At 33.2% G+C, this 72,089-nt stretch overlaps 5 protein-coding genes and 1 pseudogene across 6 annotated transcripts; 2 read left to right on the top strand and 4 right to left on the bottom strand.

Annotated features, from left to right (window-relative positions):
• Positions 1 to 15,169: 15,169 nt before the first annotated feature.
• Positions 15,170 to 15,882, bottom strand: LOC120074213 (transcription repressor OFP6-like). The gene has a single exon (XM_039027267.1). The coding sequence runs from the start codon at positions 15,787 to 15,789 to the stop codon at positions 15,358 to 15,360; it is 432 nt and encodes a 143-aa protein (XP_038883195.1). The 5' UTR covers positions 15,790 to 15,882; the 3' UTR covers positions 15,170 to 15,357.
• Positions 15,883 to 20,707: 4,825 nt separating this feature from the next.
• Positions 20,708 to 25,834, bottom strand: LOC120072757 (lipid droplet-associated hydrolase). The gene is made up of 13 exons (XM_039025235.1): positions 25,496 to 25,834; positions 25,178 to 25,279; positions 25,022 to 25,095; positions 24,853 to 24,924; positions 24,689 to 24,717; positions 24,473 to 24,523; positions 24,120 to 24,170; positions 23,649 to 23,708; positions 23,483 to 23,565; positions 22,426 to 22,573; positions 22,248 to 22,298; positions 21,573 to 21,677; positions 20,708 to 21,038 (listed from the first exon to the last, which is right to left on the bottom strand). The coding sequence occupies exons 1-13, from the start codon at positions 25,558 to 25,560 to the stop codon at positions 20,901 to 20,903; spliced, it is 1,029 nt and encodes a 342-aa protein (XP_038881163.1). The 5' UTR covers positions 25,561 to 25,834; the 3' UTR covers positions 20,708 to 20,900.
• A 17,774-nt stretch (positions 25,835 to 43,608) lies between these two features.
• Positions 43,609 to 44,867, top strand: LOC120073558 (annotated as a pseudogene).
• A 937-nt stretch (positions 44,868 to 45,804) lies between these two features.
• LOC120074290 (putative HVA22-like protein g) lies at positions 45,805 to 49,684 on the top strand. The gene is made up of 6 exons (XM_039027373.1): positions 45,805 to 45,836; positions 45,941 to 46,045; positions 46,154 to 46,210; positions 46,319 to 46,382; positions 46,758 to 46,979; positions 49,378 to 49,684. The coding sequence occupies exons 1-6, from the start codon at positions 45,805 to 45,807 to the stop codon at positions 49,660 to 49,662; spliced, it is 765 nt and encodes a 254-aa protein (XP_038883301.1). The 3' UTR covers positions 49,663 to 49,684.
• Positions 49,169 to 61,944, bottom strand: LOC120074289 (transcription factor E2FA). Of its 2 annotated transcripts, none has more exons than XM_039027371.1 (16): positions 61,526 to 61,944; positions 59,674 to 59,866; positions 59,398 to 59,451; positions 59,203 to 59,288; positions 59,032 to 59,120; positions 58,863 to 58,917; positions 58,650 to 58,702; positions 58,520 to 58,570; positions 58,378 to 58,426; positions 56,597 to 56,662; positions 56,425 to 56,501; positions 55,988 to 56,222; positions 55,637 to 55,703; positions 55,163 to 55,518; positions 54,989 to 55,084; positions 49,169 to 49,562 (listed from the first exon to the last, which is right to left on the bottom strand). In XM_039027371.1, the coding sequence occupies exons 1-14, from the start codon at positions 61,727 to 61,729 to the stop codon at positions 55,379 to 55,381; spliced, it is 1,419 nt and encodes a 472-aa protein (XP_038883299.1). In that variant the 5' UTR covers positions 61,730 to 61,944; the 3' UTR covers positions 49,169 to 49,562; positions 54,989 to 55,084; positions 55,163 to 55,378. The 2 variants fall into 2 exon arrangements, with proteins under 2 accessions (XP_038883299.1, XP_038883300.1); XM_039027372.1 differs by having other exon boundaries at positions 55,163 to 55,515.
• On the bottom strand, positions 49,787 to 50,566 carry LOC120074291. The gene has a single exon (XM_039027374.1). The coding sequence runs from the start codon at positions 50,446 to 50,448 to the stop codon at positions 49,963 to 49,965; it is 486 nt and encodes a 161-aa protein (XP_038883302.1). The 5' UTR covers positions 50,449 to 50,566; the 3' UTR covers positions 49,787 to 49,962.
• Positions 61,945 to 72,089: the final 10,145 nt, after the last annotated feature.

Here is a 72,089-nt window from a genome sequence, read left to right as displayed (position 1 = left end):
ACAACTAGAAATTACAACATGCTTTAAGATGATACAGGGGATAGAGGATGCATACCTTTGAAGAAATTTTCTTCAAGAATCCCTTGATCAATCTCTCAATGCGTCCAACATAGCCCTCGAACGCAATGACTAAAACAACACAACCAACAACACGAACACAACGAACGACCAACAACTCCTCGAAACCAATCGAGTTTAACTTGATCCACGAACTAAGTGAGGACACCACCACAATGGTTACCTTGGTATTCTCGGTGTGAGAATCCAAGAGTTGTGGGCTATGTATAATCTTGGCTTGAGGAAGAGACTGGAAGACAATGATCGAGCAAGTGGGAGATAATACACTATCTATCATATAGACGATGTGCTTAATCGTTTAGTAAATGGCAGTTTATCGTATAGACTTAGCAACTCGATCGTTTAGCTACGATCAACTGATGAACTATCATATAGTCAAAGCTCCACGATCGTTTAGTCTTTGTCAGTTATCGCTTAATGAAACTATTTCACTTGATAGCTTAATCCGTGAGTTCTTTTCGAATGAGGCAACTCTTAAAATTAGGAAAACAATTTTCCTTTTATCTCACGGTTACCATAAAACCACCAATAACCTCCCACTCAATCGGTTATTAGAGAAAAAGATTTAATTATCATATTATTAATATATTATAAATAAATATGATAACCAACTTACCATATTATATTTATAGCCTATAGTTTTAATATTTCATCTCATGAAACATACAAACCATATTTCTTTTTTTATTTTATGATATTTAATGTAAACCATATTTACATTAATTCCTCCACTTGATGTATCTCATATATCACATCAATTATATCATATATAATTGAATTTCCTCTTGTTAATTTGAACACTTCAAACTAACCCCAAGAACTAATTCTCAACTTGAATCCATTGAGCTACCAAGGGGACCTTATGGACTTGTAACTTGAAGCTCCAACAGTACGTGAATAACTGACTAAACTCTTTAGTCATGGGATCCACCATCTGTTAATTGTTGGGTACTTCACTAAAGACCGACAACTGCACTCTTCTTACTACATATATATTTCTGTTTCCATATCAACCAATCAACAGTGCAATAACCCTTCACAGATCGCTAGTAAGTACAGTTGGACCAATTTACCGTTTTGCCCCTGTAGTTACATCTAACTCCTTAAGTACCACTGATTAATCTAATGAACAATAAGTCATAGTCCTACTATGACTTGGTTCTCTCTTCCAAAAAGAGGATGTGGCCACTATGTTTAAGATAGGGGTGTTCATGGGTTGAGTTGGATTGGGTTTAGACCCAACCCAATTGTTCGGGTCGTAAATTTTTTCAACCCAAATAACATTTATTAAAAAATGAACCCAACCCAACCCAACCATGAAATATTTGAGTTGGGTTGGTTCGGGATAATTGGGTCATTTATTTAAAATTTTCTTCTAAAAAGAAGCAAAACGTAAATATATAAAAGTCTAATTTAATTATTTTCATATATTGAATTAAGATTAACAACTCAATTTCAATTTATATAGTGAAAATTTTCTTTCTAAAGTGTAAGGAAACTACTTCTAAGAGTTGTTGAAGAATAAATTATTCAAAAAATATTGGAATTAAATAAAATTAAAATCGATATATGTATAAATAATTGTGTTATAAGTAAAAAAATATATATTTTAAAGTTAATAATAAATTCGGGTTGGTTCGGGTTGGTTTGGGTTGGTTTGGGTTATATTAGGTGAACCCATGACCCAACCCAACCTATAAAATTTTCATTTATTTGAACCCAACCCAACCCAAATGAGTTGATAACTCAACCCAAACCGCATGGGTTGGGTTGGGTTGATCGATTTTTTTGGGTCATCGAGTTTTTTGAACACCCCTAGTTTAAGACCCGAAATCAGCCCTTAAGGGAGCAATCTATCTACTTACCCCTGCTTCGGGGAATGAGTGAATTCTGTCTTGTGTAACTGAGTTCCCAACTCCCCAATCAGACAAATCCCTAAAACGGTAGGCTTGTTGAGTTGGTAGTCTGGCCACTCTCACCCATATTAATCAAAGGACTGCTCTCATAGGCAGGAATTTTCAAAATACTCAGGATTAAGGTCATGTCACCTATGGTCATTTAAGTGAGATGTAAGTCTCAATTATCAACGGTGTTATATAAAGAGATGAATCATTTCGTGATCCGGTCTTATACAAACTCTTTGTATAGGACACCCCCACTTGCATGTCTCTACATGAATGGTCAGGATCAGACCATCTGTAGTAGTTCACAACACTTGTAAACCTCTACAAACTGGGTTGTATCTGTAGTGTCACCAGAATAAGGTATCCCTCCTTAATCCGTATACTACAGACCTTTTAGATTATTACTTAAGACATGATCCACTTGTATATCTCATATACATGCTTAAGTTTACATACAATAACCATGAATCTATGTTTATTGGATATGAGTAAACGTAAATAAAATAACTCTTATTTTATTAATAACAATATGTACAAAGTTTACAAACTACGAGACTCCAGGAGAATTAGGACACCAATCCCAACACTTAGGATAGTAGTTTATTGGATTTTAGGGTTAATAAGACAAAATTAAATAAAATATCAATAACATTATTGAGATAAATATTAATAACATTTATTAATGAAAGACATTTAATTACGTTCACTATCTACGAGTTTTAGGGCATAAAACCCAAGAGTTATACCTTATCTCAAACACAATTCTCTCAAACCATCAAAGTCCTTTATACAAATAAAACAATGGAGTATAAAGACTCAGTTTCCTTTTTTTTCTCAGCCAACAAGGCACTCTTATTCAATGCTCATGTCTCCATACCTCTCAACAAAATGGTCGAGTAAAGCGTAAACATCGCCATATTTTGGATTTTGTTTGTGCTCAGCTTCTCTTTGTTTCTTGTCCTAAGAAGTTTTGAGGTGAAGCTGCTTTCACTTCTATTTATGTCATCAATTGTCTACCTTCCTTTGTTCTTTAAAATATCTCCCCTTTTGAACGTCTCTACGATACTTCTCCTTCTTACTTTCATCTTAAAGTTTTTTGTTGTGCTTTCTTTGTTCTTCTACACCCTCATGAGCATACCAAACTTGAACCTCGTGCCCGTTTATGTTGTTTCTTTAGCTATGGAATTGAGCATAAAGGTTTTCGTTGCTAGGATCCTATCAATAAATGGTTACGTATTTCCTGTCATGTTACTTTTTGGGAGCATTGTATATTTTTCAGTCTCTCATCCTTACATACCCCTCTATCTAATTCATAACTTTTCTTTACTATTCCCTCAAATGACCTTTTTCCTAAACTTGACCCCCACCCCTATCTCTCCTCTCCCAGACCCAACATTGGCTTCCAATGTTACTTCCTTATCTAACATCTTAACCACATCTTAGCCTGCTCAAACTACTTCTCTTTTTGCTCGTCCGACATCAACATCTGTCTCTACTGTTGAATCTAAACCGCACAAGTCATTCCTATTCGTTCCTCCACCCAGGTAAGTCAACCTCCCCATCATCTTCAAGACTCTCATTGTTTCTCCATCATTCAATCTTTAGTTGAACCGTTATCTTATCATGAGGCTAGAACTAACCCTCTTTGGCAACAAGCAATGGATGAGGAACTTTAGGCGTTAGAAAAGAGTCATACTTAGAATTATGTTAACATTCCCTCAGGAAAGAGACCTGTTGGTTATAAGTGGATTTATAAAATCAAAACAAATTCTGATGGTTCTATTGAATGCTATAAGGCTCGACTTGTTGTAAAAGGTTATTCTCAAGAATAGACATTGACTATGAAGAGACATTTGCTTCAGTGGCTCAAACGATATCTGTTTGAAGTATTTTAGCTCTTGCAACCACCAAATAGTGACCTCTTCTACAGATGGATGTTAAAAATGCGTTTCTCAATGAACTCTATATGAGAGGGTGTACATGAAACCTCCGTCTGGCATAATTCCTCCACCCAAAAAAGTATGTCTTCTCCGATGAGTCTTATATGGTCTAAAACAAACCCCATGGGTAAAGTTTGCCAAATTCAGTTCCACTATCACCCAACTTGAGTTTACTTCCAACCAACTCTTTTTACACGTCAGACTTCTTACAGTAATGTTGTTCTCTTTCTTTATGTTGATGATATATTGTTGGGGTTGATGCCCTAAAGTCTCATGTCTTGTAGTTTGTAGACAGTTTGTACGAATGCTTGTGATGTATAATATATGATATTTTACTTCACTTCTTGTTTTTGCTCAAATGAATGTTTTATTTGCTTTAGCACAAACCAATAAACCTAAAATCCCTGGTTATGTTTATGTAATTTAAGCATGTATGTGGTGACATATAAGTGGATCATGTCTTAACTGATAACCAAAATGGTCTGTTGTATATGGATATAGGAGGGAAACCTTATCCTGGTAACGCTACGGATGCGCCCGCTTTGTGAAATAGTTACAAGTGTTATGACTTGTCACAGATGGTTTGATCCTGATCATTCGTGTAGAGGACATGCAAGTGGAGGCGTCCTATACAAAGAGTTTGTATAAGACCTGACCACGAATTGTTAACGTCTCGTTATATAACACCGTTCATGACAAAGACTTCACTTCACTAAGATGACCATAGGTAACATTACCTCAATTTTGAGTGAGTTGAGAACTCCTATCATTGAGGGTGATCCTTTGATTTGCATGGGTACAGTGGCCAGGTCGTCGACTCAAACTTACCACTTTGAGGATTCGTCTGATTTGGGATCTGGGAACTCAGCTACACAAGATGGAATTCACTCCTTCCCTGGTGTAGGGGTAAGTAGATAGATAGCCCCTTAAGGGCTGATTATAGGGCTTGAACGATGTGGCCTATAAGAGGATTCGTCTGATTTTGGCCTGAGAGGTGTTCACACATAGTTGGACTATGTTGTATTGTTCATTAGAGGGATCAGTGATACTTAAGGAGTGAGATGTAACTATAGGGGCAAAACGGTAAATTGGCCCAACTATACTTACAAACATCTGTGAAGGGTCATTGTACTCATGATTGGTTATATCTGATGGACACAGAAATATATTTGTGGTAAGAAGAGTTCAACTGTTAGTCTTTGGTAGAATGCTTGGCAGTTAACGGATGGTGGATCTCGTGGCTAAAGAGTTTAGTCAGCTATTCACGTACCATTGAAGCTTCGACCATAGGTCCATAAGGTTCTCTTGGTAGCTTGGATAAAGTTGAAAATCAGTTTTTGGGTCAGTTTGAAATGTTCAAATTGACTAGAGGGAGTTCGATTATATATGATATAATTGAACTGGTTAATTATATATGATATAATTGACTAAATATATGAGATACATTATTTTGAAGGAAATTGGATATAAATATGATTTATATCAAGTAGAGGAGAAACACTATAGTAGATATATGATATCAAACTATAGGTTAAGAATATAATATGATTATTCATGATTTAATTAATTAGGGGGTTATGAGATAATTGGTCGAGTAATTCTTCGAAATCGTGTGAAAGTGGGAAGTTCAAATTCAGTTATTGTAACTGAATAATAAAATGAAAATTGTTTTCATTTTTGCAAGACACAAAGAAAAATCGCTCATGGTGTGAAAGTATACGATCGAATAACGTTGAGAGCCTATACGATAGTGTCCATCTTCCTAAACGATTGCACACCCGTGCACTAAATGATCACCCACGATTTCTAAACGATCGCTTAGCATACCGACCAGACCAAAATGATCACTTACCATTTGATAGACGATCACTTAGCTAAACCTTTACGATCGTGTACCTTTTTCTAAACGATAAGCACCTGACCATACGATAGTCTTTTACTATCTTCCACTTGCTTGTTCGTACTACATGATCGTCTTTTCCTCCTCCATCTACCAATTCCATCAAAGTCCACCCTTTGGATTCTCACTCCGAGAATACCGAGGGCTTCGAGTGGTGGTTTCGTCCCCGATTGCTATTGGTTCGTGCACTGTCGATCGTGTAGACGACCGTGGTGCTGTTAGGTGACTGTTTGCTGGACGATAAGAAGCATAGAGGAGTTTGCTTTCGCTGAACTGAGTTTGATTGAAGATTTTCTTCAACTGGTACGTTTACTTGGTCTTTTGTATTTTAATTGTTAAATCATGCTAGTAATTAGTGTTACAATGCATATTTTTTTGTTAGAATGTATGTTTGGTAATTCTGACACAATGAAATCGAAAAGATCTGCTTCCGCTCATGGGTACTCTTGTTTAAGAGTACCTTCAGGTATGATAATTACAAGAGATGATCCTCAGGTTATATCTGACTTGCAAAGCTATCTGGGGGAACACTTTGAGATAAAGATTTGGGACCAGTTAGTTACTTTCTTGGCCTTGAGGTTTCATCTCGCTCTGATGGTTACTACCTGTCTCAAACTAAATAAGCTTATGATATCCTAGCTTAATTTGGCATTATGACTCAGCCACATTATCAACACCCTAGATACAAATTTTCATTTGACTCCATTTGATGGTATTCCTCTTCAAGATGCCACCCTTTATCGACAACTAGTTATTTACCTTACTATGACCCGTTTAGATATTGCATATGTTGTTCACGCATTCTACGATATGTCAAAGGCACTATTGGGCAGGGACTTTAGTTTTTTCCCAGTCATCCTTAGTGTTATATAGCTACTCTGATGTTGACTGGGCTGGTGATTCCACTAATCGTTGTTCCACGACAGGTTACTATTTTTACTTAGGTGATTCTCTCATCTCCTGGCGAAGTAAGAAACAAATTGTTGTTTCTTGTTCTAGCATAGAATCCGAATACCCTGCCCTTGCAGATGCTACTTGCTGATATGGGTGTTCCTCAACAATCTACTATTGTACTTCATTGTAACAATTGTAGTGCCATCCAAATTGCTCACAATTATGTATTACATGAATGTACCAAGCATATTAAAAATGACTGTCACTTTGTCCATCTACACTATAGAGCAACCAACAAATATCTTCACAAAAGCTTTATCACCCAGTTGTTTTCTTCAGTTACTTCACAAACTCAAGTTAGTTGCCGAAGGAACCTTTGAAGGCCCTTAAGCGAAAGCGTGGATATCGATCCAAAATTTATTTTTACCGAATCAAAATTACAGAGTACAAATGTTATTCATAATCATAAATTTACAGCATGCAAACAAAAAAAAAGAAAAAAGAAAAAAAGAAAGAAAGAAATGAGAGAATTAGAGTGGGAGAAAACTTACCATTGAAGAACTTATCTTCACGTATTTCCTTTCTTCGGATTTGTCACAAACAAACTCGATCCAAATAGTCACCACCACAAAAGAGCCTCTTGTATTTTCTAATGGGATGAGAATCGCTAAAGAGTTGTGGGCTCTTAGGTTTTTGGAAGAGAGGAAGTGATTGAGAGCACTACATCTACACATGCACTAAATAGAGAGAAACAGGGGGAAGAGAGTTACAACTCCCTCCCAAAACCATCTTTAAAATACATTAAAATAATTTAATATATAAATATATGAAAACTACCTTATCATATTATATATATTAAACTATATGTTATATCTATTATAACATATAACCTATAGTTTTCATTCTCTCAACAATACATAATATTTAATATAAATCTTATATATTAAACTTAATTATATGAATTCAATTCACATAATTAATATTTGAATCAAATTCAAATATTTATTTCTTCTCATATACATTATAGTAATTATATCATATATAATTAAGTAAAATTAATTATATCATATATATTATATAATTAATTCTCTCAATTAATTTGAATAATTAAAATTAATCCAAAATTGATTCTCATTTAATCCTTGTTGAGCTACAGAGGAGATCTCATGGACCTGTAACTTGAAGCTACAATAGTACTTGAATAATTAATTAAACTCTTTAATTAAATTATTCAACATCCATTAACTATCGGGCACTCCACTAAAGATTGACAGCTGCACTCTTCGTACTACATATATATTTCTATATCTATTGGATAAAACCAGTCAACAGTGGAATCCTTCACAAATTGCTCATAAGTACAACTAGGCCAAAATTACCGTTTTTCCCCTATAGTTACATCTAACTTCTTAAGTATCACTGATCCCTCTAATGAACAATAAACCATAGTCCATTTATGACCAAACCGCTCTCGGGCTAGGAGAAGGTGTGTCACCACATTATTCATGAAGGATTCCAGTGAAGGGTCCATGAGCGGAATCGATGGATCATTCCAAATCCCAATTTTTAAGAATTCACAATTTTACAGAGAACAAGAAATAGATCATGCATTTAATTCAATAATTACAACATACTCAAACAAAAAATATAGAAAAATAAATTAGGTTTAAAAAACCCTTACCTTTGAAGACATTCTTCAAACAAAAATCCAAAATCGGAATGGGCACGACCAAGAAAGAGACCTCGGTATTCTCTGGTGAGAAACCAGGAGGTGTGGTGCTTTGGTGATTTTGGAAAGGGAAGGGAGAATTAAAAAGAAAAGGGAGTAGGGAATTTATTTTTCCACACAGAACTCTACTGTGTTTTTCTTTTTGCAGGAACCTCATGGACCTGTAGCTTGAAGTTTCAACGGTACATAATTTATTAATTAAACTCTTTAATTAAATTATTCATCATTCGTTAACTGTCGAACACTCTATTAAAGATCGACAGTTGCACTCTTCGTACTACATATATATTTCTATGTCCATTGGATATAACCAATCAAAAGTACGATGACCTTTCACAAATTGCTCGTAAGTACAACTGGACCAAAATTACCGTTTTGCCCTTGTAGTTACATCTAACTCCTTAAGTACCACTGATCCCTCTAATGAACAATAAATCATAGCCCAAATATGATGAAACCCTTATCGGGTTAGAAGATAGTGTGGCACCACATTGTTCAAGCCCCAAAATCAGCCCTTAAGGGAGCAATTTATCTACTTATCCCGACATTGGGGAAGGAGTGAATTCTTTCTTGTGTAGCTGTGTTCCCAGTTCCTTAATCAGACAAATCCCCAAAATGGTAGGCTTGATGAGTCAGCAATCTAGCCACTCTCACCCATACAAATCAAATGATCGCCTTCTTAGGCAGAAGTTTACAACTCACTCAGGATTCAAGTCATGTTATATATGGTCATCTTGGTGAAATGTAAGTCTCTATTATGAACGGCGTTATATAATGAGATTAAACATTTCGTAGTCTAGTCCTATACAAACTCCTTTGTATAAAATATCCCTGCTTACATGTCTCCACGTGAATTATCAAGATCAGATAATTTATAACACTTTACAACAATTTGTAACTGATGGAACGAACACATGCACAGGGGAAAAAAACGGATCTAAAGTACTCTAATGAGCTTAATTACAAAGATAAGCATACATACAATAAAATAAGTAAAATGGGGAAAGAGAATACAACCTTTGTAATTTTTGAAAATCTTCTCCAAATCAGCTCCAATCTCCTCGCGAACAGTTCGTAGATCACCAGGAGAGTCTTCCCAACTATTCTCTAGCCTTAGAACGGGATGGTGGGATCTGGTGAATGACTAATTTGGAAAGAAAAAAGCTAAAAATCTTGAGAAAAAATTGCAATGAGGTTATCACATAATCTCATCTAATTCTACTATGGCCAAGGGTTTTTTTTTTTTTTTTTTTTTTAATTCAACAAACACTCCCTTTTAAAGACCATTACATGCAAACACATGCAACTTTGAGTTTGATGAGAATTTGACACTAAAAAATCCACTAACTCAAAGTAGGATTTAGTAAGACATGTGTCTTCAAATGAAGACAACATTTAGCCATGCAAGAGTTGGTATTTCCCACTCACAAATGGTAGATCTTTCCATTAATTTGGTCAAAATTTGACTTTCAAAGTCCAAAGTTAACAATTTTGACTTTTTGACTTTCAAAGTCAAAAATCAACAATTTGACTTCTATTGCATTTTTGACATAGTCAACAATTTGACTTTTAATTTAATTTTGACCAATTTCATTTAATTTCAAAATTAATTCTAATAAACAATTTTAAAATTAAATAATATTAAATAATTAACTAAACAATTTAATTAATTTAATTTAATATTAAATCCAACACTTATCGCATTTTTTATGAATCCCTATTCATAGTCTTGATATTTTAATCTTATTTAAGTATCTCCTATTTTCTCTCTCTTTATGTTTAATTCACAATTAAACATTAGGTTAAATATATCATATATATTTAGTGCTTTGCTCCATAAACCGAATTTAAACATTTTAAATTCGCTAGTCACACTGTTTTAAGGTTTATTTCGATATGAGCTAGTAGGGGGACCTCATGGACCTATAGATCATAGGCTTCAACGATATGCAATTAACCGGTTAAACTATTTAACCTAGTTAACCACCATTCAATAACTACCATGTCATTCCATTAAAGCCCAGTAGTAATTGCACCCCATTCATTGTAGATATATTATGTCCACTCGATATAACCATGATTAGTAAGTTAACACTTCACAGGTTGTTTGTAATTACGACTTGGTCAAAACTTGTTTTACCCTCGAGATTACATCTAGCTCCTTAAGTCCCACTGATACTCTAATGAATAATTGATTTGTGATCCAATCACTAAATCGAGTCCCTCTCGGGCCGATGAGAGGGTAGGACCCCTTGTTCAAGACCTGAAGTCAGCACTTAAGGGAACAACCTCTCTACTATCCCTAAAAGCGGGTAGGAGTGAATTCCATCTTGCACCCTATGTCCCCAACTATCTACCTGGTCTTACCTCTGAATTGGGAGGTTTATTGAGTCGGCACTGTTGAGCCAACTCTCACCCATGCAAATCTAAAGATAATCCTGAATAAACAGGAGTTTATAGTTAGCTCACGATTAAGGTTAAGTTACCTAGGTCATCGCTTTGAAATGGTTAATCTTAAACATTAAAAAAAATTATAAAGTAAGAGTGACTTAATTCTTGGTTTGATCTTATGCAAACTCATTGCATAGAACACCCCCACTCCTCATATCAATACATGAACGAATCAAGATCACTTCGTTTGTAGCATTTTACAATAAATTGTAACAACTACAGAGTGGGCCGCTCCCGATAGTGTTAATAGAATAAGGTACCCAGCTTTATTCAAATACTATAGACCGTTTTGGCTATTTACTGAACTTGATCCACTCTTATGTCTCTACATAAAGTTCATGTATTCATATAATAGCCATGAATATTTAATTTATTGGATTTAGACTTTCCAAGTGCAATTCACATATTCAACAACAATTTTATTGAATAAACGTCAATAACATCTTTATTGATAATAGAATACGTTCAACATTACAAACTGCGAGTTTTAGAACATACAACCTAATAGTAACATCTACAAAGCGGACCATACTCATAGTGTTACCAGGATAAGGTATCCAGCCTTATCCATCGACTACAGACCATTTAGGTTATCACATAAACATGATCCACCCATATGTCTCTATATACATGTTTAAGCTGCAAGATAACCTTGGATGTTAGTTTATTGGTTTGTGGTTAATGCAACTAATTTTGAAATAAAATATCACATATTTTATTACATAAATAAAATGTTTGTACATTATAATTATAAACTATGGGACCCTATGAGATTTAGGGTATTAACTCAATAATTCAAGCCCCGAAATCAGCTCTTAAAGGAGCAATTTATCCATTTACCCCGACATTGGGGAAGGAGTGAATTTTCGTTTTGTGTAGCTACATTCCCAACTCCCCAATCAGATAAATTCTCAAAACGGTAGGCTTATTGAGTCGACGATCTAGCCACTCTCACCCATATAAATCAAAGAACTACTCTCATAGGTAGGAGTTCACAACTCACTCAGGATTCAGGTCATGTCACCTTTGGTTGTCCTTGTGAAATGTAAGTCTTAATTATGAATATTGTTATATAATGAGACTAGTCATTTCGTAGTCCGGTCTTATACAAACTCTTTTATATAGAATATCCTTGCTTATATGTCTCCACATGAATGTTTTTTTTATAGAATGCTGTTCGGAGATGAGATGGGACAATTGTTGAAGATGTTGTGCTCGAGAAGTGTTCTAGATGTTGTTCTCATTTTATTACTTTTATGTATTTCTGAATATAATGGACAAGTGTTCTAGAGCTGGGATAACGTTTGGATATTGTAATTTTTTACTTATTATAAAATGGACTTCATTTTCTTTTATGTGAATCTTTATTTGGTATAACATGTTTCACAGGATTTTAGATCAAATTTTAAAAAATTACAAACGATATATTAAATTTTATCCATATAGGAAATTGAATTGTTTATCCATATAGGATCCCCCGACACGGCATCGAGAGTTAGGAGGAACTCCGGATGCCTTTTAAAGGCGTCGGGAGTTAGGGGAAACTCCTGACGCGGTGTAGCCTGTCGGGACTTCCAAGAACTCCCGACCCTATATACTAAGCGTCGGGAGTTCCCCCTAACTCCCGACACCACATAGGCATCTGGAGTTCCCCCTAACTCCCGACGCCGTTCAAAAGTTCGTTGGGAGATCCTTTCCCAACGGATTTCTCTCGACCAAACTCCCGACGACCGTTTATGCATCCTCTCCCGATGAATTTTCCACACTTTTCTGACAAAATATGACGTCGGGAGAAGCCAGAATTCCTGTAGTGATCCAATTGTACGTCTCTACATACATGTTTAAGTTATAGATGGCAATCTTGGATGTTAGTTTATTGGTTTGTAGGTTTAATGTTACTAAATGTCAAATAAAACATTTCATATTTTATTAAAAAATAAAATATTTCTACGATACAATTACAAACTACAGGATCCTACAAGATTGAAGGCATTAACCCCAATAGTTGCTATTCTACCACCTTAAATTTGCGAGAGGGTGTTACCATATATGAGTAGTATTAGTTGTCAATTGTCCTTAGTTTAGGCTATTTAGGCTTCCTTACTTATTCATTTTGTAAATATATTTACACTTGTATTCTACATTGTAAATCATTGGATTGTCAAGTAAATATTGTTTTTACCACATAACTTATTCAAAATTCATAAATTTTGAAAAAAAAAAAAAAAAAAAAAAAAACTCTAATGTATTTTTTCTTAAAATTTTATCAATTTTATATGGTACATGTATTTTATAGTTCATTGAACACATAAGAGTAGATTTTTTTTTTTTTTTTTATTATTATTGATATATGGAGTTAGAACTTATTAGATGGTTAAAATTATAATAATTTTTAAAGTTTAAGGTTTTTTATTGTAAGGGATTTAAAGTTTAAGGTTAAGATTGCAATGGTTGTCTAAGTTTGAGGCATAATTTGATAAAAATAAAAATTTATGGTGAAAATTAAGTACTAGTTAATAAGAAAAGATTGGTTTTTTAATTTTCCATAACTTAATAACCCAACTCATATACCGGTCAACCAAAATAAATATAATTCAATTGACATAAAATTTGTACTATCAATTTTGAAATCAAAACTTAAGGAAAGATATATTATACAACAACTCAATCTAACCATGAACTCCCATGTCTTAACATTTTTTGTCGTGGTAACATTTGTTTGACCTTTATAAACATCAATCTTATCATGAGAATTAGATACCCAAAATCAACATAGTATATAGCTAGCTAGGGTTAATTAAGATACTTTAATTCCCAAATTACTTTTACCCTAAAATTTGATTTTGATTATTCATACAAATTATTATCTCAAACGTCAATAATTTGATTTCCTTCATGCCATTATTGAACCGAATATATGGCATTTGGATAATCTCTCTATCATTTATCTCCTCTCTAAAACTTGATTTTGATTCTCAAAGTACTTTTGTATTACATGCAAATGTGAGTGAAAAACCTATACCATCTATCTATTATTTAATATGAAAATGTAAGAATATATTTTGATCCATCTAAAATTTTCTTTTTGAAATAATTTGATCCATCTACATCTACAATGATTATATATTATATAGTATATTTTCTGACCACAATAAAATTTTGAAAACACTCGAACATATTAATGGTAACACTCTATTATTGCCATCTCTTGTTCATCTCACCTATGCATTCATTTTTTTTTAAATAGCAATAGGGCCATTTGATAAAATTCATATTGATTTTATTTTTATTCTTAATTCATATACCGTACAATAATTCATACACAATAGAAATATTTTATTTTCTTCACAGAAAATATAAAAATAATTTATTTTGAATAAGTTTTTTTTTTTAAATAAATCTTATGCATTGATATTCTCAATAAATCATAGGTTGGGTGGAGATTTTTGTGCTCTTTGTTTAGAATTTTTTTTTTTTTTTTTTTTTACAAATATGAGTAGAAAATCAAACCTTTCACCTTTAGATAATAGATGGTACCGAGTTATGTTTGATCGGCCACTTGAACTTCACTATCTAAAGTATAGTTTAAATGCCAATAATTGACTTGTAAGGATAAAAAGATCTGTGTTTCAAATCTCCCACCTCCATTTGTACTTAAAATATGTATATATGAAAGGATAAATAAAGTATAGTACATCTCAGTTCAAATTTAACTACAAATATTTTATAATTTTCATTAAAAATAATAATAACAAATTAGCACATTGTAAACAAGAAATCGCAATTTGTTTTTTGAATGGTTGTCTTTCTAGCTTTTCAAAAACAACAAACTAAAGATTAATAACAATCTATATCACCTCACATATATATTTTTTAATTCTAACTATTGCGATCTAACTATCAATATTTAGGACATGTATAATATTTTTTTTTGAATTGTTATCTTGTTAATTTTTCAAAAGAAAAAAAAAACTAACTAAAGATTAATAAAAGAGCCCCATTATACATATTATTATTTTATTTAAGCATCAACTTATAAGTTCTTCAATTAGGATCATAATCAACAAATTTATCAATTGAGCTACATTCATATTAACTTTGAATTGTTACTTGCACTTCAAATGATCAAATACGAGATGTCATATAAAGTTAAGTTTAGTGTGTGATTTTCATGGTTTACGCATTCATTCATACGTTACTTTATCTAACTTTTTATTTATAATTTAATATACTAAACAAACAAAAATAAAAATGCAAAGAAAATATGGTAAAATGAAAGAAAAATGGGGATGTTAAAGTGGGAGAGAACCACTTGAGTTCATGAGTTGAAATAAAATAAAAACAGAAAAGTGGTAGAGATTTATACAGTTGGAAGAAAAAAAAGAATAAATATAAAACTCTTTTCAACCAAAGATGAAGAGAGGGAAGAGGAGCTGTTAATCGGACGGCTAGAATTGATCATCAAAAGCGGAAAACAGAGTCCCAAATCTCAGAAAAAACCCTAACAATAATTCCATGGTGACAAGGAGAATTCAACTGCAAGAAACATCGAAGAAGCCCTCGCAAATCTTCCTTCGAGTAAATCTCGTTCTCCAGAATCATTTGAACCATCGAATGCCGGAAATCAAGGTACGGATCGTCCGAATCCTTCTCCACCGCCACGCTCTCGCCGCCGCTCCGGCCGAAGCCTCGGAACGTGATGGAGGTTCTGGTTTCGGATTCGGAGTCGGAGAAGGGAGGCGAATCGGAGTCGGTGGAGAAGTGGTGGTGGTTGGGGGATTTGACAGAGGGCTTCGGTTTGAGGTGGTGGAAGAGGTGAGAGAGCTTAGGTCTGCAAATGTTGAGATCGACGGAGAGGGAAGTGAGTTGGAGATTTCTCCGGCGAGCCGCCATTGTTGTTGAAGTTGAAAGATCTGGATTTTGGTTTTTTTTCTTTTTCCTTTTTTTTTTTTTTTTTTTTTTTAAGAGAAGAGTATTGGAATTTGGGGAATGAGTTTTACGAAACCGTTTGCGGGAATTTATATTTGGACAGTCGCTGTCCCTCGGATTTGATGGGAGTTCGAAAACCTTTTATTTATTTATTTATTTTCAATTTTCGTTTTAGTTAATGGGTTGAAAAATCTAACTATTCATTTTTTAAAATAATAATTAACTAACAATTTAGATGATTTAATTTTTATACTTTCAAATTTATAAGAATTAAGTTGAAAATATTTTGATCACGTTTATCTATTTTAATGAAAATAGATGTAATCATAATGAAATTTCAATGATAGACCAACTGTAATGAGTTTATTTAATTAGAATTATGAATTTTTTTCATATTAAATATTAGATAATACAATATCTAGATACAATTGGATTGAGTACTCTCCGCTTGGTAATCAATTTACATTTTTCTATTATATATTTAGAAGGGACCTCAAATGTCAATACGGGTGTAAAACATAAGTAAACAACACCAAAGATAATCAAATTGAGTCTACATTATCATTGATTTATTATGCTTTCATCAGAGTAAACATAAACTTTCATATTGTACTTTAAAAATTACAACAATTTAGTCCATAGTTTAATAAATATTATTAGAATTTAATGAAATTTATTAGATGTGGATCAATAAAGTGATCAATGTCAAATTTATTTGGAAATTATAAAAATTAAGACGATATTTAACATAAAAGTTTGACACTTATTTTTTATTAGATTTTCTGTAACAAGGCTTACATTATTAAAAATTTAGAATTTAGAGATTAAAATATTAGTTATTAAAAACCCGTTTTGATAACGTTTCTATTTTTCGTTTTTATTTAATTTATTCCGTTCCTATTATGTTTGAAAATGAAGGTTGGCAAGTTGGTTGATATATACGTGCGCCTCATGTGCACCTTAAGACTTATGGACTTGCGTTTGAATTTCAAGTGAGAACATTTTTTCGTTCCCTTCTACATTAATTTTGCTATTTCTCTTTCATATTTATTTATTTCTTGTATTTTTCTTTATTAATCTTTTTATATTCATATGCTACTTTAATTTTGAATTTAAAACTACAATATTAGGATTTATATATTATTTGATGAAAACTGTATTATAATGGCAAAATATCATAATTTATTTACGATAGATTATGATAAACCACGTAGAATTTTACTATACTTGTAAATATTTTCATTCATTTCCTACATTTGAAAATAATTCTTATTTTATTTTAAAATTTTAAAATTTTAAAATTTTAATATATATATCTAAATATTTTTAATATTAAAGTTTAAATTCTGCTTCTAATATTTCTAATATTTAGATTTATATATTATTTCAAATTTCAAGTTTGTATATTTGATTATCTTTTGAATTTTGATTTCTGTAACATGCATATTTATATATTATTTTAATATTGATTATTTATTTTTATAGTACATTCGAAACCAATTAGGATCTCACAATATATAAATTATGTCCATTAAAATATTTACTTAGCTTCATTTTTAGCATTTTATAACTAAAATATTTATAAATAATATAATTGAGCTGAATTTGAGTTAGAATTCAGGATGAATAAATCGAGTGAGAAATAATTTTGCAAATCAAATTTGAGTAACATTTGAAAGATAGAAATAATTGTATTATTGTTGTTAATTTTGCATCAAAATTTATTGGTATTTGATCATGTAGATTTTTGCAATCGTTTTTTTATATTTTAATGCATTTTATATATATATAACATGCTTCTCCAATAAATAAATAAATAAATATTTATTTATTTATTGGAGAAGCGTGTTATATATTTTTTTCATTTTATTTAAGCAAATTATATTTAAACTTAAAACAAGAAAACATGTGAGGAAAAAAAAATTAGTTATCAAGCATATTCCTTTTAATTTTAAAAAAATAAGAAATAAAAAATAAAAAACAAGAAACAGGGAACAAAACCATTATCAAACGGGCTAATTTAGGGACTAAATTATTGCTTTTAAGACGATTGGGCAACCAAAATAAAATGGTGTTTTAAAAAAATGGCCAACATATTTTTGTTTGTGAAAATGACCAAACAATTCATTCTAAAAACCACTCCTACCACTAAATTCCTATAATTAAGGTGTATTTCAAACAAAAAAAAAACTCTAACAGCCTAGAACATGATCTAATCTCATGAATTTAAATTTGGAATATAAGTAAATAAATAAATAAAACTATTTAAATCAGATAACAAGTCCAATCTAATTTAGTTTTAAAAAACTATATCTACAATGATATCAAGCAAACAAAAATAATTTAGATCTACAAAATCTAACAAACTGTTTAACTATAATTAGTAAATCAGAATTGTCACAAAATAAGCAAATACATAGGTATTTTATGAAATTTGCCTCATATAAGTCCAGTGGATCCCAACTTCATCATATGTTACACATACCAAAAGCAATTGAAATCTTAGTTAGCCTAAACCATGTAAACCAACCAACCACTCGTGCTTACAATTTGGCCAAATAGTAATGACAATATCTCACCAAATAAAGCAAATACCATATATTCAAAATAACTATCAAATACCTTCTTAAAAAAAATTCTCATACTAAACCTCATATATCTTCTATTTGGAAAAAATTAATATATTTGTCCTATTTTGACCGACATACTATAAATATAAATACGTTAAATAGGAGATGACACCCTACTCATCACCTTTTTTGTCATAGATCATACCCTTCAAAAAATGACCATATTTTCAATTAGATAATCTATTTTGGCCATTCAGCACAATTATTTTGAAGCCTTGATTTTATTTTTTTACAATATGCAAATGAGAGAAATCGAACTTTGATCTTGAGGTCAATAGTATAAGTTTAAAATTTCAATCATAAAGATTAAATATAAATCCAAACGATTTGCGAGTGTTTTTAGTTAACCAGTTAAACTAGGTTGATAGGTTCATATTGATAATGTGTAGTTCAAGGATGGATAAAGTTAGAACAATATTTCTACTCATTTTTATGGTTTTATTGAGAACCTAATTCGCTTGAATCTAGACATTTTCACAATAGATTTGAGCTTTTATTATGTTTAATTATTTATTAAATTTTAGCTGATTTGTGGATTGGTTATAAAGTAATGTTCAAATTTGATTTTATTTCATATTGTAAAAAATGATTTTATTTATTAAATGACTAATTTTATAAAAGTGCAATTTTCAGTTTAATAAAAATTAAGGTTAAATTATCCCAAGCATCTCAAATTTGAAAATTTTTCATTTTTACACTAAAATTTTGAAATATGCGAAAAAAAAAAAAAAAAAAAACACTACCCTTGGAAAAGTTTGTTCAATGGACTTGATGAAATTGAAGTTCGTACAACAACGTGATTGATGACGTGTAAAAGATATGTTTTTGAGATATAATAAATAAAATTTTACTAAAAAAAAATTTCACAAATAGAGAAAAAATGTTAAACTAATAAATACGGATATGCTTCTATTAATATTTATCAATGATAAAAACTTATAAAGTTTATAATTGATAGAGGCCGATAAAAATCTATGATTGATAGAAGTTGATAGGCTCAATAATAAATTGATAAAAGTCTAAAATGATTAAATTTTACTATTTTGTGTAAATAATTTCCTCATTTTTGTATTTTTGAAAATCTCCATTTTACATTTTTTTTTTTAAGGGAAGGGATATGGTTTTTTTTTTTTTTTTTTTTGGAAGAGTTTCAAATTTAAAAATGAGACCTAACAGTTGCCATGGGTATAGTTAAAATTTAGTTAACATAAAAGGTAAAACAAAATTTATGTTGAGAAACTCAAATTCTCACTTATGAATTTTGTTTATGGTTAATTTTTTTTCTTTAGAAGAGAATTTTGTTTATGATTATTTTTTTTCTTTAGAATATCACATCACAGATAAATGTTTTCAATTAAGTAGGGTAAGCAAAGATCATTGGAATTTATAAATTAAATTTGAAGGTCTCCTCCTCATTTAAACCTTGTATGTAGGAAAATTGAAGTGAAATAGTTAAAAATATATTAAATTTACAAATTTAGCTCATAAACTTATAAGTTTGTGTCCATCTAATCTCATGAACTTTTAATTTGGGTTTAATAAGTCTTTAAATTTTCAATTTTGTATTCAATAGGTCCTCAAAAGTTCAATCATGTATCTAACTGATAATTTATTCATATTCAATATTTTCTAAAATTCACGAACTTATTAAGGTCTTATGACAAAAAGAGTAATTGCAAATATAATTTATCACTAATAGATTTTGAAAGTTAGAGCTAAATTTTACTGTATTGGTAATTTTTTTGTATTGTGCTATATCTGTTAATACTTTGGACTAGAATGCTATATTTGCAACTATCCTTATAAAAAAAATTAATCTAATATATCAGTTAATTAGCAAAACTTTTAAGTCTATTAGGAGTCTATTAAACACAAAATCGAAAGTGTAAAAGACTTGTTAAACATTTTGATAGTTCAAGAAGATACACTTTTCTTTTATCTGAGGAAATTCATGCATAAACCATCCAACGCCTCAGAATAGAAAATTATATGCCGGTTTCAAACCATGATTTCTTGGCCTTGAGGCTAAAAAGTTACATAAGTAAGATCTATTTCATTAAGCATAATACACTAAACAAAGCACCTTCTTGTAAAAACAACTCATAATTTGATTCAATGAAAAGTTTACTTCTTGTTCAAAGAAAAAACAACCCATACTTCGATTATCAATACCACAGTTTATGGCGCTTCGACTCGGTTGTGCTCGACATCATGAAGGTGATGACTAGCTTATAAATATCGCATATTCCAAGTTTCCAACAGTCTCAGTAACCTAATGAGGTGCTTTTATTATTCCTTTTCTTCTATTTTGTTGACAACAAGAGTTCTTTATAAGGATAGAAGTACAGAGAAACTGTCTGAAAACATGCCACTACTATAAAACCTTAAGAAAGTCCGAGAGATAACACAAAGTCAATAATGGAGTAAGGAGGACTGAATCTGACCTTAATCTGAGAGATGTTTCTTGACCAAACTTGCCACATATTGAGCAATATACAGTGAAGCAGCTTCAGAGCAGCAAAATGCATGTGAATGGCCCTCCCTTTCAACTGATAGATCAATTTCAGGGACCTGCTTGGAAATCTGTGGAGAAAAGAGAACACAAAGTAACGAAGTAGAACTTGAAATCACCATTTTCAGTGTCATTATTTTGAGCTCTTTTGCCCCCTTTTTGCCCCCTTTTCTTGAAAAATCGAATCAGTAGTATTTCAACCCTACTATTTTGATTTTTTTTTCTTTTGATATCCATGAGTATCTGGACTAGTTTAGGCATATCCCAACTAATCTCATGGGACAACCTACCCGACTCTACTACATTTTGGTGTCAAGGAAACTTGTAGGATATTAAATCCTTGGTAAATGGCTACCATGGATTAAACTCATTCCTTCTTAACCTTTTATCAAACTTGAGCCCTTTATTTACCACTAGGCCAGTCCATGATGATTCTCAGCTATTTTGATGCTATTGACTATATATTACAAAGTAAAATATTCCAAACCATACTACTCTAATCATCATAAACAGTATTATGACTATAACCTCTTCAACCATAGTATTTGGAGAACCTATATTCATGCAGCAGAGTTGATTGACAAAATGAATAGTTTATATCTTACCTCCTCATACACATGCATTGGAGCCCAGTGGTCATCCATACAGAACAAAAATGATAATTTCTGACTAGCTTTCTTCATAAATGCCCAATCTGGTGTTTCTGAAAACTAAACAATGTCCATAAACAATCAGATGACGAAATTTGATTAATCGTTGATATAAGTCTCTGTACTGCATAATTCTGACAAGTGACGACCATGAACAAAATCTAATAAAAAAACACCGAGAAGGATATTCTGATTTACAAGTTTCATTTACTCACATATTGTGATTGAACTTACTGCAACTGTAAGAGCTCATCAAATTTATATCTTGTGACGGGGCTTCTATATTTGGACTACTATACCATAATGATATTGCAATGCCTCAAAGCAAAAGATCAGAACATAACCTAAAATAAACTAGGCACTTCCTAGGTGATCAAACATGTAACAAAAAATAAAATTTACAATTAACTATGATCCGCATGAACGTATGCTTGGACAGTAAGTTGGATGTTTTCCACTCTCAAAACTTATTAATTCTTTTTTATGGTTCTTTCTGTTCAACAGTTCTCAACCAAAAAAAATTAAGATACAGATGAAGCATATTTTTGATGCATGAGCAACAAGTGTCATGGTATCCAATACGTCCTAAGCATGTTCACCAAACTAAAAGTGATTGCTTATAGTGAATACCTTCTCAAATTCCATCATTGCCATATATAGCACATTTCGCATGCTATGGTACTGTAGAAAACAAAGATAATATTCCAAATATCAGAATAATCCTGTAGTCAAACCAAAATTTGTAGCAGTTACGAGTGTATACAACAAAAAGCACATGCTACAGATAGTAAATTAGATTTCATTTCACCTTTAGCAAATGAGAGCAAGCAGCCTCACTAGCAGTTCTGGACCATGACTTCCCAAAAGTTTTTCTCACAACAAAACTTGAAGCTCGAATTGGTAATACACCCAACAGTGCAACAAAAGAAGAAAACAAAGTTGATAGCAGTGAAGATCTGCAACACAAAATTTTCATGTAAATCCTTACAAAGTACCAATTTTATCTGGTGGAAGAAAACAAGCTAAAAGATCATCCAAATCAACTGAGTGGTGCTCAGAAAGACACTGCTTGCAACACCAAAACTTAAAATGAACTCATATGTTGGTTTGTAATCAGGCATGGACCAAAATAATATCGGCCACAGTAATGAATGCTTAAAAGATTAAGCTCCAGTTTTTGGATATGGAACCCATGAAACTCGCCCAGTCCTTAAAAATACACGCTTAACTGGTTATAGACCAGGCAGCAAGCACATATCCATTAGTCTAAGTGACTTCAAATTGGTTCAACTGAAGTGCATACCCACTGGGACAATGCAAATACTCCCCAAAGTACACAACCAACAGAAATCTTAAAATTCCCAAATCACACCAGTTTGTGGTCTGAGGGGGTTCTAGATATTTGAGAAAGCCAAAGAAGCCACATCCAATGGTGTGGTGTGTAACTGTTTGAGGCAGTAAAACTTCTGAGGTTCAAAGTCTCAAACACGAATTCTACCAACTGTTATTTCATATATATTCATCATTAGCTACTAACTAAATAAAGTATTTATTTCAACATGCCAGTATGGAAATATTGCACAAAACTGAAAAGATTCCTAAGGCTGAGTTTAAAACTTAAACTCAATGAAGTTGACAAGATTTTAATAAAGGTCCTACAATCAGAATGAGTGGAAAGTGTTTTATGACTACATGTTCTTAATTTAATGAAAATGGTTGCCATGACACTGCCCCTTTGTTACCAACATATATGTGAAATGAGAAATTTTGAAAATTGTGATGTGCAACAGAGTCACAGCTAAAAATCTGAAATGTAGATGCAGGAAGGCATATATAATTCCTGTTATAAGAAAAAACGTGAATACCTAGCAAGTTTTTCAATAAAAAATTGCTGACGTGATTGTCTGTTCACCATCATAAATGGATGCAATCCAATGCAATACACCACCTATAGGATCAAGAAGAATTGCCATTGAACCATCTCTTGAAAGTTGGGGACACATAAGAAGCACAAAGAGTTTATAGCAATACCCGATCCTGGAACCTACGGTACAGTTCAATGGAGATATACGATCCAACAGAATGCCCAACCTTTAAAAAAAAACTAGCTAGTCAGTGACAGTAACCAAAAAGGGAAAAAACAGTTACAGCAAACAAGAAAGTAACAACATCATTCTTATTTTCAAGGCATGTATCATCTCGTATCAATTTCCAATTAACTATATCCAATATGCATATATTGTACAAGTACAAACAATAAGGTGGATTGTTTTGTCTCTAGCAAACAAGCAACAAGAAGAATACAAGCAACACAATGAACCATTATGTATGGGTGGAACTAGAATCAAATTTTATACGAGTTGCAGAGCTTACTAATAAAAGAATAACTGACATGTACTCAGATAAAATTAAAATAATACAATTGAAGATTTTGTACCGTGCAACTCTTTTATTACTATTGTGAAAACATAGCATCAAGTGTAATCATACAAGTATCATTACCAATAGTAATGGGATGTCTTTATTCTGTAACTCCTGTCTAACAAATTCAATCTGCAAAAGAAAGATGAATATTGTTCAGCCCCATACAGAATTCTGGTATCAACAATTTGAAATACGAAAGAGAAAGGGACCTACAGGAAACAGATAATAATGAAATGAGCAGTAATCTTGAGCAAGATATCTTAATTTCAAATATCTGCAATGTTATCTCCAATTGCATAAATGGACATGAAAATTGACGTCCACTGGCTTATAAAGGAACTTCAAAATTTAAAATATAAATTTTCCAAGGACCACTTGCTACCTTAGCCATCAACAATTGAATCAAATTGACAGAGAAAGCTGACAGTTACCTTATGATCAATTTGTTCTTGTAATGAAAATAACCTTCCACCTTCCCAGTCCTAAAAGAGAAGAAACGTTGGTATCGGTTACATAAAATCACCGGGAAATATATGTGACAAACTTCATTATATCCATCCGAGCAACGTCAACTAATTTATCTTTTGAAGCATTAAAATTAAGCATAACTAGCAGATACAGACTTTATATGACGCATGACCAAGTACCTTCTTCGTTTGACATATATGTCCAATAGCTGACAGTGGACGGAAGGAGGGCCAAAAAGATAAACAGAGCAAGAAAAAAATGTCAGCCCAAATATAAAAGATTCAACGCTTCCTTGGGAAAAAATGAAAGGGATATGAATAATGTCAAACTTTTCATATCTTGCCTGTTATAGACACACGACCTCCAAGCAACTGATACAGTGATTCAACAAAATCTTTATAAAATGAAATAATCCCTGTCTTGGAAACAAAGCCCAAAACAATCCACGTTAAGAAATTATATGAAAATCAACAGAAGTATCGAAAACCCACATCCCCAAAAAGCAAATGCACCTGGATTCCCAGGTATGAACAATACGTGCAATGATGGATGGTCCGAATGAATCTCCAGCAATTCATTGGTGTAACTATCAAGACCCAGAAACGGTAAGGCGATCCAATTCAAGAAAACTCAATTTCAGTGAATATAAACGAGAATGAATCAATTACCCTGATACATTGCATAAACGTAACTCCACTCGGCTTTTACTAAAAGATTGCAGAACTTGATGACCCATGTGGAGAAACGAACCCCTAGTGAAATTCTTCAACCTGAATGATGAAAATGGCAACAAAAGAATGGATGAAATCGGATGGTAAGAGGATGGAGTGCGATGTTACAAGTGAATTGGCGGTAAAATGGAGGAGTGTGTTGACTATTGTGCATCACTGTGATGCAAAATTTGAGGAAAATATAATTAAACAAATGGGTAATGAAAAGTTTAAATTAAAGTAATGAATTATGTATAATCAATTGAAGTGAGATACCTGGAGTAGGAGAAGAATGTGAATCTGGTGGATCGAACGGTGAGTGAAGGAAGTTGTAAGAACATGGATTCCCTCTACTCTCCAAAGCCCCGCAATTCATGTCTTCTTTCGATAATCAAAATGAATTCATCTCTGATTTTAATAAATATCAAGACTCCTACTCTCATCTTTAAAAACCGAACGAGAGATTTGGCACGTTCTATCTAATCATATTATTGTTACTGGGACATACTCTATATTCAAAACTAGGTCGATGTGACGCACCGTAAATTAAAAATTTAATAGTATTAAAGATGAAGGGAACACAAGTACCTATTTGTTTCGTTGTGAGTCGTACTTTTGATATTCAGGTTTATGGTTTTCATGACGGTTGTCATCCCATTTGATTTGATTTTTCTTTTTTAAAGTAACAAACAAGTATCTATCATAGAACAACATGTGGTTCTGGACATGCATGAGAAATCTTTCTAACAATAATTGTTAAATTGTAAACTACTCTCTAGGATTTTTAGGTTGCAAAGTCAAGTCTCCTTTTGTTAGATAGTTGAGCTTTGTTAGGAGATTTTTGTTAACTAATTTTAGTGTTGTACCAAGCTATCTATACCCGGTCCAGACCTCGTCCCTTGATCCCCAATCTCCGGTCCAGAACTCAAACTTCGATCCCTGATTCTCGGTCCAAAACTCGACCCTTGATCCTCAGTCCACAACTCGTCCTCGAATCCCCGATTCAGTCCAGAATTTGATCCTCGATCGAACTCGATCCAAGTCTTGACCCGTGCCTCATACTGCTATGATATTTTTCGTTCTATCAGCATAATCCTTGATGGCACCAACTATATTACCTGGGCCTATCAAATGAAGAGCTTCCTGATTGGTCGTAAATTATGGTGAGTGGTAACAGGTGATGTCGTTGAGCCTGTCAAATGAGCCACTGCAAAAGACAGTAAATTTGTGGACAGATTATAAGAGTGGGACAACAAGAACAATCAGATAATCACCTGATTGGGTAATACCTCCATCCCAGTCATTCACACTCAATTCAATGCGTTTGACATAGCAAAAGAACTTTGGGATTTTCTGTCCGGACGATTCCAAACCATGGGTCTTGCCCTCTACTATCAACTTCATACTGAAGGAACTCTAATTCAAGAGAACAAGTGAGCAGAAGCAAGATCTTTCCAAACCCATTATGTAAGAATAAATGCATTCACAAACATACAAGAATAATTATGCATTATAAAGAAAATTACATCATATTTTATTGGCTAAATACAATAGGAATTGAGAGACATACCTTTGAAGAACTCTTCTTCTGGAAATCTCTCGCTTCCGTGAGTAATCGCACAACAATATCTCGCTCTCGTGAGCAATCTTCTAGTCAACCTCTCGTTGTCGTTACAATCATGAACAGTTTACTCCTCGAACAACAACCTTTCGACACTACCACTTGGCAACCTTGATATTCTCGGAGTGAGAATCTAAGAGATGTGAGCTCTATGTGAATTTGGTAGAGGGAATAAGGAAGAAAACGATTGAACTACACGATTAAGTAAGTGGGAGAAAGGTTTTGTCTATAGCATAGACTGAGAGTACTTGATCGTTTAGTAATCTCTCGCTCTCATGAGAATCGCCTAGCCAATCGTCTAGTAATATCTTGCTCTCGTGAGCAAATGATTAGTGAAGCCATTAATGAAGTGATCGTTCATAAAATGAAAACTCTTTTCATTTTATTCTTCAGTTATTCAAAACTGAAATTAATCTCCCAGTTGCACGGTTAATGGAGAAAATAACCAACTAAACAATTATCTCATAATTATTTTTATTATAAATAAATATAATAACTAACTTATCATATTATATTTATAACCTATAGTTTTAATATCATATCAAATGTAATATTTAAACCATAGTTCTTTTCTCATTTATTTAATATAAATCATATTTATATCAATTCCCCAATTAATGTATCTAATATATTAAATCAATTATATCACATATAATTAAACCAATTTAATTATATTATATATAATCAAATTCCCTCTTGTTAATTTGAACACTTCAAACTAACCCAAAAACTAATTCTCAACTTGAATCCATTAAACTACCAAGGGGACCTTATGGACCTGTAGTTTGAAGCTCCAACCGTACGTGAATAACTGACTAAACTTTTTACTCACGAGATCCACCATCCGTTAACTGTTGGTCACTTCACTAAAGACTGACAGTTGCACTCTTCGCACTACAGATATATTTCTGTGTCCATATAACCAATCAACAGTGTGATGACCCTTCACAAATCGCTCGTAAGTACAACTGGGCCAATTTACCATTTTGCCCCAGTAGTTACATCTAACTTCTTAAGTACCACTGATTCTTCTAATGAACAATCAGTCATAGTTGAGTCATTTCTTCCAAAGAGAGAGTGTGGCCACTATGTTCAAGACTTGGAATCAGCCTTTAAGAGAGTAATTTATCTACTTACCCCTGCTTCGAGGAAGGAGTGAATTCCGTCTTGTGTAGCTGAGTTTCCAACTCCCCAATGAGACTAATCCCCAAAAAGGTAGGCTTGTTGAGTTGACAAACTGGCTACTCTCACCCATACTAATCAAAGGAATGCCCTCATAGACAAGAGTTCCCAACTCACTCAGAATTAAGGTCATGTCACCTATGGTCATTTTATGAAATGTAAGTCTCAATTATCAACGGCGTTATATAAAGAGATTAATCATCTCGTGGTCCGGTCTTATACAAACTCTTTGTATAGGATACTTCCGCTCGCATGTCTCTATATGAATGGTCAGGATCAGACCATTTGTAGCACTTTACAACACTTATAACATCTACAAAGCGGGTTGTATCCATAGTGTCACAAGGATAAGGTATCCCTCCTTTATCCCTATACTACATACCATTTAGGTTATTACTTAAGGCATGATTCACTTGTATGTCTCACATACATGCTTAAGTTACATGAAATAACCAAGGATCTTAGTTTATTGGATTAAGTAAATGCTTATAAAATAACACTTATTTTATTAATAACAATGTGTGTACAAAATGTTTACAAACTACGAGACCACCGGGAGAATTAGGACACCAATCCCAATAATCTCCCACTCGTTCTAATGCCTCAGGAGACTAATGTACAATACATAAAAACAGTACAATATACAATAAACTAGGGCATACTTATACCCCAGTATCATCTCCCACTTGCCTTAGACAAGGTATCGCATGTTAGGATTGGTGTCCTAATTCTCCCAGAGTCTCGTTGTTTTGTAAAGATACACATTGTTCAATGGATAAAATAAGTGTTATATAATTCTAACATTTAATCATATCCAATAAACAAAACTCCTTGGTTATCTTATGTGAACTTAAGCATGTATATGTGATATACAAGTGGATCATACCTTAAGTGATAACCTAAATCGGTCTGTAGTATAAGGATTAAGGTGGGATACCTGATCCTGGTGACACTACGGATACGACCCACTTTGTAGAGGTTTGCAAGTGTTGTAAACTACTACAGATGGTAGATCCTGACCATTCATATGGAGATGTAGAGTAGGGGTGTTCTATACAAAGAGTTTGTATAAGACCTGGACTACGAGATGACTAGACTCTGTATATAATGCCATTGATACTAAAGACTTGCATCTCACTAAAACGACCATAGGTGACACGACCTTAATCCTAAGTGTTTTGTGAACTCTTGCCTTTGAGGGTGGTCCTTTGATTAGTATGGGTGAGAATGGCCAGATTGTCAACTCAACATACCTACCTTTTTGGGGACTTGTCTGATCTGGGAGTTGGGAATCATCCCACAATATGGAATTCACTCTTTCCGAAGCAAGATAAGTAGAGAATCCTCCTCTAGGGCTGGATTTCCAGCGGTTGAACTTATGCTCAAACTCTCTTTGGAAGAGAACTCAATCATAGTAGGATTGACTATATCATTAAGAGAGATCAGATCGTTACTTAAGGTAGACCAATGTAATACAGGGCATTAACGGGTTATTGGCCACAGTGTGACTTACGAGCGATCTGTTGAAGGGTTGTCAACATCTATTGATTAGTTAAGATGGACACATAATATATCGTATAGTTAATGAAAAGTTCAACTGTCGGTTAGGTCGCTTGGGAGGGTGAGTGCTAGGTGGGGAGATGGTGGGATCCCCGTGACTTAAAAGATAATAGTAGCTATTCACTCACTATTGAAGCTTCGGATAACTGCGGTCCATGAGTCCCCTTGGTCACTGTGATGTCTTTGAGAGACAGTTACTTGGGTTGTTCTGAAATGTTCAAATTGACCAAAAGAGGTATTTGATTATATAATGTATATATCGGTCAGATGATAAGAAATCTAGTAAAGTATTGTGTAACGAGATTTACAATAGTACCTAGAAACAAAAAAAGACTATGTTTATATGTCTTCATGAGAATGAACATGATTAAAACCATAGGTTATATAAACATAGTTATATAAGAGTGTTATTGCAATTCTTCCATTTATATTTAATATATAAATCTATAGGATAATAATTATTTTTCTTTTAAATAACCAAAGTATGTGCTGGTTATGTGATCAATGGTAACCATGAGTTTAAAAGGAAAGTGGATTCCTATTTGAAGAGAAGTATTTTACAAAAAGTTTGAAAGGAATTTGAGTTTTTCCTTCGGCGAAAAGGAAACTCACAGTCATCAAGTAAATACAGATTACTAAACGTACGACTGGTCGAGCTAAACATCTCAGTGCAAGCCAAAGCGATACAGTTACTAAACGATCCATGCTCTGCTAGAGAGCTGGGCCAGAGATAAACGATTCACATGTGTTTAGATCTGTATCAACGCTAGTCTCTAGACGATCGCTCAAGCTGTAAACTGTGTCTGTAGCAACGATCGGATACGATTGCAGACATTGACACTTTATCTAAAACGATTGGGCATCGACCTTACGATAGGTCTCCTACTTTCCACTTACCCAGTCGTGTACTGCGATCTCGTCCTTCTCCACTCGTCTGCCTCATAACCAAAGTCTGAACAAGAGCCCACTCTCTTGGATTCTCACACCGGAAAATACCAAGGTCGCCTGTTGCGTGGTGTCAAACTCAACTCGACACCAAATCGAGGTTTTCTTGAGGTCGATCGTGCCACTAAGGACGAACGTGATTTCGTTCATTTTACAAAGGAGATCGTTGAGGACAGCACGAAGGTTCATGCCTGTGTTTGTGCGGTGTTACATTCGTGTAGATCAGCACTCATGGTTGCTGTTATTTCGATCAAGCATTGCGCAATGGAGCGTGAGACGTTTCTGCTGATGTGCGTAGAGTTTGTCTTTCTATGCATTGAGTGTATTCATGCTGTAATTTCTCTGTATAATTGTATAACTGTCTGTTTAAAGTCGACTGTAAATGATTTATTGATTCATGATTGTAATTTGGAATATTCTTGTTCTGCTGCTCACAGAAATCCCGCTTCCGATTTCCTTCACCGCATGTCCCGCAGACCTAGACTCTTCAGATGACCCTCGAACACTTTAGCTATGAGAGACTTTGTAAACGGATCAGCAATATTGTGCTCCGACGTGATCTTCATGATTATCACATCACCGTAATGCACAATCTCCCTGATTAAATGATACTTCTGTTCAATATGCTTGCCTCTTCGATGACTCTGAGGTTCCTTAGAATTTGCCACAGGCCTGCTGTTATCACAATAGAGTGTGATCAACAAAAACATATTTGGAACAACTTTCAAATCTTTAAGGAACTTTGTAAGCCAAACAACCTCTTTAGCAGCTTCATAAGAGGCTATGTATTCGGCTTCCATAGTGGAATCGCGATGCATCCTTGCTTGATGTTTCGTCAAACTACAACCCCTCCATTTAGAGTGAACACTGACCTGATGTCGATTTTCGAGAATCTCTATCAGTATGAAAGTCAGAGTCTGTGTATCCTATAAGGATAAAATTCTTATCTTCATACACGAGCATATAGTCTCTCGTTCTTTAAAGATACTTGAGAATCGTTTTGACCGTCATCTAGTGATCTAATCCTGGATTGGACTGATATCGACTGACAATCCCTATTGCATAGCAAATGTCAGGTTTAGTACATAACATTGCATACATGAGGCTTCCAACAGTTGAAGCATAGGGAATCTTTCTCAGTTCCTCAATCTCTTGAGGTGTCTTAGGACATTGTTCCTTAGACAAAATAATTCCATGCTTGAAGGGTAATAAACCCCTCTTGGAATTCTGCATCGAGTACCTGATCAACATCTTATCAATGTATGATGCTTAAGACATGGCCAACCTCTTATTCTTACGATTCCGAATGATCTGGATCCCTAGAAAAAAAATTGCACCTCTCCCAAATCTTTCATTTGAAATTGGGCGACTAGCCACGTTTTAATGTTAGTTAGAAAACCTAAATCATTCCCAATGAGTAGGATATCATCCACATACAGTACCAGGAAAGCTACTGACTTGTTGATGATTTTCTTGTAAACACAAGGCTCATCAATATTCTAATCAAAGTCAAATGATTTGATCGCACTATCAAATCTAATGTTCCACGATCTAGATGCTTGTTTCAGCCCATAAATCGACCTATTAAGCTTGCAAACTCTTTGCTCTTGATCTGAAACAATGACCCCTCTGCTTGAGCTATGTAGATGGTCTACTCAAGATTACCATTCAAAAAGAAAATCTTGATGTCCATTTGTCATATCTCATAATCATAAAATGTGGCTATGGACAGGAGAATTCTGATAGACTTCAACATGACAACGGGTGAGAAAGTTTCCTCATAGTTCACTCCCTCGACCTGGGTATAACCCTTTGTCACGAATCTAGCCTTAAAGGTTTGCACCTTGCCATCTACACCTCGTTTTCTCTTGTAGATCCACTTTCACCCTATAGGTTTTACCTCATCAAGCTGATCCACAAGTTCCCAGATGGAGTTGAAGTACATAGACTCCATTTCCTGATTCATGGCTTTAATCTACTCATCTTTGTCAACATCCTTCATTACTTGCTTATAAGGCAATGGATCCTCAACTCCATCATCAGACATGATGTTTTGGGCTTTAGTCAAACCTATATAGTGTTATGATGGGTTTGCAACCCTCCCACTACGTCGAGGCAGTCTCAACTCTTTAGATGGTTGATTAGATGAACTAACATCAACAACTCTTATTGATCTATCAGTCTGTTCAAACTCTTGTTGAACTCTCAGTAGTCTCACCAGAAATCTTATTTAAAACAAGTTTACTTCATGGTTTATGATCCCTAATGTGGTCTTCTTCCAAGAAGATAGCATTTGTCGACACAAACACCTTATTCTCACTTGGATCATAGAAGTATACACCCCTCATTTCTTTGCGGTAGCCTACAAAGAAGAAAACTTTCGAATGCGGTTCCAACTTTTTAGAGTTAGCCACAAACATGTGGGCTAGACATCTCCAAATTATGAAGTGACGTAAACTACTTTTACGGCCTCTTCATAGCTTAAAAGGTGTTTCAGAAACACTCTTTGAGGGAACGTTGTTCAATATGAAATATGCAGTCTCCACTGAAAATCCCCAAAACGAGTTTGGAAGATAAGCATAACTCATCATAGACCGAACCATGTCCAACAGGGTTCTGATTCTCCTCTCTGATACACTATTTTGCTAAGGTGTACCTAGGGTCGAGAGTTGGGAAGTGATTCCATGTTCTATCATATAGTTCTGGAATTTCAAATTCATATACTCTCCACCACGATCAGATTGTAGTGTTTTTATCATCTTACCTAACAAGTTTTCAACTTCGGCCTAATACTCCTTGAACTTTTCAAGAGTTTCCGACTTATGTTGCATAGGTATAGATACCCATATCTTGAATAATCATCTATGAAAGAGATGAAATATTCATACCCACCTCGACCTCTTACACTCATCGAACCACAGTGGTCTGAATGTATAAGCTCTAAGGTTTCCTTGGCTCTATAATCTTTTCCAGTAAAAGATTGTTTGGTCACTTTTCCTTCAAGGCATGATTAACATATCGGCAAAGAGTTTTCTTCTAAACCATTTAGAAGTCCACATTTCACCAACTTCTTAATCCTATTGAGGTTGATGTGACCTAACTTTAGATGCCAAAGATGGGTGTTTTTCTTAGGAGAAACCCTTGGTTTTTTTTACAGTTGTTGTTGTTTTGAACATTTCAGTATTAAGAAAGGTTTAGCCTTAGTACATAAGTTATTTTCCATTGAACTAAAACTAATCTCCATACCATTCTTGAAAATAAACACTTTATTATTAGAAAATGAGATGGTATAACCTTGTTCAAACAAACAAGAAACTGAGATTAAGTTCCTCTTGATATGAGGAACTACATAAACATTGTCCAGTAACATATGACATTTCTTATCTAAAAATAACTTCAGTCTGCCTACAACAACAGCTGAAACAACCTCATCAGTACCGACTCGAAAAGTCAACTCTCCATCTTCCAACCTTTTCCTGCAACTAAATCCTTGGTAGGAAGAACTTACGTGATTAGTAGCACCTGAATCAAATATCCAGGTAGAATCATCATTCTCTACCAAACACGTCTCTAAGACAAATAAATCATATTTACTTTCTTTAGACTTCTTCCTCTTCCGGAGAGTAGTGGGATCAGTATCAGAACCTAAATAAGCTCCAAGTTCCATTTTAGAGAACAATTCTCGTCGATGAATTTTTTCACACTCAACAACAATTACTTTCTTTTTTAGTCCCTTGACATTTGAATGACTGGAGATTATCTTTGGAACTAACACTACTGGTTTCTTTGTCATCCATCCCTTTTTTGCGCAAAAAGTGAGAACTGTCGCTCAAACAATTCTTGCAATGAGTCCCTGATCTTACGTGCAATGACCATGTTTTCAACCCTTTTGGTCATGCATCAGGTATGCTAGCCAAAATGTGAAGTCGAGCCATCGAATTAGCCTTCATCCACAACTCATATGCATTACAAACATTTCGCAGTGCATCAAGGGTCGGGACTTGAGGACACTCCTCAACCATGACAAACTCGAGGCCGTTTACCACGAATTATGTTTCAAGAGACTTTTTCCAATGTATGTAATCGGCAAATTAAAAGAGGCAACTAACGGAAAATGTACATGTTGCTAAAAAAACAAACACATTGATCTACATTAGATTTTAGCAAATACTCTTGAAAAACAAAATCCAATTTGGTTTAACAAAATCTAAATAAACCTCGTGTGACATCTAGTTTTGCAATGAAGCTTCAGTGGTTTAGGACAAAAACCACCAAAGGGTAGTCAATTTATCCCTCCTCTAAATTGAGACACTCTCAACCAGTCATTAACACCAGAACAACTCTTGTTCCTATAACGACCAACCATCATTGATTTGGTCAAGAAATCATTAACTTGCTTAACAATTTCCTATAAGTTTGACCCTTCATTTTAAATTCTAGAGTTCCGCCTCAAGTGGCCAATCCGAAGGGAAAAAATCCGATTGGGAAAAAAACTAAAATGACCCTATCCATTTCTGGAGTTCACCTTGATACTAACCAACCATATAAACCATCCAAAGGGTGACGTTCCTAGGGCGCCACGAGGCCGTGTAAGATCTCACGGTGCAGCCCAATGAAAGAGACCGCAGGACATGTTGACACACATCCTTCACCCACTTACTATAAATACTCTTTCTGTCCACCTTGATATTGACTCATACAAACACCATTCGAAGGCGGATGCTTCTAGGGCACCACGAGGCAGAGCATGAATCTCACGGCGTGAACATTCAGGGAAAAACGTGAGTGGAATTGACATATCATATATATCTTTTCCTCTCACTGAGTATTTTAAAACCTAGGATTTAGTTTACTTAGAAAAAACACGGCTAAGGATTTTAACTAAGTGGCTTTTTAGATTTATCCAAAAGTAATGTTTACTTTGGAAAGTTGAACAATTTTTTATCATCATTCATTAAACTCTTTAATGAAGTCTTTTATCAACTGTTGCATGCTTGTAACAAATCTATCTAATTCACCTTTCTAGGTAGGTTCCCAGGTAGGGGTGTTCCGTTTCCATCAGCTTAAATATCCCAGCCTAGACAGAACCCTTCTTAGACAAAAGGTCCCTTATAGATAGATTTAATAAAAATTTAATCTTTTATTCAAATCAATTTAATCCTATTAAACTGATTCAAAAGATTAAACTTAGGTATCTAATCTCATTAGAAATATGAACTTAGGTCTATCTCAATCAAATTTTAAAACCTTTTTAAAACATGAGTTCACCTAAGTTCGCATGCAACTCTTTCTTATTGATTTTATTTCTAATTTTCATTATAACACTTATAACAAGAAACAACTAAAACCAACCACAATACAAAGCAACACATACAAGGCATTCATAACTCTTATAAATAAGTCTAAGTGTCATGCTTCATGCATTGTTCATTCATTACTACTTTTATATAACTCTTATATAATTAAAGTAATGAAACAAACATACATGCTCTCATACATCCTTATACTATAACACTTATAATATAAAGATGATGCATGAATATGCTTAATGCATGCATAAATATAACTCTTATATTATATGATGCATGAGCATGCTCTTATGTAATTTAATCATGCAAACTACTATATCATAACTCTTATAATATAGAGATGATGCACGAAAAATGCATAACCTATGGTGGGATATAAATTTATATGGCATAATATATGACATACAATAAAAATATACATCTCATGTACATTCACCAAAATTAATGGACCGAGATTATTAGCCTTAAAAACCAGAAATAAATCTATCTATTACATCAAACTATCGAGTAAACCGGTTCAACAAGCGAATAGGGTCTTGAACCGCCTGGGCGAAGCCTTCTTTCTGATCATCTAGCAAAGTTGATCAAGTAACCACGATCGTGTAGCAATGATTGAGTGTCTTTGACTATCCAATGAAGCATGAAGGCCACTCGATTGTGCAGTGCACCAAGTTTAAACGCAAGCCTAAACGATCATGTAGACGACTACTATGATGTGAAGCATGATCATCTAGACGATCGAAGAGCAAGCGCTAAGTAACATTTATTGAGCGATCGTGTAGCCAGTGACTATGCGATGAAGCATGCTGACCTACACGATCGTTTAGTGCGCGCGTGTACCATGTAACGAGTATCCCATACTCAACGATCGTTTACCTCCATCGTTTATACGATCTGACCAACTCTTGGTCTTCTTCTTCCTCGAAGTAAATTGCATCTCCATGCCTTGAAACTTCATTACGAGCAACTCAAACATACTCAAACTTTTTGAATTACAAACTCGATAGCAAGTTAATATGCCCAAAAACATAGGGGACCTTACAATTAACTTTTAAAAAGTAAAAGAAATCATTAACCAGAGGCAATCATCCCAGAAACTCCATTAATCCACATCCACAAATACATTTAACATTTAAACATAATGTAGACATGCTTAACACCCACCAAGAATGTAAATGTAATTCAATACATCAATGGGTTTAAAATATCAGAACCTACCTCTAATACCAATTAAAGGAACTTTTATTCAAGATAACCAGTGAGCGAAAATAAGATCTTTCCAAGCCCATTGTGCAAGAATAAATGCATTCACAAACATACAAGAATAGTTATGCATTATAAAGAAAATTACAACATGCTTTCTTAACTAAATACAATAAGAACTGAGAGACATACCTTTGAATAATTCTTCTTCTGGAAATCTCCCATCTCGTGAGCAATCGCACAGCAATATCTCGCTCTCGTGAGTAATTATCTAGCCAACCTCTCACTGTCGTTACAATCACGAACAGTCTGCTCTTCGAACAACAACCCTTTGACACTATCACTCAGCAACCTTGGTATTCTCAGAGTGAGAATCTAGGAGGTGTGGGCTCAGTGTGAATTTGGTAGAGGGAAGGAGGAAGAAAACGATCGAACTACACAATCATGTAAGTGGGAGAAAGTTTTTTTTTATCGCATAGACTGAGAGTAGTTGATCGTTTAGCAATCAATCGCTCTATTGAGAACTGTCTAGCCAATCGTCTAGTAATATCTCACTCTCATGAGCAAATGATTAATGAAGCCATTAATGAAGCGATCGTTCATAAAATGAAAACTATTTTCGTTTTATTCTTCAGTTATTCAAAACTGAATTTAACCTCCTAGTTGCATGGTTAATGGAGAAAATAACCAACTGAACAATTATCTCATAATTGTTTTTATTATAAATGAATATAATAACTGACTTATCATATTATATTTATAACCTATAGGTTTAATATCACATCATTTGTAATATTTAAACCATAGTTTTTTCTCCTTTATTTAATATAAATCATATTTATATCAATTCCTCTGATTAATGTACCTAATACATCAAATCAATTATATCACATATAATTGAACCAATTTTATTATATCATATATAATCAAATTCCCTCTTGTTAATTTGAACACTTCAAACTAACCCAAAAACTGATTCTCAACTTGAATCCATTGAGCTACAAAGGGGACCTTATGGACCTATAGCTTGAAGCTCCAATGGTACGTGAATAACTAATTAAACTCTTTAGTCACGAGATCCACCATTCGTTAACTGTTGGTCACTCTACTAAAGACCGATAGTTGCACTCTTTGCACTACAGATATATTTTTGTGTCCATATAACCAATCAACAGTACGATGACCCTTCACAAATCGTTCGCAAGTACAGTTTGGAGCAATTTATCATTTTGCCTCTGATTCTTCTAATGAACAATAAGTCATAGTCCTACTATGACTAAGTCATCTCTTCCGAAGAGATGGTGTGGTCACTATGTTCAAGACCCGAAATCAGCCCTTAAGGGAACAATTTATCTACTTACCTATGCTTCGGAGAAGGAGTGAATTCCATCTTGTGTAGCTGAGTTCCCGGCTCCCCAATCAGACGAATCCACAAAAAGGTAGGCTTGTTGAGTTGGCAATCTAGCCATTCTCACTCATACTAATCAAAGAACCGCTTTCATAAGTAGGAGTTCCCAACTCACTCAGGATTAAGGTCATGTCACCTATGGTCATTTTAGTGAAATTTAAGTCTCAATTATCAATGGCGTTATATAAATAAACTAATCATCTCGTGGTCTGGTCTTATACAAACTCTTTGTATATGATACCCTGCTTGCATATCTTCACATGAATGGTCAGAATCATACCATTTGTTGCACTTTACAACACTTGTAACATCTACAAAGCGAGCCGTATCCGTAGTGTCATCAGGATAAAGTATTCCTTCTTTATCCTTATACTACAAACCATTTAAGTTATTACTTAAGGCATGATCCAATTGTATGTCTCACATACATGCTTAAGTTACATGAAATAACCAAGGATCTTAGCTTATTGGATTGAGTAAATGCTTATAAAATAACACTTATTTTATTAATAATAATTTGTGTACAAAATGTTTACAAACTACAAGACCACCGGGAAAATTAGGACACCAATCCCAACACATACTACTCTAGTTGGCACAAGTAAGTAGATCGACCAGTCCGTGAATGAGTATCTCGCTCTTCTTCAACCTATTTGGACTCAATTAAACCAGACTTAGATCAGTCTAGATCATCTACGACTTATCAAGGTCCTTATGGAACTTTGTCCTGAGTATGAGTCTGTTTGTGTTGCCTTATTACACCGCAATCCACTAGCATCTTTTGATGCAATGATTCAAGAAATTTTTTTTGAGGAAAGGCGACTTGGGTTAGTTTCCTCTCCTTCCCCAGACATTGCTCTCACCACCTGCCATTTACAATTTCCAACTGAGTCATTTTTTTGAAAAAACTGCAAACAGCATGATCACAGGTTTTCCAATTGCCCCACCATTGAATGCAAATACTGCCACAAATGGGTCATATCCTGGACAATTGTCCTACCAAACCACCTCGGCCTCCAGGATACATCAATAAATCCAAGAATTCCCCTAATCATGGTTCTTCGTCTGTCGCGGCAGCTGCCATTGCCTCAGATGTGTTGCCTCCCAATCCTTCAAGTATCTAGATCAGCAATCTTCAAGAATTGTTGAAATAGATGCTCTCTCCCTGTTGGGATTGATGCCCTAAAGTCTCTTATCCTGTAGTTTGTACGAATGCTTGTGATGTATAATATATGATATTTTACTTCACTTCTTGATTTTCCTCAGTTAATTGTTTTATTTTCTTTACCACAAACCAATAAACCTAAAATCCCTGGTTATCTAGATGTAACTTAAGCATGTATGTGGTGATATATGAGTGGATCATATCTTAAATGATAATCAAAATGGTCTGTCGTATATGGATATAGGAGGGAAACCTTAGCCTGGTAACGCTACGGATGCATTCCGCTTTGTGGAATGGTCACAAGTGTTGTAACTTATCACAGATGGTTTAATCCTGATCATTCGTGTAGGGGACATGTGAGCGGGGGCGTTCTATACAAAGAGTTTGTATAAGACCTGACCACGAAGTGTTAACGTCTCGTTATGTAACACCGTTCATGATAGAAACTTCACTAGGATGACCATAGGTAACATGACTTCAATCCTGAGTGAGTTGGGAACTCCTGCTATTGAGGGCGGTTCTTTGATTTGCATGGGTGTGAGTGGCCAGGTCGCCGACTCAAACCTACCACTTTGGGGATTCGTCTGATTTGAAGTTGGAAAATCAGCTACATAAGATGGAATTCACTCCTTCCCCGAAGTAGAGGCAAGTAGATAGATAGCTCCCTTAAGGGCTGATTCCAGGGCTTGAACGAGGTAGCGCCACACACCTTCTCTTAGCCAGAGAGGTGTTCAAACATAGTTGGACTATGTTGTATTGTTCATTAGAGGAATTAGTGGTACTTAAGGAGTGAGATGTAACTACAGGGGAAAAACAGTAAATTGGCCCAGCTGTACTTACGAGCATCTGTGAAGGGTCATTGTACTCATAATTGGTTATATCCGATGGACACAGAAATATATCTATGGTAAGAAGAGTTCAACTGTTGGTTTTTAGTAGAATGCCTGGCAGTTAACAGATGGTAGATCTCGTAGCGAGTTTAGTCAGCTATTCACGTACCGTTGGAGTTTCGAGCCACAAGTCCATAAGGTCCCCTTGGTAGCTTGGATAAAATTGAGAATAAGTTTTTGGATCAGTTTGAAATGTTCAAGTTAACAAGAGGGAGTTTGATTATATATGATATAATTGAACTAGTTAATTATATATGATATAATTGACTAAATATATGAGATACATTATTTTAGAGGAAATTATATATAAATATGATTTATAGCAAGTAGAGGAGAAATTACTATAGTAGATATATGATATCAAACTATAGGTTAGGAATATAATATGATTATATTCATTATTTATTTAAATAGGCGGTTATGAAATAATTGGCCGAGAATTTCTCCTGAATCGTACGAAAGTGGGAAGATTGATTTCGGCTCTTGTAACTGAAGAATAAAATGAAAATTGTTTTCATTTTGGGAAAGTTTGAGAAATTTGCTCACGGTGTGAAAACTTCACGATCGCTTAATATTAAGAGCCTATATGATAGCGCCCATCGTCCTATACGATCGCACATCAGTGCACTAATCGATCACACACGATTTCTAAACGATCGCTTACATTTTCTAAATGATCTCTTAGCGCGCTAAGTAGACCTGAACGATCGCTTATTATTTATCAGACGATCTCTTAGTAAAACCAACATGATCGTGTACCTTTTTCCTAAACGACAAGCACCCGACTATACGATAGTCATTTACTATCTCCTACTTGCTTGTTCGTTCTACACGATCGTCTTTTCCTCCTCCCTCTATGAATTCCATCAAAGTTCACTCTTTGGATTCTCACTCCGAGAATAACATGGGCTTCAAGTGATTGTGTCGTCCCCAGTTGATGTTTGTTCGTGCGCTGCCATTCATGTAAACGATCGTAGTGGTGTTAGGCGACTAATTGCTGGGCGATAAGGAACGTAGAGTAGTTCGCTTCCGCTGAATTGAGTTCAAGTAAAGATTGTCTTCAACCGGTACGTTTACTCTATCTATTGTATTTTAATTGTTAAAGCATGCCTATAATTAGTGTTACAATGCATATCTGTTAGAATGTATGTGTGGTAATTCGACCACAATGAAATCGGAAAAATCTGAACCCACTCATGGATACTCTTGTTCAAGAGTTCCTTCATTCCCAACTCTCCTACCCTTGCCGTCACACCTAGTACACATTGACTCCTCAATCACATGACCTTGAATATGGCCTTACTATCTTCCTCCACCCCTGTGCAATCCTTGCCTTCGATGTATTCTGCTGATAGTAACCACATGCCTATTTCACATGTTGGGACTGTCAGTACACCGAGTGTTAGCCTATCCACTACTTATCATGTCCCGCACTTGACTTTCAATCTTGTCTTTGTTGGATAACTGTGTGACCTAGGACTAACTGTTCTCTTTTTCTCTCATGGTTGTCAGGTTCAAGATCCGCAGACGAGTGAGATGGTTGGTACGGGTTGCAAGGTGATAAGATTATTTGAGCTCACATCACTTCAACCTTTTGTTCTGCCATCTGTGTCTACAACTGCCACAGATACCGATACGTTTTAATGGCACTTTCGTCTTGGCCATACGTCATCTGACAAACTTTGTGGCCTACTCTTTTTTTGGTACCTTAAGTAATGCCTCTAGGTTTCGTTCATTTGATTGTTTACATTGCAAACTGGCGAAATAACCTGCTTTGTCATTTCCTACTTCAACATCTCTCTGTGATAAACCATTTGGTTTTGTTCATTTTGACGTTTGGGGCCCTGCTCCTACCCCTACAATAAATGGTTATCAATATTTTGTTTTATTCATTGATGACTACTCCCGTTTTACTTGGATATATTTTCTTAAGAATTTTTCATCCTTACCCCAAATTTACATTGAATTTGCTAAAATGATTCAAACTCAGTTTTCTCGAACCATCAAAGTTCTTCGGACTGACAATTCCATGGAGTATAAGGACTCCCACCTGTTGTTCTTCTTAACTCAATAGGACACTCTTGTCTAATGCTCATGTCCTTATACCTCTCAACAAAATGGTCAGGCTGAAAGAAAGCATCGCCACATTCTCAACTTTGTCCGTGCACAACTTCTCTCTACATCTTGTCCTAAAAAGTTTTGGGGAGAAGTTGCATTCAACTATGTCTATATTATCAACCGTCTTCCCTCTATTGTTCTCCATAATGTGTCTCCTTTTGAGCGATTATATGGCGCTCCACCCTCTTATTCTCTTTTCAAAGTTTTTTGTTGTGCCTGTTTTATTTTACTTCATCCCTATGAACATTCCAAACTTGAACCTCGAGTTTGTTTGTGTTACTTTCTTGGTTATGGAATTGAATACAAGGGATTCCGGTGTTTGGACCCCATATCCAATCGGTTACGTATTTCTCGCCATGTCACCTTATGGGAACATCGTATATTTTCTAGTATTTCTTTCTTCCATGCCTCCCTTCTTGGTACCCAATCATTCTTCACTAGTCTTACCACAGATTTATTTCCCGCCTATGAATCTTCATCTGAGTCTCCCACTCCACCCATTCCAGAGCAAGAGTTTTTCGCTCCATCTATACCATAAATTATGTCTTTTATCCCACCCATCCCTGAGCTCAGTTAGTCTTCTCTGTCTGCTACACTCCCGGACCTACCATCTGTTCTTGATGTTGATCATGATCCTGCATCTGTTCGTTGGTCTGCTCGAGTAAGAGAAACTCCACAGTATCTACAGGACTATCATTTTTTTTCCATTAGTATGTCCTCAGTTGAACTGCAGTCCTATCGTGAGGCTTGTATCAACCCTCTTTGGCAGCAAAGTATGGATGAAGAACTTCAGGCATTAGACAAAACTCACACTTAAGAGTATGTTGATCTACTACATGGCAAGAAACCTATTGGATATAAGTGGATTTATAAAATCAAGACCCACTCTGATGGATCTGTCGAACGCTATAAGGCTCGTCTGGTGGCCAAAGGATATTCATAAGAGTATGGTATTGATTATGAGGAAACATTTGTTTCAGTTGCACAAATGACATCTGTTCGGAGTTTATTAGCCGTAGCAACTGCCAAGCAGTGGCCCCTTCTTCAAATGGATGTTAAGAATGTCTTCCTTAATGGCACACTGTCTGAAAAAGTGTATATGCAGCCACCACCTGGCATACCTTCTCCACCAAACAAGGTCTATCTTCTTCACGTGCATTATATGGGCTCAAGCAAGCTCCCCGTGCCTGGTTTGCAACCTTCAGCTCTACATTTACTCAGCTTGGATTTTCCTCCAACGCGCATGACACTGCTCTGTTTACTCGGAAAACTTCTCATGGACTTATTCTCCTTCTGTTATATGTGGATGATATGATCATCACTGGTGATGATCCTCAGACTATTTCGGATCTCCAACGCTATCTTAGAGAACATTTTGAGATGAAAGATCTGAGACCGCTCATTTACTTCCATGGTCTTCAAGTTTCATCATGCTATGATGGATACTACCTATCTCAAGCGAAATATGCATCAAATCTGTTAGCTCGTTCAGGTATCACTGATTCTACCACAGCACCGACACTGTTGGATTCCAATGTTCATCTAACCTCTTTTAATGGTGTTCCCCTCCAGGATCCAACATTGTATAGACAACTGGTTGGCATCCTTATATATTTAACAGTAACTTGTCCAGTCATAGCCTATGTGATTCATATTGTCAGTCAGTTCATGTCCAATCCCTGCACTATCCACTTCACAGCTGTCCTTCGTATTTTGCATTATGTTAAATGTACTCTAGGACATGGACTTCAATTCTCCTCTAAATCCTCTTTGGTTCTGTCTGGATATTCTGATGTTGATTGGGCGGGTGATCCTACAGATAAATGGTTTACCACAGGTTACTATTTTTATTTGGGTGATTCTCTTATATCTTGGCAGAGTAAGAAACAAATGGTTGTTTCTCGATCCAGCACTGAATCGGAGTATCGTGCACTTACTGATGCAACCTCAGAGGTCTTGTGGTTGTACTGGCTCTTGGCTAACATGGGGGCTCCTCAGAATTCTGCCACTATTCTTCACTGTGACAATCATAGTGTCATTCAGATAGCACATAATGATGTTTTATATGAATGGACAAAGCACATAGAGACTAACTGCCATTTCGCCTGCCATCATCTTCAAAACTCTACTCTGCGCCTTCAATCAATACCTACAACTGAGCAACTAGCCGATATCTTCAGCAAACTCAAGTTGATTTTTGAGTTCTACCCTCCCACCTTGATCTTGAGGAGAGATGTTAAATTGTAAACTACTTTTTAGGATTTTCAGGTTGCAAACTCAAGTCTTCTTTTGTTAGATAGTTTAGCTTTATTAGGGGATTCTTGTTAGCTAATTTTAGTGTTGTACCAAGTATTTATACCCGTACAATTGATCAATAGAAATATAGAAAATTATTCATTCAGATCTTGTTTTCACAATAATGATTAAATTGTAAACTTAACTGAGGGTTAAAATAAAACTAAAAGTTTAAGATCAAAACTAATATCTTTATTTACGTTTGAGGCTAAATTGGTGAAATTGAAAGTATAATGCTAAAATTGATACAATTTGCTAAATTTTAAGGTTTTTAAGGGATGAAATTGAAAATTTTGAATTGAAATTGATACAACGGGCCAAATTTAAAATAAATAGTTATTTATCCTTACATGTTCTAGTTTAGAGTAAAACATTTAAACATGTGACTTCTTAGTCGAAATTATAGGTATTGATCTATACTCTATAAAAGAAACTACTAGAGATACATAAATTATACTTTTTTTTTCCTTGAAATTTAGGTTAAGTTGCATTTAGGTTAACCGTTAAAAAGTCGAATTACGAAAACACCCCAGAGATGACTTGAAGGTCATAATTAGAACCATCAAAACGGCAAATCCTATTATTAAGCACATCCCAACAATTTTCCCCACCAAAATTCATCGTCTCTTCTTCAAATTAAAATTATCCCAACTAATTAAAACTAAAAAATATATATAAATATATTATTTTGTATGAAAATTAGACTAAATTATAGGTCAACCCTTGTTAAGAAACAACAAGGCCGTTCGTGGCTTCCCATTACTTTTTTTTTCTTTTTTTTCTGCCTTTTTAAATGTTAAAGATCCAATAATTAAATTTGGTTTATTTGTGTTCCTAGTTCTTGGGAGAGAAAAAAATTCTCTCAAGGGATTTGGATTTCGGGTTAGAGATGTTTGGAGATTTGATCACACGATGCCTCTTGTAAGTACACAAAAATTTTCATCTTAATTAATTAATAATGGTTTAAATTTCTTCTTATTTTGCACAAAAATATGATTAATTTGTGAATTTTAATTTTGTTTAAGGATGGTTTTTGGGTATGCATATCCAGCATTTGAATGTTACAAAACATTAGAGAAGAGTAGTCGAAGTCTTGATGTTGAATCACTACGTTTTTGGTGCAAATATTGGTAATTTTTATAATTAATTAGTATTAATTAAGGGTGTTTTTCCATTAATTTTTCTTACTTCTTGTATTTAAAGATCATAATTTTGAGGGTTTTTTTTCTTTTTTGCAGGATTCTTGTGGCTATTTTTACATTTTTTGAAAGGATTGCTGATGTTTTAATAGCTTGGTATGTTGTTATTGGGTTTGATTTCTTTAATTTCTTTTAATTCTTCAATGGCTTAAATGCTTTTATTATGATCTTTTTTTCTTTTTTCTTTATAAATTATTGTGAAAGGCTCCCTTTGTATGGTGAAATGAAGCTGGTTTTTCTTGTCTACTTATGGCATCCCAAAACCAAGGTAATTAAGTAATTTAAAACTTTGATTACTCTTTAATTAGGTAAGATTGAAAACAATAATTTAAAAATATTAAAAGAATTACATATTTATCTCTATCAAATCATGTCAAATTCACGAGTAAAATAAGATCAACGTTATGTTTTTAATTATTTTGGATAATTAAGTTTATTCGATTTGAGAACAAGAAGTATGACGAATATGTTATAATAAAGAGATAGAATTTGAAAGTTGGGTGGAATTTGATTTGAGGTATCGAATGTGGGTACGTGTCAAAATTTCTTGTCGAATTAAGGACATTGTTTTATAATCTCTAATGATGTTTGTTGTTTAAAAAAGAAAATTGTAAAATTGAGTTTGGAAATTAAATAAATGTAGGGAAGTGGGCATGTGTATGGAACAATGTTGCAGCCATATTTGGTGAAGAATGAAGCAGAAATAGAAAGAATGATGGTGGAAATGAAAGTGAGAGCTTGGGATTTGAGTTATCTATTTTGGACAAACTTTTCAGAAATGGCACATTCTGGCTTCCTTAAAGTCCTCAAATGTGCTGCTGATTTCCAATCTACTAAGTTTAAGAACTCACCCTTCCAACTTCAGGTATTCCTTCCCTCTTTTGTTTACTTCAATATTACGTAAAGTAAGGATCGAATCATTAACCTTTGAAACCGTAACTGATATCTGGAATATACATGTGTTGTGGAGTGGACAGATTTGAATTTCTGATTTTTTTCGTTACTATATATGTTAACTAGTTGAGTCATGTTTAGGTTTACACTTATAAAGGTATTCATTCATTAATTGTACATAAAGATTAATATATTGATATTGATAAAATATCAATATTAATAGATATTTTTGTAAGCTAGATAAATTATAAAAATTATTTAAATTAACATGTCCCATGTTTCAAAAAGGATGATGGGTTAAATTAGTTGTTTGTTTATTCTCAAACTATGTTATTAGTATTCCTCTTCAGATTGAGCTAAATAAATAAGATGTTTTATGTTTTATTATATTTATAAAAGATGTTGGAGATACCTATTGATCTTTAATATCAATGTCGAACCCTTAGTTTACGATATATTAACAAATATATTCATAAGTTGATTGATATTTTAATATTGGTTTTACATATATAAAATATGGCATGAATCATTATGATGATAAATTTTAGAGTAATTACAATGAGAATTAAAAAAAAAAAAAAAAAAAGATTAAAAATATAGGCATGAAACTAAACTGACTAGGACCCTGGATGCATAGAAATAAAAGGTTAAATTGTAAATTTGGTTCTCGTGATATAGAAAAAGTTATAATTTAGTTAGTCTCTATAATATAGAAACTATTGATAAAGGTTCTTATCAAATCCATAAAAATTAAACTCTAACTTTTTCCAAACCATAAGTACTAAATTTACGAGTCAACCTAAATAAAACAATAGACTTGAAATTTAACATTTTTAATTGATATGGAATTGAAAATATAAATTTGAATTATTGAAAACCTAAAAGGGAAAATCCAACTTATTTTTTTAGTTTAACAATTACTAAAAAAAAAAAATCAAATTTTAAAATGATAATTGATATTTTTATCTACTAAAATATGTTCGGATTGACAATTACGCGAAGGGTATGTTTGTTGGTAATGACTGTGATTTACCATTTATAACCCTAGAAGTTGATTGTGTGAATGTGGTGATGCCTAGTCTAGAAATAACTTTTCTGTTTAGAATATTGAAGAATTGATTCTTAGCTGGATTAGGATTACATACCATATTTGGATTTAATTCTCTACTTTCTATACATCACCCACCCCAATGAGGAGGTTTCAATTTTTAAATTTTCTTTTATTCAAAAATATATATATCATTCATTAGTCACATTCTTGTTAATTAGTATATATGGTAAATGATTTTTTTAAACTCAAAATAGTATTTTAAATGTTTTTTTTAATGAATTAAATTCACTAAATCATTTACTACAGAATAATACAAGATTGTTACTAAAAAACAATAGCTTCTTTTTCGAATGAGTTTGACACATGGAAGTATTTGAAAATTCCCCTAAAATAACTTTTTTTTTTTTAGATTATTTTCAAAAATAGAAAAATATATCAAAATATTTATAAAATATAGGAAAATCATAATCTAGTAATAATGTTGTCTATATTAGTGTGTCTATCAATATCTATTATCAATAGATTCTGAAATTTTACTATATTTTATAAATATTTTCAACAATTTTGTCATTAAAATAATTTTCTTTTTTTTTTTTGTAGTTATATATTGGATGAGAGATTAAAATTTTTAACCTCTTAGTCGATGATATATATACTAAGTTATGTTGGCTATTTTAGAAGTAGGCCTAGTTAAACTCAAATTGAACTTATTTTTAGATTAGTGATTCCTCCATTTGTAATTTACCTTTAAAAAACATTCTTAAGTTCTTAAGTTATAGTTACACTTTTTGATTAAAAAATGTAACTTCAAAAATATGTTAGAAAATAACATATAACTGAATTGTATAAAATTCATATATTATATTATTTTACTTGAATTAATTTTAAATAGAAATCGAATCTTTAATGTAGAAGCTATAGGATGTTATTTATGTTGAAGATTTTGGCATGTGTTAGAAAAAATTTATGCTTACGAAAAATTTTAATAACATATTTACTAGAATAGCGCCAAAATAGTACTAAAATTAATAATAATAGCGCCAAAATATAGAGAATCAACCACGTGGCACAAAATTAATGGTTGATTTTATTATTGCGGTCGATAAATATTGTGCCCTAATTTGCGAATTACGATTTAACCTTTTTTTTAAAAAATTTTAATAAATTCTAAGCGTTCAAATTGAACACAATTAGGATTCATCGTGATTGAAAGCCTTCACTCATTTCAGTATCATCGCCATTAATGGCAATTTATTATAGCGCCATTCCCATGACTAATTCTTCACATTTTCTCTAATTATTCTCACTTTAATTACAGAGAAACGATCAGCAACAGCAACCGCCGATAACGTCACCACCGCCACCGAACAAATTGCCGTCGTTTTCCGCCCGATCCGCCGATCAGACAAACGATTCTCCGAGAGCCGCACCGCAGTTCATCGTCGGAATCAGCCGCGTCGATTCGGAGACGGCGGAAGTAGATGACGGCCAATCCTCGGACTTCTGCGAGACAGAGAGTTTTGTTAATGAAGAAGATAAACCTGCATCTCCTTATCCTCCAGGGGCTCGAGCTCGCTTAAGGCGAATTAAACCACAATCATAGAGGTTTGTAATTGTGAGAAAGCTGTACAAAAAAAATGAAGATCGATCGAATTCGGAGTGAAATTTAATTGTTTGTTGCGAAATTATTCGAATGTTGAAATTGAATGTGTTTCTATGAATGAATGTACTTGGAAAATCATTTCTCCTTAGGGATTGGATTGCAAACTTGTGTATGAAATTGAGAATAATAAGCAATTTATACAGCGGAATCAAATCGATCTAGGTCAATTACAGCGGCTGAAGTCGTCGTCGTCGTCGTCGTCGTCAATACGCCAATCCAAAATTCGAGAAAACGACGTCGTCACAAGCAAATGCAGAACCGAAAGACTCGGATTATAGCCGGAATGATAGTGCCTCTAATGAATCCGAGACAACCGTAGATCGGATTTGCAGTAGAGAAACGGAGCCAGAAACGGTGGAAGAAGTTGGGGCCGGCGGAATAGGAAGAAGCGGACATAGGTTGGAGATAGGCCCAAGCGGCTTGCTTAACGAGGCGGTTGCGGATGGAGATTTCATAGCCGGAGTTAGCAGGGGAAGCGGCGGTGGGAGAGTTGACGGCGGCGGAGGCGGAGGGAAGGATGTCCTTGAGAGAGGTGTAGGATTGAGAAGAGGACTTGAAGGAGAGGAGCCTCAAGTTAATTGGAGATGGCGGTGGAGGAGGGGAAACGCCGGAAACGGTGCCGTTTGGCGGAGGCATGGGGGAGGAGGGAATAAAGGCTCTGTGGCGGAGATTTGAGAGTGACGGCGACGGCGGTGGGTAGGTTATTTGGGCGGCGGATTTGGCCATGGAATGTACGAAAAGGCTTTGAGAGAGAGAGAAATAGTCAGAGGAAAAGGGAAAAGAGAAACGTTGAGGCAAAACAAAACTCGGCAACTTCTTCCTTTACAATTATTTTGCTCAACCTTCTCTCTTTCTTACGTGTTTTCCGCTTCTTTTTTATTTTTTATTTTCTTTAAACAATTATGCATCTAATTTTATTTATTTATTTATCAAATTTAAATGACCAAAATACGACCTGTTTAGGTCATTTTGTTTTTTAAAATTAAGTATATCTACATTACTCCTAATTTTAAATTTTTTTTTATTATTTACTTTTTATCGATAATTTAAAAAACTATACTACATTTTGAAAATTTAAAAGAGTAGGTTTTCAAAATGTTGTTTTTATTTTTAGAATTTAACTAAGAATTAATTAAGAAATATGCAAATCATTGTAAAAAAAAATTACATGAAATAGGCTTAATTTTTAAAAACAAAAAATCAAAAATCAAATGGTTACCAAACAAAACCTTAGTTTTCTACTTTAATTTAGTTTTTGAATTATTTTATGTAAGAATTTAGTACTTCGAAATATTCATTTTGGTCACTATGCTTACAATTTTGGTTCATTTTGGTCCCATTACTTTCAAAATGTTCATTTTGATCTTTCGACTTATTTTTGTACTTGAACTTTAAAAAAATGACCGTTTTGGTCCCTTGAAATTAAAATAAAAAATGAAAATGAAGACTCGATCAAATTTTAAAAATACAATACAAGAACGAAATTGAATATTTTAAAAGTACAGAGACCAAAATAAACTAAGACTGCATGGACCAAAATGAACATATGAAAGTATAGAGACCAAAATAAACCAAAGCCAAGAGTATGATGATCAAAATAGTATTTAAACCCAAAATTTGTAACTCGTTAATTCTTATTGTGAAAATTATTGTCAAGATTTAATGAAATATATGGATTTCTTTTTTTGCAATTAAAAATTCTTATATAGATATAAATAAACTAATTAGGAATCCAATATGTTTATAAACTATAGAATCTAAATCATTAAATAACACAAATTAGCATTTAATTTTAAGAAATTTAATTACAGTATAAATTAAATTATTACAAATTTAAAAATTTATGGATTAAATTTTTACATACTAAAATATGTAATTGTTATAAAATTGAAAATATAAATACTAAATTATTACCTATCAAAATTTGATGACTAAATTATTATAATCAAAGATCGATAATTAAATGTGATTTTTTATTTAAAAATTATATTAACGTAAAGTCACTTTTTATATTTAAAAACACTCCACCAAAAAAATGCGTTTTTTAAAATTTGAAAAATAATTTCATATTGTCTCTAGATTTAAACCATTTTCTAATTAATGTTTTTTGTCTTGCTTAGACCAAGTGACTTGCTTCCCACTATCTACAATTAATGTTATAAAATAATGGTACTACAAACAAAATCTTACAAAGATAATGACCTTATGGTATTCATTAATTTTATATATTTTCATTAGAAGTTCAAATTTGTTAGGAAACTTATCTCTAGAGAGTAGATGAAAAAGTATTTGCAAAACTATTAGAACTTGCTTCTTCCTATTGATCTGTGATTTGTGGGTTCCACTTCAATTTAAAAAGTTTAAGTTTGTTAGTACTTCTTAGACAGGCTCAAAAATGACAAAATATATTTTGTAAAAAATTTATTAATTCTTGATTTGTGGGTTCCATGACTTTGGAGAACTAAGATTGTTTTTTTTATATATAGAAGTAAAATTTTTATTTCCATTTTTTAATTTGTGATTTCTTTTTAATAAAGATGTTTTTAAATATAAGAAATGAGTATCTTACTTATAAATATAACAAAATGTCACTATCTAGACAATAACATTTTGCTATATTGAAAAATATTTCCAACAATTTTATCATTTAAAACAATTACTCTAATTCTTTTTCATTCAAATGGATTACTATTACAATTTCAGTATATTTTCAAATTTTTAAAGGAAAAAACTAGTTTTCATTTAATGCTTTTTCATTCATATCTTTAGCTAGATTTAGTTTCGAACATAATAAAGATATATTTGCAAATATCAATCTACTTTTTCTGAACTTTGAATGTTGTATCAATTTAAATCATAAACTAATAATTGTCTTAAACTTTGATAGTTATATTAATTTAAATCCTAAACTAATAATTGTATTAAATTAAACCTCAAATTTTTATAAATGTTTCAATTTAAACCTTGGATTTTCATAATTATATCAACTTAAACCCTCTATTATGTTTCAATGAGGTACAATTATGAAAGTTCAAAGTTTAAATTGTAGTACTTATAAAAGTTTGAGGTTTAAATTACAATTACTAGTTTGAAATTTAAATTGATACAACTCTTACAATCTCTAAAGTTTAATGTTTAGATTAATACAATTCTTAATTTAGAGTTTAAATTAATACAACCTCCAAAATTTAGGAGTATAAATTAATATTTGCACCAGATATAAATAAGAATTGCAATTGCATAGGTAAGTAAGTCTTTTTCTGCATGAATGAGAATGGATTTAATTGATCAAATTAGAAATGTTTGAGATTCCTCCATAAATATGAAATGTTTATAAAAATTTAGTTCCTAATAGAGCCATTAAAGAAATGTCTAAAACAATTAATAGAGATTGTATGTGATTGAAGTCGAGACTTGAAGCAAAGATGAAGACAAATATTTGCTTAAAGATTAATAAGATTTTGAAGTTTTTTTTAGAGTTAATTAAGTCTTCTATTTACTTCACCTACATTTTTGGTTTATGCTTAAAGTCTTGGGCCAAGTACCTGTTTAGTTTCCTTAAAAATTAAAAGGGAAAATTTTGGGGTTTAAAATAATTAGAATATCTAGATTTGTTGTTGGGATTGGCAACACTTACCTACTTTTAAATTGTGATTAAATTTTGTGATGTTGACTTGATTTACCTATAGGCTTATAAACTAGCTAATAGTAATACAATATGATTGATTAATGATAAAAGAGAAATAGACCTGACAAAGAATTATCTACTATCAATTGAGGGAAAAAAAATTATCCTTGTCAACCTAAATAATATCAATTTAAAAAAAAAAAATAAAAAAAAAAAATAAAAAAAGCAAGAAAAGAAAAGAAAAAAGTATCTAAGAATTTAAAAGTTATTATGTAAATATATAAGGAAAGAAATAGGCTAAGAAGATATCATTTTAGTTCCTATATTTCAAATTCCATTCCAGGTTAGTCTTATATTTTTTATTGTCCAAATTTAGTCGCTAGTCTTGGAATAAATCTTAAACTTGATTTTTCAAAGATAATTTTTGTCAAAATTTGTTAAAATAATAATTATAATTTTCATCCATGAAAGAAAAATATTTTTAAAATTTATAAAGGGAGCCCTAAAAGAGGCTAATTTGTTGCCAATTTGTTCTTTTTGTTATTAAATAAAAATTAAAAAAAAAATCAATAACAGACTACAAAGACTATTTTAAAGATTTATTGAAAAGAGAAGAATTAAATCTAAACATTTGTTTATAGAAATTAAAATGGAATAAAGCTGAAAGTACCGAGTTAAAGCCAAAGGGCAAATTCATACATCAAACAAGGTTATGCAAAGCTAAAATATTAGTATACATGACAATTGGGCATTTTCAAAATCAGATACATTTTCTTTTAGTTCATTTTAGAAACTAAATCAAGTCAACATTTTTCTTCCATTTTAATGATTTTGCAAAATATATATCCATACCTACACATTATTTAGGGTGTCAATGCAAGGATAACTTAATGAAAAAAAATGAAATTAATTTATAATAAATGTTAGATAAATTAGGGGGAAATGATGAAAAAGTATTTTAAAATATTTAAACAAAAAGTTTAACAATTATATATATATATTAAAAAAAATGAAAGCTTACGGTGGTCCAAAGCCAAACCCACCGTAGTCCAATCAGAAATACTTTGACCAACTGGAGTCAGATCTCCACCGAAAACTATATACCATACTAAAAGAGTTTAAATGACATAAAGTTGAGAGATCCCTTTTAAATTTTCATTACAGTATAGTTGAAGTTTAGATGTAAGCAAGTGGGCTCAGTTCTTAAAATCAGACTAAATCAAACCAACCAAATTTGACCAAATAAAACCCAATTTTTCATCTATCAAATTCATAGTTATCTGTTACTTTTGACATGTTTAGCCTATTTTGAATGGGTCAAAATCACTTTTTGTCATGTTGAAAATCAATCTAAACATGTTTGAATCGTTCAAAATCAATTTTAATGTATAAAATAAGACATTAAATTGATTTTAAATGATTAAAAGCATGTAGGAGAGTAACAGTTAAGGAGTTCTATAGTAATCTTATGGTTTCCATAATCCTTGATTAACAACAAACAGTTAACTTAAAAGCAAATTTTAAGCCATGGTCACAAAATTTCAATTTAAATCAAACTATTTCTTCCTCACATCGGATAAATATCTCAAACCCCTTAATTGTTAAGATGGATTTGAAACTGAAGATGAAAAGTTTTACCGATGCATTGAAGTTCTTGCCGGCCTGTTAATGTCTGGAAACCTATCTTACATGCTTCCGCCCATCTGCAACCTTACAAAAGTTTGTTTCTATTTCCTGAAATGATCCAACTTCATCAACAATCAAGAAGAATAGACTGTAGAGATTGAAGCACGAGCATATGGAAATACTAACCTCTAAACTTGCCGCCCGACTAGCTCTGAAAATTGTATTGTATACCATGCTTGGAAAATTTTCCCGATATATTACTTGGGCCATAAAATTACACTGTACAGTTGAGCGCGAGTTCTAGTCAAATTCAACTGATTGTTTGGCTACAAATCAACATCTTGTGGATTAATGAGGATGGGAACAGATCACTGATGAATTAAGGTGAGATCTGTTCCTTTGTCACCTCTGTCTTAAGTTAACATCAGACGGTGCTTCAGCTGTCTCTGAATGTGGACTTCCTGGTCTTGGCCTTTGGGCACTGACATCAGATATTAAAAAGTCATGAGGAACCATATCTGATTGATCCCATGCAATATCTGCTATAGCTAAAGTGAAAGAATTCAACTCTATAATCAATTCTTTCTATGATATTTTTTCTTATTTTTCAGATTTATTATAACAAAATGGTAATAGTAAGACAATTTAAAACAAGGATACAATCTGTTCTCCACATATCTGTAATGCTAACTTCAGCATCCGATAACAACCAGTAATCCGCATCATTCTGCAATAAAATAATAGAAGCATATAATAAGCAATCAACCATGATCTGAAATCGTGAATAATTGTTTTACCAAAGTCATTTACATAGATCACATACGCATAATTCATTATAGCTAAATGAAATAAAATGAGTACAGATAAGCGAAGTTTGTTTTTGGACATGTGTCCATATCCACTCTTTTCTCTCTTTTTTTCTGGAGAAGCATGTAGTCGTATATTTGACTTGCTTTTTTCTTTACATTTTTTTCTGAATATGAATATATTATATAAGAATGAGATGCTTACATCAACATCTGAAGGAATAATCTTCATCATTCCACCAGGAAACTCATTTGAACCATTAACATCACAGCTGCTGCTGTGTTGGGATAGATGAGCTTGAGGTTCAATTTCATTTCTACTACTCTCCCCAATGATTGCTTCTGTTGTTAGATGTTCATTTGATCCAGAACTGGAAGCATGTAGGAAGCTACTAGGTGGCTGGACCACATTCATCTCCTCAAACTTTTCCTCAAATTGACTAAGAACAAGAGAATTTGAATATGAAAAAATAATTAAATTCTTGTTTGCATAACAAAGGTTACAGTTACAAAATAAGAGAAACTGAAAAGACAGGAAATAGATATATGAACCATCATTAGTTAATTCTTAAAGGAAAGTATAGTCTATTATAAGAATCAGCCTTTATCAAAATTAACTCAATGATGTAGAGAAAAGGATACCTGACAAGATATACATCAATAGGACCCATCGTACTCCTAAGAACTATCCTATATCTTCTCTGTGGATAATCAACAGCCTAGCACGATGAAAATAAGAACATTCTTTCAGCTATCAGGAGGGGTTAAAAAAAGGATATTAAGCATAACAAATAGCTTTCTTAAAACTTGTTACTTCATCAGGATCAGGAACTTCCAATGTGGTTCCATGAGGAGCTTTAATTGCTATCAGTGTTTCATTCTGCCCAAAAAGAAGAGCTAGTTTAATTAAAACTTTTAGCAAGATTGTCATTTTATGAACTAAATGATTACTGTTTCATGTAAACGAATATTATCAAATGTATGAACAAACATTAAATGCAACTCTACGGTATTTTGATCATTCTAAAACCCTTTTTTACATCTAATACCAAAACTAAAATTCCATTCCATCATCATCATTATATTAAGAAACGTTAATTTGATTGAAATCAAAAAGACTATTTCAATACCAAACAGTAAACTTCAAGGAGTCTGAGACCTCGTCTCCCAGAAAGTTTCCAAAATCTGCCTACCTCACACGTACTTTCCCCTCAGCTATATAAGTCCATCTTGCATTTAGTTAGTCACATAGTCCCATCCAACCCCCAACACATTCTTGCTTACGACCTTCCCATGAGCTAATCTAACTTCCGTACTGCTCTCTTTTAAGCTTTTTTTTGCACAAATATGTATACTAAATTGGAGGCCTATCATGGTTCTGGGTAAGAAACATTGTCTTAGTCCAAAAAAAAAAAAAGGAAAAAAAAAAAGTCCAAAGATGAATTGGTAAAAGATGTTCTCCTCTACAGAAGGGAATGTTATGCTAAATCCTTTCAAATGATATAGGAGCGAGGATTTTGTGAGGCAGCTGTCTAGTTATAAAGACTAGGAAAAACATCAGCTCACTTTGCTGTTAAATTAGAAAGGTGGAACATCAACAAGGGATGGGCGAGTTGACAGCATCCCTTCATAAGGTGAATGTTAGAAGAACAAACTGAGTTCTTTAAGAAAATTGGAGATCACACCAAATATCTTTCTATAAAATGCCCACCATTGATCTCGAAATTGTTGGGGTGTTTCTAAATTCTAATTATTCAAATTTTCCCTGATGTAATGTAAGCATCCCTCTTCTTCTCACTGCTTTATCTTACATCTTCCATGAAACAACCCATGCATGAGGGGAACCGAAGTCATCTTCCACCTTTACCTCAACTGGTTGGCTTATAAACCAAACTAGACTTCATCTAACCCGAGAATATCTAGAATTGACAAATTTAAACACAATCTTAAAAATCACCAAAACATACATTTTGTTCATTTAACCATTATACCAATTCATGGAGGTCTACATATATGAGTTGCACATGCACTCCATAAATCATATTAAGATACTTTGATTGAGGAGAATAATAGAATGTTTAGGGATCAAGAGAGAGCTTGGAAGAGGTTGTAGTTGTTAGCTAAGTATTACACTTCCATTTAGACTACGGTTACGGAAGTTGAACTTACCTGTTTGGTCTTATTACTTTGAACTGAAGGCCTTTTTTTGTAGGGTTAGCTGTTTGGCCTATCTTGTGGGCTGTCCTTTTGTGTGCCCTTCTGTATTCTTTCATTTTATTTCAATGAAAGCTTCATTTCTTTTTCTTCTTTTTTTTTTATTTATTTAAAAACAAAACAAAACAAACAAACAAACAAACAAACTTGGAATCTTGTCTTCCAAGTTGTATTGGTGTCTTAATTTACATCTCTTCCGTTATTTTCTTTCATTATTTTTCTTGGTGAAGTGACGTTGTCCTAGTTAGGATATAACTGGTGCATTTTGATTTGAAACCTGAAACATACAGACTCAATACTCAAAACCATGTGATCATACAAATAAGTGTTAAAATTAGAAGTAATGTTTAAGCTTAAATAAAGTATTTACAACAAATTCACCTGAAAGCAAGGCAAGTTTTTAATGTCTTCTTCTGTCACGAAGAGCCACCTACCATCATTGGAAACATATGCTATGTTGTTATTTTATTCATAAAGCGCCAAGTGGCAAATAGAACAGAAAGGAGGAGAAAAGAACTTTTACTTTTGGATATTTTCGTCTTCACTCAGATTCCTCAGTCTTTCCTGCATTGCTCTGCAAACATAATTATGAAATATGAGTTTATCATTTGTGATTCAAAATATAGAAATTAATAACTGATTAAATATGCAACCTTATCTTATCATCTAATCTACGCTCTTCAAAAGAAAGGTTTTCAACATCCACCTGCAGGAAACAAGGTCCACTCTCAAATTATGACTGTTATCCAGGATAGGTTCTAGATAGAGTCATTATTAGCTATTCCAGTACATAGTTGTATAAATAATTCTTACAAACAAAAATGCCAGGGTTTTAAAACCCAAAGGCATTAATCAAAGCTACAAACCTGTAACATTGAAGTATCACTATCCACATTTCCTGGAATTTGTTGACTAAATCCTCTGTACAAATATTGAAAAGATTCTAAGTAAATCATTTATTCTACTTCTTATCAAAATTTGTACTGAACAAACTAAATGAAAAAATTTGGACCAATACATCAATTGATACATTACTTCCAATATATGATGTTTTTCAGCTTCTTTTCTATGAGACCTATGCCTTCCAAAACATTTGTTATGTCATATATTCTCCTTTTCTGCACCTGTATCATGAATATATCATATTAGTCATCACTAGACATCACTACACAGAAAATCAAAGTTTAATGTATTTTTATTTTTTACCTGCAAAGTTTCTGCAGCTTTGTTCAAGTCAAGAATGCCATCCCTTGCTTGCTTAATCAAATTGATGAATTTTTTTGTCAGAAGACCTAAAATTTCAGAATACTTTCAAACACCACATATTTAACAAGAAGCTATCATATCGATGTAGCTTGGACAGAATGAAAAATATTCAATTGGCAAGAATTGCAAAGTTACCTAAAGAACTGTCATATCGACAGTTTCCAGCAGGAGTAAGGGGAGAATAAGTGCCTGTAATTAGAAAATTAATTATTTAATATTCATGCTCCTTCAATACTCATTAAAAAATTCTTTTAAAGATCGTTGGAGGGCATAAAAGGTAAACCATTACATCCCACAAAGAAAAACAGGATTCAAGATATTGATCAATGTTCAGCAACAGATTTTAAACAACAACAAAAATCAAAGTTACGGCTATCAACCAAAATATATTCAACATATAAATTTTCTCACTAGTGTCTGAGATAGGTGTTTGAGGCCCAGATGTAGTTTTCCTTGAAGTCTTTGACTTATTGTACACCCTTCCTCCTTTTACAGACATGGGTGTCTGAACAGAACTGAGGGCATCTTTTGAAGATCCCTGATCATGAATATAGTCATTCAATTCAACCATGTTGTTATACATGGCACCCTTCTGCTTTGGTTTCTGAAAAAAGATACCAAGGGGTCAACAATAATAGAATTTAGAAGCACGTAGAAAATTAGAAGATAATTTTCAAACACGGAAAAGAAGAAACGTCTGTGTTGAAAAAAAAAAAAAAAGGTAAATTAAAGAAATTATTATTGAGAATTGAATCCTAAATTTAAGAAAACCGATTTGCCATGCTCATGATCTTTATAATCTTTTAAATCATACAACTATGTTGTATCTACTTGGCGTTAGTTTTCTATAGAAATGATTGGATTTACATCTATGCTTTAGTTCAGGTTATACCTACCACGGGATAAGTCTACCTATGAAATTAATTCTTAAGACGATTATTACCTCCATATACACAAAATTTCCCATGTATATAATTAATTGGAAAGCGAGAAAATAAGAATCCTTTATTTATTTGCAAAACTACAGCCACAACAATATGCATATGCCCTACAAAAACATTTGTGAGAATTCAGATGGACAGAGATGTACCTAAAGAAAGAATAATTAAAGGGAACGAACAGAACAGTATATGCACTTGAAATAGAAACAAAAAGATCAGTTCAGAATACATGTTCTCAGTAACTAGACATTTAAAAGGTCAGCGGGGGCATCCTTCCAGGATAAACTAAACTCCCAAAATGGGCCTCACGGGGTAAACCACAAAAGTTTAGCCTTTTGTATAATGGCTTTGGGTAAAGACTAAAGTTGATGTAGAACCTAAGGAACAAACCAAGGGTGTAAGTAAAATTGAACGCATTGAAAATGGCCAATCAAAGCTATAGTTCAAAGGGGTACCAAACAAATGTATGTTTGGAAGATGTTTCTTTCTTTCTTGTGTCCACAAAGGAGGCACTAATAAGTAGCAGCATCTAACGTTTTAAATGCCTGTCGTTACCGTTGGTATTGTTTCTCTCAAGAGGCAATATCAGACAAAACAGAATGTTCCAAACTCTGCAATCCCTAGAATCACGGCATCTAGGAGTCAAGTCAAGAGCTAAAGCAAATCCACTCAATAAACCCCTTGTCACTGAAATTACATCGAAAACAAAAATTCAACCCCTTTTCAACAACATTTCAGAAACTTCCAGTATTAGTGAGATTATAAGAAGCCAGTGCATGCAATCTCCAAAAAGAAACACAGCTTGTGATGACCAATTCAAGTGGCATCCCAAAATCTAACCGTCCACTTCCACATCAAACTTGAAGGAGCAGTCCCAGGAGCATTTAGCTAGGAATACGCAAGGGCTATTAGCCAAAGAATGAGAGCAACTACTAACATACCATCCAGAAGGATCACTGCCTGTTTACTAGAAATAATTTTGCATTAAATGATCTATTTTTTCTAATCGAATCTCTAAAGACATTTAGGAAGGAGAGAAGCATTCCATTTACTAAAAAATTGCCTGTTCCCTGTACCAAGCGTCCATCCTTCAAGGGACAAATAAACAACCTTTCAATTCACCAAGTGATAACTACCAATGAATCTCGCCCTCTTCAGACATGTTTGAAACATGCATTCTCAATTAGGACATATAAATTATTGTTAGTATACATTAACATCCAATCTATCCACAACACGTGAGACAAATTCTGTAATGATGCTTAAGGTACAAAACATAAAATGATTAGTTCTTGTAAAGCAATAGAGAAATTGGAGCTCACGAGAGGTTTAACAACGATGGAATCAGGTTGTTGATCAATAACATTGGAAGAACCGTCACCGAAGTGGTAATAATGACCCGGAGGAACAAACGGCGGCTTAGCGGAGTCAAAAGCAAGGTGGCGGTTGAGAGGCGGCAGGATCTGGGCAGTTTGGGACTGAGGCAGTGGCTCCGACCGGTTCGGAGCTCGAGAGCCGCCGCGCATGGAGGATCCAAAGGCCAGGAGGAATGGAAAAATATTGAAATTTACAGGAAATTATGAGGAGATGATGGAAGAAGGAAATGGGATGAAAGTTGAGAAGATGAGGAAGAAGAAGAGGAATAGGGTTGTGAGATCAAAGTGGAGATTAAGGGAATAGCATTTTGGTAGCCTTTTTTAGATGGGAGGAGGGAAATTTGTTTAGATGGATGTGGAGGGAAGAGTTGTGGAACAAAATCAACTTTTAACTATTTGTATTTTGGCCCATGGAACCCTTCCATTTTGCCTAAGGACCCCCAACTTACTTTTTCTTTTTCCTTTTTCCTTTTTCCTTTTTATCAAGCCCTATCGCAAGAGAAATAATAAAATATACAAATTTTGAACGTCCAGAGTTTAAATTCTTGTATTGTACTAAAAAAACATAAAAAGATCTAAGACACATATATATGAAAAGGCGTACAAATATCATTAAACATAGGATGACTTTTAAATATAGAAAAATGAACCAAAATATAGCAAAATTTTAGAATAGATGCTTATAAATACTGATAGATTTATATAGTGTAATAGACATTGTTAGAAGTCTATCAATGTCTACCATTGATAGTAGAGATGTCCACGGAGCGGGACGAGGTCGGGGATGCCATTTCTCATCCCCGTCCCCGCTCCCCATTTCATTCCCTCATCCCGTGAAATTCCCCATAGGGACCGAGGCGGGAATTCTCGCGAGGAATTCGCAGGGATCGGTTTTCCGTGGGGAATTTTTGCTAATTAATTAAAATTAGTAATGTGAACAAATTTTAATTAAATAATTAACTTTTTCACTAAATTATTTATTATGGTTGGTTTTATATGACAATTTGAATTTAAAGATAAATTACTCAAATTTTGACTTAGAAAAGCTAATTAATTTTTTTTAGTATAAATAAATAAATATAAATCAAATTATTCACATATATAATTTAAATTTAAACATTCAAATTAAACATATTCATTGTCTTTTTCGATAAATAATCAAATTTTAAATTTAAATATAATATTTGTATAATAATAATAACAGCATAACATTAAATAACTATACTAGATAAATATGTAAAAATTAATCGAGACGGGAATGGAGAACGGGGCGGGGCCGGGGACGTTCTGGTCCCCGTTTAGCTCATGGGGAATTTTTTTCCCCATTTCCCGCCTAATCGGGGAATCCCCGCCCCGTCCTCATGGAGAAATTGGACATCTCTAATTGATAGTTATAAATTTTTGCTATATCTTGTAAATATTTTCAACAATTTTTACCATTTTAAATAATTTCCTTTAAAATATTATGATCAAAAAATAATGTTAATAAGAAAAATGTTACAGATATTATTATACATTGTAGTTTTTAGGTCCTAAATCAATTTATCGATCTACCTTTTTAAAAAATTCCAATGATTCTTAAAATAATTAAAAAAAAAAAAATAAGTCTTACGAAGTTTTAAGTTACAGAATACTAAATTGTTAAAAAATTGATATTACGCTAACCATATTATTACAAAGTAAAATAGTTTAGAAAACTAAAATCATGTTTACACAGGAAATGGATATAAATCAATCTCAATTTGGTTTGTGGAATTTATCAGATTACTTTAACTTTTGTTTACACGTCCATCCGTAATCGTAACTAAAAGCGAGATCCACTGTACCATCCGTAATGAAATCTTGTAATCTAATTGAGCTTGGGAAGATCCTCAATCCAATTTCGCTTGAATATGCAGTGGGACCCACATATTTTGTAAGAATATATTTCTCTCAAATTTCGTCATTTACCTTTTGAAATGAGGAGATACCGCTATACAGATGGAAGTATCAATAGCAATTTTGGCCGCTTTAACAATTTTATATCCCTCTTTATTTGTCTTATCGATTATTATGGTGAAGTCGATAATGGTTAAGATACCAATGGTTTTATCGATTTTATTTTGTTTGATCAGTCCAAACGTTGAAATTTTAAATTATTGTTATAACTACATTCATGCTTCAGTTATCGATCTACCCCTATAATGTTTCGTCGATAGGAAAACTATATCGTATGACGTGGTTGTCCGATTAAGCCTCATGCATGTGTTATGAACAGTTAATCGAAGATTACTGTCGACTGAAATGAAGTAAAAAGAATGATATGTTACACTTACATGAGGACGAGCAAACAAATGATCGATGAACACTGGAAAATAGAAATTGGAAGTTAAATCGGGAGGAAGTAAAGAAGGGTAGGTTAAAACAGTCAATGGATTGTTTGAAATGGGGTGAATGGTCGTGTTTAATGTTGCCAATCAGAAATGACGTGATGAGGATAGTTACATCATTTTCGTTACACATTTGAATTAAAGATTTAAAATAAGTAGACTCAATGATAATCACATTCGTTTTGAAAAATTAAATGAATAAACATCAATAATCACAAACAGATTTATTCGTAATTGACGTACATTTTGATTGATGGTCCGATTGAAATCAAGTAACTTATTGCTTTGATGAGAGTTCCATAACCAAATATGGTTTTTAAATAAAAACATAAAATAAGTTAAAAGGTCGGCTAAAACAAGACGCTCCCTCTCAGAAAATAATTGGTCTTCAAAAATATTTAAATTGCTAATTGACCTCCTCTATATAATAATAAAATATATTTTTTTTGTAAAACATTTTGCATTTCGAGCCATTACAAAATGATTTCATCTGCTCTGCCCACCCTATATACCCAGTCCATATTATATAATTCCAAAATATGAACCAATTATCCTGGTTGAGAATGCAAATAAATTTCCACATTGACTCGATAAATTGATGAAGTAAAAAATAAAGTGATGAGAATTATATCTAAAATGGCCAATAGCACATTACTCTGGAGATATAGAGCATGTTTGGTTCACAATTCAGATTTTGTTTTTTATTTTTGGAGTCATTGAATTTAGTAAATATATGTTTGGCACAGCTTTTGGATTCTGTGATCTATAAAATTTGAAAACAACATTTTTATGTTTTTTTTTTGTATTCAAATTTTGAATTTTAAATTTTAAAATGGAGAATTGTATTGAATAAATATAAAAACATTTAGAAATATACTATGTCATATTAGAATATATACTATGTAATGTATTATAAACTAAATCATGTTAAACTACACGTTTGGTCCCTATAGTTTAGATTAAGTTATTATTTTAAAATTTGGAATTTAGTTCCCATTGTTTGATATAACTTCATATATAGCCCCTATAATTTGTTAAATCATTTTAAATAGTCCCTATCGTAGAAACTATTTATTACGAAGCTTTTATCAGACCACATGGGATAAATTCTAATTATAAATCATAAGACCTAAATCTTAACTTGTTCGAAACCATAGGAACTAAATTTTCAATTTTTCTATAAATTATATAATATTACAAAATAATAATTATATATATTTTTAACATAAAACATGTTTATAAATAAATTAATAATAATTTATTGTCAACTAATATTTAATGGATAGCTACAACTAGTTTACAATTGTTTAAATTAGAATTTAATTTTTAAATTCTACTATCAAACACATATCTAAAAACATGAAATACAACTTTGTTTTCATTTAATCTTTTGTTTACAAATTTCTGTTTTTAGATTCCTTACCAAACATGTCTTTAGGAATTTGTTATGGAGGCGTTGGTTTTGGGCCTATGATTTATATGTCAAATGCATTATTCTCACATTGGCCCGTGTTATTTATAAATACTTACATTGGTGACATTTTGTTATTTTTTTTAATGTTTCAAATATTTTTTTTCACAATATAAGTGAAATGTTGATTTACTTCCTATGTCAATATCCAACTCATGATGATGTATAAAATATCAATAGAAATGTCGACGTTTCGATGAAATTTAATAAAATATTTGCAATCATTTAGTTTGAACCAATGTGACGACAAAGGATGGAGATTTAGAAGGAAAAAAACTCAAACAACGAAAAACCAAAGATGTTAGATGCTACGATATTAAATTTGCTTTCAATCATCAATTTAAATTTTTGGATCAATCGATAATTTAAAGTACTTAAATTGTCCAAATACTAAAATGTATCCATATTTCAAAAAAATTGAACTTCCACTCTATATATCATTTCCATTTCACCATATATATTGATAAATGAAAGATAATTAGAGCAAATTATTAAAAGTTAGAATTTGCTATAGTTGTTAGTTAAGTGACCTCACAAATTGTTGAATCAAACCAAGCAAAAAGTTTATTTAATTAACATGTATTGACAACATTGCACCATACGATTTGGAAAATTAGAATTTAGTCTTTGTATATCTAAAAGTCAATTTTATTATAAATATTATAAAAAAATGTGTAATTTAGATATTGATTCTTAGTATCAAAAAAACAAGTTCTCCAATACCTCATGTATTATCCATGTATCTCATCTCAAGATTATACTCTATTAGTGTACATATAATCCATCTCCTACTTGCCAATTTGCCTATAAATAGTGACATTTGGTAGATGAAGAAAAACAACATTGGTGAGAAAAATAAAGAAATGATTGGAGAATTTTAGAGATTTTTAAATTTCCATGAATTTTTATATTTTCTATTTACATAACTTCTTATATTTTGTTATATTATTTTATTTAAATATTATTAGTATGTTTATTTATTATTATATCATATTTTCTCCACACACATGTTTTTGTTGTGCTCCTTAATTTTACAATACATTATCAGCACGAGCTCTTATTGTTTCCCCATGCTGAAGTGTTACCAAGATAAAACTTACAAAATTAGAATCCCCAGCTCTTGACTTTAATGGCAATGATTATTTGTTATGGGTGCTCGATGTCGAAATCCACTTGGATGATATGAACCTTTGAAAGACTATTAAAGAAGGGAATACGACATCTAGTCAGGACAAAGCAAAAACTAGGATTTTTCTTCGTTGTCATCTCCAATAAGGATTGAAAATTGAGTATCTTACAATAAAAATCCTTGTATGTTGTAGAATAATTTGAAAGAGAGATATGATAATAAAAAAAACAGTTATTCTTCCTAAAGCTTGTTATGAGTGGATGCACTTGAGGCTACAAGATTTTAAATAAGTAAGTGATTACAATTTCGCATTATTTGATATCTCAAAATTGTTCTTATGCGAAAAAAAAAATCTAATGCATGAAGGAAATCTAAATAGACATCCTTTGAGCGGAAACAGATCATTCCAAATCCCATTGAGAATGAACACAAACAATTACAGTCTTACACGGAAACGATTATGCATAAACAGAAAATTACAACATGCTACTTAAAGGAATAAACAGGGATAGAGTATGCAAACTTTTGAAGAACTCTTCTTCAAGTATCCCTCGATCGTTCAGTAAATCGTTCAATCAGCACGAACTCGAACGCAACGATTAGAACACAATCTCAACGAACGTCTAAATGAACCTCAATCCCAATCGAGTCCAACTTGATCCTCGAACTGAAATAGAACACCACCACAATGGTTACCTTAGTATTCTCGGTGTGATAATCCAGGAGTTGTGGGCTCTATATGATCTTGGATTGAGGAAAGCAGGAGTTAGACGATTGAGTAAGTGGGAGATGAATGTTGTCTATCGTATAGACAAGATAATCGTTCGTTTAGTAAACGGAAGCCTATCGTATAGACTTTGCTACTCGATCATGTAGCAACGATTAAGTGAGTAACTATCGTATAGTAAACTCGTAGCTCGATCGTGTATGCTCTTTACACTATCGTTTAGTAAAACTTTTTTACTTGATAGTCTTTTTGTGAGATTATTCCGAATGAATCATCAACTTAATTTTGGAAAACCATTTTCCTTTTATCTCACAGTTACCATAAAACTTCCAATAATCTCCCACTCAATTCGATTATTAGAGAAAAAGAATAATTAATTATCATATAATTAATATGTTATAAATAAATATAATAACCAACTTATCATATTATATTTATAACCTGTAGTTTTAATATTTCATCATATGAAACATATAAACCATAGTTCTTTTCTATTTTATGGTATTTAATATAAATCATATTTATATTAATTCCTCCAATTAATGTATCTAATACATCATATCAATTATATCACGTATAATTGAATTTCCTCTTGTTAATTTGAACACTTCAAATTAACCCATAATCTGATTCTCAACTTGAACCCATTGAGTTACCAAGAAGACCTCATGAATCTGTAACTTGAAGCTCCAACGGTACGTGAATAATTGATTAAACTCTTTAATCACGAGATCCACCATCCGTTAACTGTTGGTCACTCCATTAAAGACCGAAAGCTACACTCTTCGCACTACAGATATATTTCTGTGTCCATATGACCAATCAACAGTGCGGTGACCCTTCACAAATCGCTCATAAGTACAACTAGGCCAATTCACCATTTTGCCCTGTGTAGTTAATCCTTAAGTACCACTGATTCCTCTTATGAATAATAAGTCATAGTCCTACTATGATTAAGTCCTCTCGTACCAAGAGAGGGTGTGACCAATATGTTTAAGACCCAGAATCAGCCCTTAAGGCAGCAATTTATCTACTTACCCCTACTTCAGGGAAGAAGTGAATTCCGTCTTGTATAGCTGAGTTCTCAGCTCCCCAATCAGACGAATTTCCAAAATGGTAGGCTTGTTGAGTTGGCAATCTGGTCACTCTCACCCATACAAATCAAAGGATCGCCATTATAGGCAGAAGTTTCCAATTCACTCAGGATTAAGGTCATGTCACCTATGGTCATTTTAGTGAAATGTAAGTCTCAATTATCAACGGCGTCATATAAAGAGACTAATCATCTCGTGGTCCGGTCTTATACAAACTCTTTGTATAGGATACCCTCGCTCACATGTCTCCACATGAATGGTCAGGATCATACCATTTGTAGCACTTTACAACATTTGTAACATGTACAAAGCGGGTCGTATCCGTAATATCAAGAGGATAAGGTATCCTCATTTATCCATCTACTACATACCATTTAGGTTATTACTTAAGACATGATCCACTTGTATGTCTCACATACATGCTTCAGTTACATGAAATACCACAGATATTAGTTTATTGGATTTTGAGTAAATACTTATAAAATAACATTTATTTTATTAAAAACAATATGTGTACAAAATTTTTACAAACTACGAGACTACCGGGAGAATTAGGACACCAATCCCAACAATCTCCCACTTGTCCTAATGCCTCAGGAGACAAATGTACAATACAAAAAACAATACAATATACAATAAACTAGGACATACTCTATCAAGAATTGTGTAGACGATCAAGCAAGTGGGAGATGGCATGCTGTCTATCGTATAGACGATATGCTTGATTGTGTAGAAGATGGCAGCCTATCGTAGAGACAATACCACACAATCATTTAGCTATGATCAGCTGAGTAAACTATCGTATAGTTAATGTGCACGATCGTTTAGTCTCTCTACTAGATATCGCTTAGTAAAACACTTTCACTTGATAGCTTTACCGTGAGTTTCTTTCCGAATCAAGTACCTCTTTTAATTTTAGGAAAATATTTTTCCTTTTAACTCACGGTTACCATAAAATCACCAATAACCTCCCACTTAATTGCTTATTAGAGGAAAAGAGATAATTATCAAATAATTAATATTATTATAAATAAATATGATAACCAACTTACCATATTACATTTATAACCTATAGTTTTAATATTTCATCTCATGAGACATACAAACCATAGTACTTTTTCTATTTTATGGTACTTAATGTAAATCATATTTACATTAATCCTCCACTTGATGTATCTCATACATCACACCGATTATATCATATATAATCAATTTTTCTCTTGTCAATTTGAACACTTCAAACTAACACCAAGAACTGATTCTTAACTTGAATCCATTGAGCTACCAATGGGACCTTATGGACCTGTAGCTTGAAGCTCCAACGGTACGTGAATAACTAACTAAACTCTTTAGTCACAGGATCCACCATCCATTAACTATCGGACACTCCACTAAAGACTGACAGTTGCACTCTTCTTACTACAGATATATTTTGTGTCCATATCAACCAATCAACATTACGATAACCCTTCACAAATCGCTCGTAAGTACAGCTGGGCCAATTTAATAGAAAAACATTCATGTTGCTGAAAAAATAAACACATGGACCTATGTTAGGTTTTAAGCAAATACTCATTGAAAAAACATACAACATTCAATACGGTTTAGCAAAACTGAAATGAACCCCGTGTGACATCTAGTTTTGCAATGACGCTTCAAGGGTTTGGGACAAAATTCGTCGAAGGGTGGTCGATTTATCCCTCATCTGAATTGAGACATTCTCAACTAGCCATTAATACCAAAACAACTCTTGCTTCTATAACGACTAGCCATCATTGATTTGGTCAAGAAATCATTAACTTACTCAACAATTTTTCATAAGTGTGACCCGACATTTCAGGCCCTATAGTTCTTCCCCAAGCAGCCAATTTGAAGGAAAAAGATCTGATTGGGGCAAAAACTAAAGTGCCCTATCCATTTCTGGAGTTCAACTTGATATTGACCGACTGCACAAAATCCATACGAAGGGGGACGCTCCTAGGGCATCACGAGGGAATGCAAGAATGATCTCACGATGCAAACCAATGAAGAAGACTACAGGACGTGTTGACATACACCATTCACCCACTTACTTTAAATACTCTCTCCGTACACCTTAATATTGACTCATGCAAAGACCATCCGAATGTGGATGCTCCCAGGGCACCACGAGGCAAGGCATAAATCTCACGGCATGAACATTCAGGGAGAAACATGAATGGAATCATTGACATATCATATATATCTCTTCCTCCTACTAAGTATTTTATAACCTAGGGTTTAGTTTACTTAGAAAAAATATGGCTAAGAATTTTAACTAAGGACTTTTTAGGTTTGCCCAAGAGTAACTTTTACCTTAGAAAGTTGAACAATTTTTTATCATTCATTAAACTCTTTAGCGGAGTCTTTGATCAACTGTCGCATGCTTGTAGAAAATCTATCTAAATCGCCTTTCCAGGTAGGTTCTCAGGTAGGGGTGTTCTGTTTCCGTCAGCTTAAGTACCCCAGCCTAGACAGAACCTGCCTTAGACAAAAGGTCCCTTATAGATAGATTTAGTACAATTTTAATCTTTTATGCCAATCAATTTAATCTTACTAAACTTATTTAAAAAGATTAAACTTAGGTCTATCTCAATTCAATTTTAAAACCAGAATTCAGGGGAAGGCTCGTGCCCTACCGTAGGAGATTCCAAAAACTTGGAGATCCAACTACAAAAAGAGTCTAGTCGGTAGGGACGATTGCTTCCATTACTGACCAGAAAGACACCAAATTCACCTTTAGGTGCTTCCACTGCGGTATAGGTAGAATAAGCTGGTACGGAAAAACCTTCTGTATAAAGTTCGAAATGGTGCTTTTAAAACACGAGTTCACCTTAGTTTGCTTGCAACTCTTTCTTATTGATTTTAGTTCTAATTTCCATTATAACACTTATAACATAAACAACCAAAACCATCCACAATGCGAAGCAAACACATACAAGGCATTCATAACATTTACAAATAAGCCTAAGTGTCATGCTCCATGCATTGTTCATTCATTGCTACTTTTATATAACACTTATAAAACTAAGCAATGAACCAAGCAAACATACTTCCATTCACCCTTATACTATAATGCTTATAATATAAAGATGATGCATAATATGCTTACTGCATGCATAAATATAACTCTTATATTTCATGATGCATGTGCATGCTCTCTTGTAATTTCATCATGCCATATTATAACACTTATAATACATGATGCATGAATAATTGCATAACCTAAGGTGAGTTTCAAATCTATATGTCATACATTATGCCATATAAACCAACATACATCTCATGTATATTAAACAAAAATTGATAAACTGGGATAATTAGCCTCAAATCCTCAAAAACCCAAAGCTAACTATTACAAATAGCAAAGAATCTTTGGTTCAAACAGGCGAACCGGGTCTTGAACCATCCGAATGAAGAAACGTGTCTCCACTGATCGGGTACCAACTCCATGTGATCGTCTACACCAAAGAGTAAACGCTTTACTCAATCGTTTACCAACGCTTCCTGAGCTAAACGATCATTTAGCAACGATCGTGTACCTTGACTATGCGATGAAGCATGAGCTACACGATAGTGCAGTGTACAACGTGCAACGCAAGCCTTACGCGATCGACTAAACGACAACAATGCGGTGAAGCACAATTTTCTAAACGATTGCTAAGCAAGCACAAAGGTATCGTATACCGGATGATCGTGTAG

Source organism: Benincasa hispida, chromosome 3 (assembly GCF_009727055.1).
Source record: "Benincasa hispida cultivar B227 chromosome 3, ASM972705v1, whole genome shotgun sequence".
NCBI lineage: Eukaryota > Viridiplantae > Streptophyta > Magnoliopsida > Cucurbitales > Cucurbitaceae > Benincasa > Benincasa hispida.
The sequence above is the reverse complement of the archived record's forward strand: the minus strand, read 5'-3'. Positions and strand labels throughout refer to the sequence as shown.

What these genes read in the sequence shown, in the direction of transcription:
- LOC120074213 (XM_039027267.1), bottom strand. Translation starts at nt 15,789, where the DNA reads ATGGCGGCTCGCCGGAGAAATCTCCAACTCACTTCCCTCTCCGTCGAT.
- LOC120072757 (XM_039025235.1), bottom strand. Translation starts at nt 25,560, where the DNA reads ATGTTCTTACAACTTCCTTCACTCACCGTTCGATCCACCAGATTCACA. An exon ending in CGTTTATGCAATGTATCAGG is followed by an intron (nt 25,096 to 25,177) that starts GTAATTGATTCA and finishes GGGTCTTGATAG; the next exon opens with TTACACCAATGAATTGCTGG. An exon ending in TTTATTGAAAAACTTGCTAG is followed by an intron (nt 22,574 to 23,482) that starts GTATTCACGTTT and finishes TTTGTGTTGCAG; the next exon opens with ATCTTCACTGCTATCAACTT.
- LOC120074290 (XM_039027373.1), top strand. Translation starts at nt 45,805, where the DNA reads ATGTTTGGAGATTTGATCACACGATGCCTCTT. An exon ending in CGTTTTTGGTGCAAATATTG is followed by an intron (nt 46,046 to 46,153) that starts GTAATTTTTATA and finishes TCTTTTTTGCAG; the next exon opens with GATTCTTGTGGCTATTTTTA. An exon ending in TATGGCATCCCAAAACCAAG is followed by an intron (nt 46,383 to 46,757) that starts GTAATTAAGTAA and finishes AAATAAATGTAG; the next exon opens with GGAAGTGGGCATGTGTATGG.
- LOC120074291 (XM_039027374.1), bottom strand. Translation starts at nt 50,448, where the DNA reads ATGGCCAAATCCGCCGCCCAAATAACCTACCCACCGCCGTCGCCGTCA.
- LOC120074289 (XM_039027371.1), bottom strand. Translation starts at nt 61,729, where the DNA reads ATGCGCGGCGGCTCTCGAGCTCCGAACCGGTCGGAGCCACTGCCTCAG. An exon ending in AAGCTGCAGAAACTTTGCAG is followed by an intron (nt 59,121 to 59,202) that starts GTAAAAAATAAA and finishes TTCATGATACAG; the next exon opens with GTGCAGAAAAGGAGAATATA. An exon ending in TTATTCCTTCAGATGTTGAT is followed by an intron (nt 55,704 to 55,987) that starts GTAAGCATCTCA and finishes ATTTTATTGCAG; the next exon opens with AATGATGCGGATTACTGGTT.